Below are 72,089 nucleotides of genomic sequence, written 5' to 3' on the forward strand. Positions count from 1 at the left end.
GTCCTGGGATCCTGGGTCCTGAAGTCTCCTAAAATCAAGGCACCTTGATTTTAGCCCAGTAAAACCATCTCAGACTTCTTGCCTCTAGAAATGTAGGAGAAAAAATTTCTGCTATTTTATTTGTTATAGCAACAGTAAGTAGCAAATATAGGAGGGAAGGCTTTAGTGCTATGATGGGGACGAGCAAGAGAAGGGCTGCTGTTCCTTGCCCCCCAACACACACACACACTCAGCTCTTCACTCCCTGGTCAATGGGCCAAACAATTCTCCTCTGGCCCCAGCCTGTAACCCTTCCCCCAGCAAAGCATGGTCAAAGCCTCGCTGCTTATTAGCCCGCGGCAGGAAGGCGGCTGAAGCTAACATCTGTTGCAAACAGCATATTGAAATATTTCCTCCAAGCACCCACACATCTCACTGAGAAGATATGGACCAATACCATTTTCTTCACCTCCCTTCGTTTCCAGTAGTCCCTACATATTTGCTCTTGGGGACCTCAGGGGCCCATAAACTTGGGGTTTTTACAGCACTAGCTTTGCGACTCCCTGCCGCAAAGCAACGGGCGGGGAGGGACCTGACTGGATCTACTTTCGGGACCGCGTGGCTATTTGGGCTGCGGACGTTGCAAGGTGTCTTTGAGTTGGGGTTCTCCTGGTCCTTGGGGTGAGGTAAGCAATCCGTGTTCCTGGGGATTTCTGGGACCTGGCTGGGAACGGATCGGAAGTTTGTGACATGCATTCGAAGGCTCAAATCTGGCTGTGAGAGCTCCCTGACGAAAGGGCGGGAAGTAAATTGTAGGGCAAATAAATCCTGTCTCAGGCACAGCATTTTGGCATCTGTGGTACAAGCAACTAAATGCTTGATATAAAGTCCACTTTGTCCCCCCCCGCCTTTTTATTTTTTTTTATTTTATTTTTTTTATTTTAAGTAGGCTCCATGTCCAGCATGGAGCCCAGTGCGGGGCTGGAAGTCACGGCCCTGTGATCAAGACCTGAGCTGAGATCAGGAGTCTGCCACTTAACTGACTGAGCCACCCAGACTCCCCACACTGTGTCCATTTTCAGTTGTCAGGAATATCCCTCCCGCTTCCGCCTCCACCGACTCATTCCCTGGTTCTGGCTTAGCAGCTCCTGCTCTGGGCCAGGCAGGTGAGGCTTATAGGGGACTCTGTTCTCTCAGCCACCTGTTAGAATAATTCTGGGCTCCTCCACCTCTCCCTCCCAGGCAGGTGGATCAGGCCATGCAACAGGATGACAGCCTAATTATCCCAACCATCAGAAACTTCTTCTGTGTCTTTAATCTACCTTGACAATCCAGTGGCTTGTCACTTCCAGGCCTCTTAATTGGCTGCGTGATTGACAAGGAGTGTGGGGGCTTTTTATTTTAAGAATTGAGGAGAGCCTGTGCCTTCAAAATTAGCTTGGTTATATGATGCCAGAGACCTAATTTGCACCCAGCATGGGCTAGAATCTGATTTTTTTTTTTTTCAGTCGTTCTGATCCTAGGTAACCAGTCAGAGTGTTGAGAGAAGACCAAACAACTTTCTGTGTTTATTATTTACCTTCACCAGAAGTCTCCTCAGCCCTATGTTAACCTGACATTCTCTTTCAACAGCATTATGAAAAAGGGATTTAAAAAAAATTTTTTTAAAGATTTTATTTATTTATTTGACAGAGAGGGGCACAGCGAGAGAGGGAACACAAGCAGGGGGAGTGGAAGAAGGAGAAGCAGGCCTCCTGCTGAGCAGGGAGTCCGATGCAGGGCTCAATCCCAGGATCACGACCTGAGCTGAAGGCAGACACTTAACGGCTGAGCCACCCAGGCACCCCATGAAAAAGGCTTCTATGGTCTGAATGTTTGCGACCTCTCCAAATTCATATGTTTTGTTTGCAGGTGATAGGAATGTAATTCATTTTTCTTGTTCATATAACTTATAAGTCCAAGCCTTGAGCTGCTTGGAGTCCTAGCCGGATTTGAGTGCTTCAGCACTATGGAGAGAGCTCTGTCACTTTTTCCAGCTCTCTGTACTGCCTTCCTTCTGCAAAGTTCTTCCACCCATGTGGTCAGAAAGATGGTGCTTTACCAGAGCCAGCCTTCCCATAGGGGCCCACTCTTCCAGAGAATGAGCAGATCTCTTTCTTGGGAATCCTATTACCCTAGCCTTCCTGGAAGGCTCTGACTGGTCCTGCCCAGGCCATGTGCCCTCCTTTTGGATCAAGCACTGGTGGCAGGAGAACAGAATCCGGTGATGGGCCGGCCTCTCCCCCACCTAGTCATATGACCAGGAAGATGAACAAGGATCTGTGGTTGGCAAGTCTCATCAGAACCACATGAAAGGGGCGCCTGGGTGGCTCAGTGGTTGAATCCTCTGCCTTTGGCTCAGGTCATGATCCCTGGGTCCTGGGATCGAGCCCCACATCGGGCTTTCTGCTCAGTGGGGAGCCTGCTTCCTTCTCTCTCTCTCTGCCTGCCTCTCTGCCTAGTTGTGGTCTCTGTCAAATAAATAGATAAAATCTTAAAAAAAAAAAAAAGACTGTCTCTCCCTTTTCCTCTGTTAAAAAAACAAAACAAAACAAAACAAAAACCACATGAAATAGTGAAGTGTCTTTCCCTATGGAAGGAGGGGGCCAGCCAGAAGAAGACAAGTATCCCCTACAGACGTTAGAATTGAAAGTATTTCAACTGTGGTCACCTGGGTAGGTCCTGTGTCTCCACTTTTTCTTCTGAATAGCCTCTCTTCGTTGACAGCATAGCCCATTATGACAACAAGCCTCCCAGAGTTGTCAGAGGGGAAGTTTCTGAATGTGTGGGAAGCTGCTTCCCTTCCCCATTCTCGGGGCTTGGTGCTCGTGAAGGGGGCTAGAGACCTCACTGATCAGGAGTGATTGTCACCTTTCCAGAAGATGACAATGGCTGGGGGTTCCTTGGGCAGGAGCCGATAAACATGGGGAGGTAAGAGTGTTCCCTCTGGCTGTCACCTTGTCCACCCACCACCCCTCCCAGGCCTGCCTTCCCTATTCCTGGTCTTCCTAGCAGTTTGGCTGGCCCGGGCGCAGACGTGGAGAGAATGTCTTGAAAACTTGCCGTTTTCTCATTTGAAATGACTTGAAAACTTGCTGTTTTCTCATTTCTGGTCTTTTGTACGCTTCAAAGAGAACCTTTCCTTCCTGGATTTTCTTTCCTTTCTCTGCCCATATATTTCGTAGACCATCTAAACTGGGAGGAGGAAGGAAAAGCCTTTGGAAGCTTTTAGGCAGAAGAATCCTTGGAATTTACCTGGTTCATTTGCCCATTTGAGACTGAAGTCCCTGCTACAGTATCATGAGGTCCTCAGGATCTCCACATAAATACTTCAAGGGATGGGGAGCTCACTCTCTGTCTGGCTGATTCCATTGCTAAACATCTCTAGTAGTTATAATGTGCTTTATTGGGAGGATATATCTGCTTGTTAGTTTTAGTTCTGGCACATGAAAATTGTTTCGCCTTCTGTAGCCATTTAAATATTGGAAGACTATTTTTATGTTCTCTCTTAGCTACTATTTATTGAACACATACTTGCTAATGCCTTGACATGTCTATGCTCACTTCATCCGAACTATATTGTAGGTGACACTTTTATGCCCATTTTATAAATGAGGAAGCGGGGGCACAAGGAGTCCCCAAGCTGACCTGTCAGATTGGTCTGACGTCAGAGTTCACACTTACAACCCCAGGAACACCCCAATTTTTTTAAACAAACCATATAAACTCAATGTACTGAGTAATCTTAATACCCTTCATGATGGACTTTTAAATCTCCAGAAGATCTCAAGGAAGAGGACAAACTTAATAAGCAGTGCAGACGAAGTGCGGAGACTTGACCGGGGAGGACAAGGAGGCAGATACCAAATTGGAGCCCCCGGCACGTGCGTGTCCACCATCGAGGGCAAATCTGAGTTGTTACAGGCTAGAAGAAGGCACTGTGGTGCAGTTGTCCTAGTCAGAGGTTCAGGAGAGCTGGGTTTTATTCTGGGCTGTGCCAAAGAATCAGGTTCAGTATCGTGCTTCAGTTTCACCAACTGAGAAACGGGGATACCCTGTAGCTCCACCCACTTTCCAGAGAAGTTCTAAGAAATCAATGCCCTAATAGAAGTTTTGAAGTCCTTGGGGAAAAGGTGGTAATAGATCCAGCTTTACATACATACATATAATTATTTATTACATTTTATTTATTTGACACACAGAGAGCACGCATGCTCAATAGCACAAGCAGGGGGAGTGGCAGACAGAGGGAGAGGGAGAAGCAGCCTCCCCACTGAGCAGGGAGCTGGAAGTAGGGCTCGATCCCAGGACTCTGGGATCACGAGGATCATGACCTAAGCAGAAATGCTTGACCGACTGAGCCACCCAGGTGCCCTTCTCCAGCTTTTCTTCTAGATAATCAGTGCACCTGGACCAGTTCCTAACTGTAACATGAATTCCTTCTGAGCCCAGCAAAGAGTCAGCCTGAAACCCATGATGTGATGAGTATGTTGTAGGATAGATGATAAGTCATTCATCTCCCATGAGGCAGTGATGGAGATGGGCTGAGAGGAGGGATCATTTTGTCTAATGAAAACACCTGCTTCTCTCCACATTTGTGTCAATAAATGCATCTTGCTCTTATTGGCCTCTTTGAGGATTCTCAGAGTCAACTTGAGGACAGTTTGTGACTTAATCTATGTAGTTGGAACAGTTAATGTCTGAGCTCATTATGATATTTGTTCTGTCTTCTCCCACTGGGCAAATTTAGCTTGCCTTAGCCACTCAGCATAGTGTACATACAGATTCATCTTTCCCAAGTATTCCTTTCATCCTGGTATTTCATGGCTTTTTACCTGCAAATTAAAATATTACCTCCTCAATCTGTTCCCAGCTTGTCCCTCCCATATCCTCTCCCCCTTCGTTCCCGGAGGAGCTTTTTATTTTGGACCATCTTGCCTTCCAAACTATCCGCAAACTGTGTATCCATCCCCACCACCAATTTTAGAATATCTCCATGACTCCCAACAAGGAGACTCCAGTGACTGTTACCCATGGCTCACTCCCTCCTTTCCGGCCTCCCCAGCACCCCTGCTATCGCTGATCTACTTTCCTTCTCTAGAAGTTGGCCTGTTGTGGACATTTCATGAAAGTAGAATCCCACAATATGAGGTCTCTGTGACTGGCTTCTTCCACTTCGTGTGATCTTTTCAGAGTTCATCCATGTCATAGAGTGCATCAGTACTTTGTTCCTTTTCATTGTCTGGGTGTACTACGTTAGTTAATTTACTTATGGAGGTTTGGGCTGTTTCTTCCTTGGAGATACTATGAATAATACTGTGGTAATTTGTGTACAGATTTTTGTGTGGATGTATTTTCACTTCTCTTGGGTGTATACCTAAGAGTGGAATTGCTGGGTCATTGGTAACACTCTGCTGAATCTTTTGGGAAATTGTCAAACTGTTTTCTAAAGGAGCTGCCTCATCTTCCATTCCTACCCGCAGTGTATGAGGGTTCTGGTTTCCTCCGTGTCCTTCCCAATGCTTGTGATTTTCTGTCCTTTCTATGCCAGCCGTCCTAGCGGATGTGAAGGCATATTGGAGTTTTGATTTGCATCCCCTTGATGACTAATGATGTTGAACATCTTGGCAGATTAGTCATTTGTTTATCTTCTCTGGAAAAACGTCTGTTTGGATCGTTTGCTCATTTTTTAATTGGGTCATTTGTCTTCTCATTGTTGAGTTGCAAGTGTTCTTTGTATATTCTAGATATAAGTCTGTTATCAGATATATGATTTGGCAAATATTTCCCCCCATTTTGTGGGTTTTCACTTTCTTGATGGTTGTCCTTTGAAATCTAAGTTTTGTGTTTTTTTTTTTTTGATGCTCAAAATTTAGTGAGTTTAATACTTTTTTTTCCCATCTTATTTATTTTTTCAGCGTAACAGTATTCATTCTTTTTGCACAACACCCAGTGCTCCATGCAAAACGTGCCCTCCCCATTACCCACCACCTGTTCCCCCAACCTCCCACCCCTGACCCTTCAAAACTAAGTTTTTAATTTTGTTGAAGTCCAGGTGATATATTTTTCCTTTTGTTTCTGGTGCTTTTGATGTTATATAGAAGAAACCATTGTCTAATCCAAGGTCACAAGTATTTATGCCTTTGCTTTCATTTAAGAGACTTTAGTTTCTCCTCTTATATTTAGGTCTGTTATCCATTTTGAGTTAATTTTTGTATAAGGTGTGAGGTATAGGTCCAACTTAATTCTTTTGCATGTGGATATCTAGTTGTTTCAGCACTGTTTTTTGAAAATTCATTGGGTAAAGAATAATCTTACCTAGAAACTCGCTATTTCTGCCATAGTACACCCTAGCTATTCTGTATACCATATAATAGCACCACCATGGCCTGGACTGATTGGATCACAACTGAGCCCTGATTCATGTACTTATTGGACATTTGCATATCTTTTTTGGAAAAATGTCTTTTCGAGTCCTTTGCCCATTTTAAAAATTGGGTTGTTTAGTTTTTGTTGTTGACTTATAAGAGTTTTTTATATAATCTGGATAGTATCCCCTTATCAGATATGACTTGCAAATATTTTCCCATTCCATGGGTTGCCTTTTCCTTCTGCTGATTGTGTCTTTTGATGCAGAAGTTTGAAATTTTGATGTAGTCCAGTTTGTCCATTTCTTCTCTTATTGCCTCTCCTCTTGGTGTCATATGCAAGAAATTATTGACAAAGAGCTGTATTGTCTTTTGAATGACCTTTCAATTCCTACAATTTTGTCCCAGTCTCTCTGGGGTCTGGCCCTCTGCTTGAGATTTTCTACTTCCTTATTTCCATGTTTACCCTACTAATAAATCATCCTCTCCTATGGTGACCTGGATATACGTCTCTACTCTTGGAAAATAAAAGATGCCACAAAAACATCTTTCATCTACCAAATAGACATGGTATTCTGGGTTATGGGGAAGCATTTTCCAATTCCTTCACTGAAGAATCTCCATGCATTCAGTAAAAACAACGTGTGATGAGATGAACACAGGAACTGCTATGAAGTCTACCTCTTGTAGGTCCAAATTGCATATTAACATACTACAGTTTCTGAGAAGTCCTATAATAAAGAAGCCAGTTTAATGTTGTTTAAGTGGTCAAGCTCATTTCCTCAGGGGAAGACTGGTTTCTCCTAAACACCCCTGGGAAGTTCAGTCTCAAAGAAAAGTGAGGACCAAATGAGCTAACACACATGCACCTGCAATGCTGAGTAAGCACGACCACCGAGCTAACAAAACATCTTTATTTTTTGTCTCCTACATCCCTTGTACCTTATTCAGTAGGCGTAACTTCCCCTACCTATTCTAGCAAGTCACATGACTTTTCTGCTCACCTTTGAATAATCAAGTGCGGTGATGATGTTAAGTCTGAGTCCAGGTTCAGGAACGAGAATGCTCCATCTAAGCTATTCAGCTTAGCTCAGGCGAGCTTCAAGCTGTTCCCAGCACTGGGGAAGGGGTCACTGCTGATTCCTCTACCCCCTGGCTCGCTGCTCCTCTCCTCATCCACTCTTGACTGCAGTTTGGACTTCTCCTGGGGGAGAGAGGAGAGGTATGGGAGAGGACAGCTCGTACTCTTCTACGAGCAGGTGACCCTGCTCCTCCTGGGCTTGGTGGTGGTCAAGACTGGTTCTTACTGGCAAATTCCTTTCTGGTCTTTTCTGAGAAGTCCTGCTGAGCCCCGACTCCTGCAGTCCCCTTGGCTCAGGCTGTACATCTGTGTTCTGAGGGATCCCTCCAAGCCCACAGACAAGCAGCAGGCAGCTCTGTACCCTGTGCCTTCCCTTCAGAAGACAGTGCAGCTTTAGAGATAAAGTTATCCACTGATGGCCTTGACTTTGTGCTCTGCTGTTACGGTGAGTCTCTACCATGGCTACTTCTGGTGTGGGGAAGCACTCTCTCACCCCTGCTCTGACCATTCCTGTGGAGATGGCAAGTCCAACATGGCAGCCTTGTCCTGCAGCCCCAGCAGAGCATTTACTCAGCATTCAGCCTGAGTGGGGTGAACACCACCCTCCGCCTATGTCCATGTAAGGGTTTTTGGGTGTGAGCCAGGCCCCAGGACTTGGGGTTCCAACAGTTCAAAGCCCTGGTCTTGGGATCAGAAGGCGATACTTGTATCCCTCCCTTTGGAGACTCAGTGAGGCAACTAAGAACTCCTCTCACCTTTTCCTTCACTTTAATTTAAATCTCTGGCCCTGCATTGGGCTCTCTGCTCAGCGGGGAGCCTGCTTCCTCCTCTCTCTCTCTCTCTCTACCTGCCTCTCTGCCTACTTGTGATCTCTGTCTGTCAAATAAATAAATAAAATCTAAAAAAAAATAATTTCAATCCCTGGTCTGTTGAGGGATCCAGAAACAGAGTATCCTGATAGGTTAGGAAGTTGGCACATGGGAGGTGTCGTTCTCACATCACTTTGAATTCTTGACATCTATCACATGGGCTCATCGCTTAAAATTCATGCTGAAATAGTATTGTTTAAACATCTGGTCCCATATATCAAACCTCCAGCATTGCCTAACATATGACAGATGTGCAGAACAAGATCTTTGTCTTGTCTTTCTCTTGAAGTGAGAACTTCTCCATTTTTTTCTGAACCAGCTCCAGTAATTTCTCCTCTGACGAGTCCTTCCAGATCAATCACCCAAGAGTGGCAGCCCCTCCAGGGACACTTGCAGAGATTCCTTTGTTGCTGGGACCTGCCTGGGACTTGGGACCCCAGAATGGGAACAGCTACTATGTAAGCCCACTTGGGTCCAGAAAGGAGACCTGAATTCAGTGAGATCACACAGTCGGTTAGTGTCCAAGCCTAGAATAGACTGGGTGTCCTCACTCTCAAATGAGCCTTCAAATTAAGAGCAAACTGAGAAAACAAATACTAAGAGAGAGCATATCAATTCCCCTCCTGATAGTTGCTGACCATTCTTCCCCATCCCTATTTCCAAGTAAAGCTGCCTAGTAGAGCGTGTGATTTACGCTCACTACAGTTCACTCACTTACTTTGCTGTAACAACTCATTTATCTCCGGATCCTTAGAGATACAGAGCAGGTCCTTTGGCAAATATTAACTAATACATGCTCAAGTCCCTGCCACCAACAGGCAGGTGTTGGTAGCCTCTTGAGTGCCACAATTTGTAAATTGACCCATTTAGGGATGGCCTTTTTTTTTTTTTTAATCCCCAGCTATTGAGATATAATTGAGATATAACATCGTATAAACTTAAGATGTGCTACGTAGTGAGTTGATACATATATATTGCAACATTATCACCACCATAGTCTCAGCCCCCCACCTCCATCCCATCACATAATTACATTTTTTCTTGTAGTGAGAACATTTAAGATTTATTCTCTTAGGAGATTTGAAGCACATAATATAGAATTATCAGCTATAATCACCATGCTATGCCTTAGATCCCCAGAACTTATTAATCTTACAACTGGAAGTTTGTCTCCTCTGACCGACATTTCCTCATTTCTTCCACCCCCGAGCCCCTGGCAGCCACTACCAGACTCTGTTTCTGCATTCAGCTTTTCTAGATTCTACATATGTGTGAGAGCATAAGTATTTGTCTTCCTCTGATTTATTTCATTTAGCATAATGTGGGTCTGGTCTTGATAGTTAATTCTGGAAAGCTATTTTTTGTGTGCCTCTGAGGTCCCCGCAGCAGCTGATGAAGAGTTGCTCCCCACGGCCTTGCTGACCATCCCTGCCTTATTTAGTTATATGTGCCTGGAAGGGATCTCTGAGCTTTGAGCTCCAAGTGGGAGTGAGGTTTGATGACCTGGAAAGGAACATACCCTCCCCACCCAAGGAGAATAATGTCACCACACCCCCTCTTAACAATGACTAGCCACTTAAGGGAAGGCTTTTTTTTGCTTTTTTTTTCCCCCTTCCCCTCTCCTTCCAGAGAGTGGAGAAAGTCTCCATAGAGAATCATATGATTTGGGAGTTCTCTGGCTAAAGATTAAACTTCCAAGTCTGAGCAGAGCCAAACTGTATATATGATCTGATAGACTGGATTTCTTTCTTTTTTTTAAAATATTTTATTTATTTAACAGAGAGAAATCACAACTAGGCAGAGAGGCAGGCAGAGAGAGAGAGGAAGAAGCAGGCTCCCCGCGGAGCAGAGAGCCCAATGGGGGCTCGATCCCAGGACCCTGAGATCATGACCTGAGCCAAAGGCAGAGGCTTTAACCCACTGAGCCATCCAGGCGCCCCTAGACTGGGTTTCTGGTGAGAAAACATCATGCTTGACCCCCTCCTACTGTGGTAGAGGGATGGATCACTGCCCCATTGACATTGGACTTGGCCATATGACTTGTCTGATGGAGTGTTATGTTGTTATTGAGCTTATGTTATTGTGTGTCTGTCACCTGTCATGAGGAAACTTGTCCTGGTTAGCCACTCCTCATCCTAAGATAGTGGGAATTAATGAGATGCCTTTTCGCAGTGTTTATCAGTTTGTTCTTAGTTTGAAGGCCTATCTGGAAGGGATGAGAACTGGTTCTTTCGCAGGTTCTCACACCAGCCAGCTGCATGATCTCACCAACAGCACATTTCGCTGGGTCTTTGTGGATTTGACTATAAAGTAGCAGATTTGAAACCAGCCTGAGTCAAAGCCTCAAAAATCCGTGGCAAGTCTAGCACAGCCACAGCTGACCTGCAGAGCTGTAAAGCAAGAAAACAAACACCTGTAGTGAGCCCCTGAGTTTTGGGGTGGTTTGTTACACAGCATGTTTGTAGAAATAACTGATAGTTAGGCTGAGATAAAAAATACAAAGACCTCTGACTAGGATAGAACAGGTCCCCATGACTTGTTATGTGTTGGAAATTTTCCAACTGAAAATAGAAAATTTTATCTTGGGCCATTGCAGCTATTGTAAGAAAGACAGCACAGGCCATTCCCCTGAAAATTCTGGGCAAGTCCAGACCCCACTGTGCTCTAGAGCGCTACACAGTGGAAAGAGGTCTAGGTATCAAGCATGAGAGATTCGTCTTGTCCAGTGCATTCACTCCACCATCAGGAATACTGAGCACGTGCTACATGCAGGACACTGTGAGGGTATCTAAAGGTTCTTGTCTTTTCACAGCTCTGCCAGAAAACCACTTTTATTCCTGCCTCAGGACCTTGGCTCTTACTGTTGCCTCTGCCTAGAATGGTTTTTGTGGAGATCCTCACCTGACACATTGTGTATTTGTTTGTTTGCAGTCTTTCTTCTTCCATTACAGTGTAAGCTCCCCAAGAATGGGATAGAATTTCTTATTCACCATGGTATCCCCAACTCCTAAAACAGTGCCTTGTACATTCTAGGTGCTCAGTAAATGTTCTTTTAACAAATGAGCAAGGTGCTTACAATGAGGCAAAGATGGGGGTGTGAAGAGAAAGAAAGGTGTGCATCTGGGACAAAAATGACCTGTGATAAATGTGTTCAGTGTTACCTGCCGGAGAGAACAGATGTTCTAGAGTCCTACTCATTCTACCATCAGCTACCCAATAAGTTTGGGCAAGTTACTTGTATTTGCTAACATCACTTTAGCTGCCCCTAACAAGGGGCCACAATAATCACAGCTTAAACAATACAGTCATTTATTTTTCTCACTTTAAAGTCCTAGGAGGTGGATGCCTGAGTGGTTCAGTCAGCTAAGCATCCGACCCTTGGTTTTGGCTCAAGTCCTGATCTCAGGGTCATGGGATCGAGCCCCATGTCAGGCTCCACGCTCAGCAGGGAGTCTGCTTCTCTCCCTCTCCCCTGCCCTTCCCCACCTTCTATGTGTGTGCACACACACAAGTGCACTCTCTCTCTCAAGTAAATCTTTTTTAAAATGTCCTAACTGGTTGTCTTGGGCTGGTGTGATGTCTCTACAATCATCAGGGACCCAGGCTCCTTCTGTCCTAGTGCTCTGCCATCCTTACATGGCACTTCCAGCTTTGCCCAGATCAGGGGCTCCAGCTCCTCTTATGTCCACATTCCAGCCCGGAAAGAGGAGGAATGATGGAAGGGAACCCCCCCACCCTCCACCACCCCGGCCTGCACCCTTCAAGGGCTGGACTCATCACTCCCATTCTCATCCCATTGTGTAGAACTTAGTCTTATGGGCATGCCTGACTGCAAAGAAGTCTGAGAAATTAATTTTTAGCTTAGTGGTCATGTTCCCACCTGACACATTCTATCATCACAGGAAGGAAAAAAATGCGTCAGTAGCAGTCCCTGGCGCATTCTTCCTACCATCCCACTCCCAGCCCTCAGCCCCTGCTCAGTTTATTTGTAGGATCTGTCTCACTGTGTCACAAAGAAATAAGATGAGTTATTTGGAAGTGTGCTGTCAGCTCCGAAGTTGTATCCGTACTTAAGTTATCCATTGTAAGTAAGTGAAGAATGCCAACAAAGGGCTTTCGGAATCCTAGAACAACGGGAGATTCATTCTACCTGCAATGAGAGGAGATTATGTAGCCGGTAGTTTTGAAGCTGGACATTGCAGTGTTGATAGGCATTTGTGAAGGAGGGAAATAAAGGCTATAGCAGGGAGTGGGGGGCATGGAAAGCATCCCGGGATGATGGGAAAAATAAGATCAAAGGTAATAAGGTGGGGATTCAAATGCATGTTTGAGATGCTACATGGGATACAGTTAGAGGGAGGACAGGGTCAAGAGAAGGACAGTGGATCAGGACAAGCAGAACCTTCATACTGTGAGCAGGAGCTGGGGGGACTGAGATGGGAGGGTGGGTAAGACATGATCTTCTCCACAGTGACATCTGTGCCTGGAAGAAGTGGCCATGGGAATTGGTGGGGAAGTCATTTAAGAGACTTAGGAGAGCCCCAGTGAGAAGGGCATAAGCCTGAGCCAGGGCTGTGAGGATGGAAAGGGAGGGCTGTATGTGAGGGCTCTAGCACAGGTAGGAGCAGCAGACTCGGCAGTGGGTGGGCTGGAGCAGAGAATAAACAGGCACTGGGGGGGTTGCCAGGTACCACTGACCAGGAGGGAGGCCCCAGGAGGAAGGGCAAATTCTGGAGGAAGAATGTAAATTCAGAGTGTCCAGTGTGAGTCTGAGCAGGCCCAAGTGGTGAGAAACTTGAGGTCTGCATATAAGACTTAGGACAAAGAACTAAAGAAATTACCAAAGTGGTATGGATGCTTATTCAAAACCTTGTTGCCTCTTGGAGTGTGATCTAATGTCTAACAGCTCAGACAGCACAATTAAAATTCAGTCTTGGGGAATAACTTCTTTCCTTCCTGGAGCTCTGGCTTCTGTAACTCACTCTTTATGCCCAAGTGAGACTGGGCTGTGTCCTTACTTGACACATGGAGGACAGTGACAGAAGCCCTCAGGGTTAGGGAAAACATTCAGCTCTTTCTTTCCTTTTCCCCAAACATACTCCTTTGGTCTGAAAACATCCAACCTTAGTCCTTGGTCCAGCTGTGAGAAAACCTTTCCAATTTTTGCTCATAGTGGCAAGAAGAGGTTAAAAATATCCTCTTAAGCTGAATCACAGATGAAAAATGAAAACTGGTCAGGAGGATTGTGAGGTTTTTTTCCCCTTCAGAATTTTCCATCATTGCCATAAAATTGATTATGCAAACAAGTGCAAACTGATTTTGTTTAAACATGACCTTGAGAGTCCTCGTGGACAGTGGAAGGTCCTGGATGGAGGCAGAGATTGGAGATTTCTCCTCAACCATGCAGAGTCAGTGATTCCACCATTCCACTCTGCAGAACTCCCAGTGACTGTCATTTGGTTCTGAGTAATCCATCTCCTTTTGTTATGATTTGACCTTGAACATCCTGAGCTGGGAGACAGAATTTATCCACCACTCCTGGCTATTATGATCATTTCCCCTATGTGTTTGGAGACTCATGTAGTCCAGGCTAGGAACAGTGGTACGTTCATAATCCAACAAACAGGAGTAATTAAACAGGAGTAATTAAAATGTTACTAAAATGCTCTATTTGTGTCTGTTAGAGAACACCAAAGGCTTAGTTCCATCATAATGTATCACAATACCTTGTAAACTTCTCTCTCCATAACCCCAGTACTCCCATGGGGTGTCTCTCCTGTGTGTCCCTCAGCATCTTTTTCCATCTCCTTCATGTGAAATTAGCATGGCTTCTCTCCTACCACGAAATAATTCTTCCTTTTTAGGAAGGTAGTAAGCAAATTCAGAGTTTAATAGGCAAATAGAGGAGAATATATCTGGGAATAATCACATTAGTCATGTAATTATTCCTACCCCTTAATTAGATACTGTAATTCATTATTTTATATTATTAATGAAAAATGAAATAATAGCCAACTTTTATGTAGTGCTTTATCACTTCCAAGGTGCCTTTATATCCATAGTGCTCATGACAAGAAAAACATTCCAGTCACCATCCCTGTTCAACAGATGAGTAAAGTGAGGAGAAGTGGAATGAATGTCCCCAAGTCACAGAGCTGGGAAAGAGAACCTGGATTCCAGCCCTGGTTCTGTGGCTCCAACGACCCCAGTAACTTCACAGTCCCCACTCTGGACCTGGCTTCAGGGGCTCAGCTTCCTGGGGACCTGGGTGTTCTGTCAGTGGCGCTGTGGCAGACTTCTGGCTGGGCTGCGGGATGGGGACCCCGAGGTGCCAGGGGCCCAGAGTGGAGGCACTCGCCTCACCCTGGTAGCACGCATGCTGGGCTTCTCCAGGGAAGAGGGAAGAATCCCAGCCCCTCCATTCTCCTTTCCACACCCAGCACAACCTGTCTCTGAAAACAGAGAGGAGGGCAGCACCTCACTGACCTTCACAAGCAGGCAGGAGACTTTCATGTGGCTGACATGGGCTTTTGGCTGCTGCAGGAAGCTAGGGAAGAAAAAGTGAGTCTGGTGACTTGAGTGAACAAACAGGGGATGTTTATGGTGCCATTTAAAATATTGAACATGGGATGGGTAATTTAATATTTCGTTGGTGATTTCATTGTCTCTGCGCTTTGCCAAAGATAAATGATTCATGTTCCTACTCTCCCCAGAGCAAGAGACAGATTTCAAGCTCATTGTTCAAAAAGTGAGATAGACCATGGCCACTGCTAATGTTTTTTAAAGAAATTAAGTCTCCCTATTTTTCCTTTGCCTTTTTTGGGCACATGAGTAGCGATGACCTGGCTACCGTGACTTCTGCCGGTGATCCCATCCCCACCAGGTGGTCAGGACAGTGGAGAGTTACCACCGTGAGCAAGAACAAGACCCCAGCATAGGAATGTCCTTGACTCAGGATGGGGGTTGGGTCTCAGACTTTTCATCCCAAGTAGTGAGAGCTGGACTTGAAGCCAGGTGACAGACCTCTGTAGACATACCTTGCATCTGAAGTGGAAAAAGCCTGGGTCCGAGGCTGACTCTGTCACTTTTGGGTGAGCTTAAGTGAGTCTCTGGGCCACTATACCTCAGGTGTAAAAATGAGAGCCACGGACTGGACTAGAGTGGTTTGGACTAGAGATGGCAAGTAGACATTGTTAATAGCCTTGGAATCTTCCCAATGCACTGCTCCAGGCAGCCATTATTCATCACGTGGACTGACAGCAGTGTTGGGCTAAGTGTTTAACAACTGGCTCTCTGTGAGGGGGAGAAATCGTAGTTTGGTGTGTTTAACCATTTCTGTGGTGTCGTACTCCCACCATGGCACATGTCACAGAGTCCCGGGACACACTGCTGGAAGACATGTGCATTCTTGGCTCTCTCTGACTCCAGCACATCGTTGCTTGATGGCCCTATCCCATCCCTGCTTTAGACGGCCTCCAAAGTGCTGTTTGTTTCCAATAGTCTAGGATCTGCTGTCCAACTTTAGTCAGTAGCACCTCTTGCGAATTTGCATTTCCTAAGGTCACTGGTTTTTTTTGAGTTCCCCAAAAGGCAGGTCTGCATGAGGACTTGGTGTAGCTAGTGAGAGTCCAGGGTGCAGAAGTGAAGAATGGGATACCGAGGAGCAGGGAGGAGGAGGAGGCAAAGCAAGAATGCAGGAAAGGTGACTGGCTGCCCCTACCATTGCCTGAGAGGTCACGTGACCTCCATTTCCGGGACTCGCTAGAGAGAGCAGAAATGGCTGTATCCATTTCACCTCCCCACCATGAGTCCAAAGGTTGGGCCGTGGACATGAACTCCCCTGTACTTCCAAGGTTGTGCTTGCAAGGACGCTAAGCACTAAGGGCAAAGGCATAGCTCCGGAGGCGGGAGGCATGGGCTTGGGATGTGAGATGTGGTCAGGTGGCCCCTGTGTGAAGCTGACTGGAGTCTAGGCAGACATACTCCTCTCAGTGGTTGTTGGAGTGAAATCACTAAGCAGGAGGCATCTGAGGTAGAGTACCTAAAAAATATCTGGAAGAACCTGTATGGAAAGACATGCAGTCACTCCTTAGTGGCTTCATCTTGTCCCTGAAGCTCTGACCTTTATGAAGGTGCTTTTTCTTTACAGCCTGGATTCAAATGCTGGCTCTGCCACTAACTGGCTCCATGACCTTGAGCAAATCACTTAATCTCTCTGAACTTCAATTTTTCTCACCTGTGAATTTGACCTAAAAATGGCACCCAGCCCAGTGCGTTGTGGGGAAGATTAAATGAGTCATGACCAGTCGAGTGCTTAACACAGTTCTTGACATATATTAAGTGTTCAACTAAAGTTAGCTTTTATTAGAGTGTTTCACCGTTTTTGAGGAAATCTGTGCAAGACCCGCATGTTAATACCTGTGACATACTGTATTTTCCTAGACTGGAATAGTATTTCCTAGAATACAACAGTATTTTTGGACCTTCCATACTTTTCAGACCATGCCACTCTGCCCACTGAGAGTCTGTGTCTTTCCTCTGAATCTGGGTGGACACTTGGAACTGTTCTGACCAACGGAGCGTGGCAGAAATGATGCCATGTGACAAATGCATAGGTTCGAAAAAGGATACAGCTTTTGTCTTGCAGTACTCCCTCTCTCATTCTTTCTCTCTCTCCCTCTCTCTCTCCATCAGGATACTTGCCCTGGAAACCTAACCACCATGTTGTGCAGAAGCTCAAACCACTTGGAGAAGTCCTATCAGGTTCTGCAGCCAATTGTCCCAGCGAAGGACGTTGCCAACAGCCAGCATCAACCACCAACCACGTGAGTAGACAAGACTTTAGATGGTTCTCGTCGTCATCTTTGGAGTTTTCCAGCTGAGGCCCCAGACATGATGCATAAGAGACAGACCATCCCCTTGTGCCCTGTCCCAATTCATGAACCCAACCCCAAATAAGAAATAAAAATTGTTGTTTTAAACTATAAATTTCTGGGGTAGTTTCATAGCAGTGGAGAATGATTGACCAACCAAACTTCCATGCAAGTCCCCTTTTAGCCTTTGTTTCCCAGATTAAAGAGTGCTTGCTTATGAAACCTGTCTTTACACAGGAGAGTACCCTCCCTAGAATTCCTGTGTCCTGCCTCTTGACTTGTGGGACACTAGTTCTCGAAGAACCCTGAGGACAAGATCTGTGGGAACACCTCTGAGTTTGCAGCAGAAGCATGGAGCAGGGTCAGCGGGTCCTGGAAAGGAGAAAGAATCAGAATTGAGGAGGGGAAAAGGAGTCAGAAAGAAAAAGAGGGGGCAGATAATGGAGGAGAGGGGTATATGGCTGAGGGGAGCCTGGGATTGCCAGCCATATTGCTGACTCACTCCCAGGTAGGCCCTGGATGACCCTCTCTGCAGGAACTTGATGAGTCCTACACACCACCAGACAGGGTGTAGGAGGGCATCTGCCCCTCTTACTCAAGGCTGGGGATGCCAGCTGGGGATGGTCAGATCTAACTGGTTGAACCACCACTTCCTGTCAGGCTCTGTGCCGGGCTCTGGGAATATGAGATGCTCCAAGCCCCGCCCTTAAGGAGTCAGAGTCCATTTGGGAAACAGAGTTAATAAACAGTTCAGTCTCTCAGCATTTTTTCCAAGGGGGACCTTAGCTACTAAATATGGAGGCGGAAGTCCTGGAGTATAAAGTGTGGGGTGAGAGGTGGGTGGATAGAAGGCAGAACCTGACCGCTGCATGGATTTAATTAAAACAAAAATTCTGCTTTTTATTTTGAAAGCACTTAGTTGATGTTTATTTAGCATCTAGGACTGATTGGATGGTTCAGTCTAGAGACTCTGGTAAATAACATGAAAATATTTCCAAATTGAGTATATTTTGAGTCTAATCATTGGACTTTAGTTGGTACATTTTTAAAGGGACTGAAACCAGCTCAAACTAGCTTGAGGAGAAACGGAGTGTATTGGTAGATGTTCAGATACATTCATCGAGACTAGGTTTTTCTCTATCTCTAGAGTCTGCCTTCCACCCTGTTGGTTTCAGACTCACATTCCCTAAGGTGGTTCTAACTCCTTCAAGCTCTCCCCTCATCATGGCAAGATGGCTGCACAGTGCCCGTCCCTCATCCTCTCAGAGTCCTCCTCCTCTAACCCAGCACACCTAGCAGAAGTTTCTGGTTGGGTTTGTGTCCAACCCTGAAACCTTCATGGTGGCCAGAGTAGGACTGACTGACTGGCTCAGGCCCACAGCATTTGCCTAACTATGGAGCTGGAATGGTAGAGATGAGGAGACCCCACCAAACCCACATGGATTAAGAGTTAGGGAGATTTGGATCTCCACACAAAAATTGGGACTTTCAGCAGAAAAAAGGGAATGAGTGCTGGGGAATAAAATTAGACAGCCCTATAATGGTCCAGAGACAGTGAGACCATGGGCATCTCAGGGGCAGAAGGAGGAATTTGAGCCCATGAGGAGAGTTAGGCCAACATGGTTCTGGAGTCCAGTTCAAATTGGCCTGCCCTGCTGTGACAGGCTTACTGGTCACCTAATATGTACACATGTATGTATTTCCCTTCCCTTTGTAGAGTGTGCCAGTCATGGGGGTATGTCACTCCTGTCTTAAATAAAGAACTTCTATTTAGCTGCAAGGAGTTCAGTTAGCTTTGGAGCTAAAGCCGTGTGCTTCCAGGGCACCCCCCGCCCCCAGCCAATAAGCAGGACCATTTCTGCCCAGCACAGAAGGCTTCCGAGGGGAGCTCGTTGCTCTGGATCTCCCTGTTGAGTTGAGTTGGCTGAGACTTTGTCAGATATGCTGTGCCATCTGAGGCCTAATCCCTGAATCACTGGGTAGAAGGTCTTCCGCTGACTAGTGTCTTTGGTGGTATCTTTCTGCATTGCCGGCATACTTCCTTATAATTCCTACTCTGATAAATACAGATCTTAAAAATGAAAATATTAGAAAGTTTTAAAAAGAGCTTGGCTGTTGTCTTCGTTCATGCTGCTACAACAAAATATTGTAGACTCAGTGTCTGTAGAAACAACAGAAATTTCTCTTTTATGGCTCTAGAGCCTGGAAATCCAAGATAAGGTGCTGGAAGGTATGTCTGGTGAGGGCCGGTGACCCAGTTCATAGATCGCTGTTTTCAAGTTGTGTCCTCATATGGGAGAGGGGATGAGAGATCTCTCTGGGGTCTCTTTTATTAGGCCGTGAATCCCGTTGATGAGGGCTCCACCTTCATGACCTAACCACCTCCCAAAGGCCTTACTTCCAAATACCGTCACAGTGGGGATTAGGTTCCCACATAGGAATTTTGCAAAGAAACAAACTTTCACTGGATGGCAACTGTCTTTAAGTGGCACCTCTTTACAAGAGCTCAAACAACCCTGAAAACCCAGCTTTGTTCAGTGTTTTAAATAACATTTCATAAAAAAGCGACGCATACATGGAAAGGTGCCCAGAATATAAATGCATAAGATCAATGAATTACCACAAAACAAAACACTACTCTACTCAACCATCCAGGTCAAGGAAAAAAAAATGTTCTCACCCTAAATGTCCCTTGCCTCCCCCCTGCCCATCATCCATCCCTTCTCAAAATGCTTGACAAGTTTCACATTCTAAATTTAGTACAGGAAATAGATTTGTCCAACACTTTAGTCAATGGACGGATGGAGTAGAAAAGGTAGAGAGAAACTTTCTTTTAATTTTTGTTTGTTGGCTTTAAACCGAAAGACTAAGTTTTATCTTTAAGATGTTGATCCAAGAACATTTCTCAGGCACTGGACAAGGAAGGGGGGAGGGGGAGAGGCAGAAGCTAAATTCTGTTCTATCCTTGTTCAGGAGTCTAATCTTGATAAGCAAAGAATGTAATTAAAATGGATTACAGACTATTAAACACAAACAAGAACAAAATGATTGCAGTGTGTGCAAGCCAGTAATTAAAGCCTTAAAAGAGGAAAAAGTCACCATCACTTAAAATGTTTATTTGTCAAGGTTAGTAACAAATATTGACATGAGAGCTTTTTTCTTTTATTTTCTTCCTAGCAGCAGGCTCTCAGCAATTAGTGGTGCATATTCCAGAATCAATATGGTCTTGTGTCCGAAGCAGTAAGCCCCATACATTTTTAAATTAGTCGGTGTAATAGCAGACTGGCTCCATAGAGCAGATCTGCTTGGCAGCATCATTCAATTATCACTCATTACAAGACAAAGAGAAGCATGTCAGGAATCACATCTCCTTAAATTGGTTTCATCTCAAAGATATACTCTTTATGAGGACCATCAGGGAGAGACTTCTTAATGGCAACGGATTTTCTGTTTTACCTCTGCTGTTGCAAAACTTGACTCTGTAAGATGGAATGTTTCTTAAAAGTATAGTTTCAGTGATGAAAGCCTGGGCTCTGGGGTCAGGCTACCTGGATTCAAATCACAGCTCTGTCACTTTCTAACTGTATGACTTTGGGCAAGTTATTCCACCTCTCTCTCTTAGTTTTCTCATCTGTAAAATGACAATCATAATCATATCTACTTTATAAGGTATGTTGAAGAGTAAATGAGATAATATATGCACAGGCCTTGGTATGCAGTAGGAGCTCATGCTGTGTTAGCTGCCAAAGCCCGGGGGCTTTGCTCAATGAACTTCATTTCTCATTCATGTGTCTATGGAGGAGGAAGGAAGAGGGGGCTGTGTTGCATATAGCAATAGGGACCCACTACTTGGTAACTATACCAGAAGGAACAGGGCGCCTGGGTGGCTTAGTAGTTAAGCCTCTGCCTTCAGCTCAGGTCATGATCACAGGGTGCTGGGATCGAGTCCCACATCGGGCTCTCTACTCAGCAGGGAGCCTGCTTACCCCTCTCTCTCTGCCTGCGTCTCTGTCTACTTGTGATGGCTCTCTCTCTCTGTCAAATAAATAAATAAAATCTTTAAAAAAAAGAAGGAACATGCAGCAGTAGTCTTGAGAAGAGATAGTAAAAACGCACTCAGAAGTGATACCTGTGATTTCTAATACGTCTCCTTATTCAGAATATGTCTACTGAGTGCCAAGGAGGCTGGGGAATGTTAGGGGTAAAATATTTAATGAGTTTCTGCCATACGTATTATCATTGTCATCATTATTAATGTTTTAAGTTCCGTATGAGATTTACAACATGAAATTTAGAGAATACATTTGACCTGCGATATGACCAAGTCCCCTGATAATTCGCTCATTCAATAGCTGTTCATTAAATACTTATAATGAGCTGATACTGTTCTAGGTGTGGGAGGCTGGGATAAATTTGATCAGAGGAAGACCTTCGCCCCATAGAGCTTCTAGTACAAAAACGATATAACCAAGTCTGAAACTAGGTAAGATCCAATGGCATTAGGTTCTAGCAATGTGTGTCAGGGGTGCAGGGGTGGAGTGGAAGTAGCGTTTGTGCTGACAACTGAATGACAAGATGGAGGCAGCCAGAGGGAGACCTGGAGGAAGAGTTCCTCAGGCAGAGGAAAACCAGTAGGTTTCAAGAGTTGTAAACAAGGGGCACCTGGGTGGCTCAATGGGTTAAAGCCTCTGCCTTCAGCTCAGGTCGTGATCCCAGGGTCCTAGGATCGAGCCCCGCATTGGGCTCTCTGCTCAGCAGGGAGCCTGCTTCCTCCTCTCTCTCTCTGCCTACTTGTGATCTCTGTCTATCAAATAAATCAATAACATCTTTAAAAAAAAGAGTTGTAAACAGGGACAGTGTAGCTGGAAGATGGAGAGCGAGGGAGAGGTGACAGGAGAGGAGGTGACAGGAGGTAGCAGAGCTGGCTCATGTTCGTCCTCACAGGCCAAGGGAAGTGGGTTTGAATTCAGATGAAACGAGGTGGGAAGCTGTGGGAGGCAAGAATGGAAGGAGGTTGAGAATGGGAGAAGGTAGACCACTGAGAAGTCTCCTGAGTCGCCCAGGAGAGAGGTTGTGGTGGCTTGGATTAGTTTGAGGACAATAGAGAGAAGCGGTGAGGTTTGTGGCACGTTTTGGAGGCAAAGCTGGATGATAATGGACTTGGCTTCTTGAAGGGCCCTCCCTTAGCACTTTCTGCCTAGATCAGCCCTGCTGAGAATCCACTGAAACATTCCATCCTTGGATGGCCATGGAAAGATGATACCTCTGAACCCTTTCACCTCTCAGACACCTCCCGTAGGTTCTGGGACAAAAATTTTAACAGGGTCTTTGAAAGTCCCACCTCACAGTGAAAAACAGTTAAGGTCAGTGCTTTTTGAATGAATGAAGACATCTAGTGCCAGTCTCTCATTTTGCTAGGCTTACAGCCCAAGGCCATCCTACCAGGAAATCTAGCAGTTAGGGCTGCATGTGGATTAGAGTCATCTCTGCAGTCGAATGCCTCTTGAAGGTTTCTATCCTGTCCAACAGAGCACTGGTTTTATTGGGGAGGGAGATCAGCATCCTAGGCAGGGCCCTGACCTGGAGGCCAGGAGTCCTGGCAATGGTTGCCACCCACTCCCACCTGCCGTGGGCTTGGACAGCGTACCTAGCTTCCCTGGCACAGCTCATGCTCCTGGTTCTTTTCAGTGCTAAGCACAGGGCCTATGGAGACACATAAAACAGAAGTTCTTGCCTTAACTCATCTACAGGGAGTTAGCGTAAATGACCCTTAGCATTTCATCTAGTACTGACCCCTGTGATTTTCCCAATATTGTGAGATCTCCCCTATCCAGCTTCCTAAGAGGTAATTAGTGGAGCCTGGAATGCCTGTTTGGTTTTGTAGACCTGGAGGCTGGTTCTTACAATAGCAATGCACCCATCCAAGCAGTAAAATACCTCTGGGACCCATGTGTTTGAGTTTGTACCTCTGTAAGTTTATAAATAACCTCCCCTCTCTAGGGGAGTTAATATCTGTATATTAATGAGTTCAATATCTGTAAAGCCTTGCCAAGCAGGGTTCAGGAAGTTGGGTGTTTCTATGAATCACGAGACACCTCATGTTTATCAGGAGCGATCTTTTTGGATCACCAAGGTAAGGGACAGCAGCTTGGTTCTGCCGTGAGCCAACAACGCTGAGATGGGGTTGGCTAAAGCCTAGCATCACTGGATGTGCAGGGACATGTGCTGACAAGAGGTTACCCTTGGGTGCTGGTCAGGCCAAGGCCAGGTCCAGAAGGTAGGCTCAGGCCAAGGGAGACGTGAGCTGCATTCCAGATTTCTTGGAGGGAGTTCTTGTGCAGGAATGCACACCCGGTGGGAAGAGAAGGAGGACAGGGGAGCAGATTGGGCACAAGACGGAGCCTGAGAATGAGAGATTTATATCACCTGTAACATGGGCACCAAAACACAATCATCATAGGGTTCTTATGAAGATCAGAGGAATGCAGGATGCTACAAGTCACAGAATATCCAAGTAAAAAGGATTTATTTAACATGGCTAGAATTTCACGGGTAGGGCCATTCCAGCATTGTTCATTAGCTCAATAATAGTGTTAATGGCTCAGGCTCTTCCCACATTTCTGTTCTGACATCTTATTTTTATTTATTTATTTTTTATATTTCTTTTCAGTGTTCCAGAATTCATTATTTATGCACCACACCCAGTGCGCCATGCAATATGTGGCCCCTATAATACCCACCACCAGGCTCACCCAACTCCCACATCCCCTCCCCTCCCAAACCCTCAGATTATTTTTCATAGTCCACAGTCTCTCATGGTTCATCTCCCCCTCTAATTTCCCCCAACGCACTTCTCTCCATCTCCCCATGTCCCCCGTGTTAGTCCTTAGGCTCCACAGATAAGCATCTTTGGGATCTTTTGACTATGGACTTAGTTTGCTCCCTCATGCTCACAAGATGGTTGCCACAGTTCCAGTCATTGCATGCAGACATGGCAATACTTGATGAAAGAAACACTCTCTCCTATATGTCACATTTTACTGGGGAGGAAATCTTCCTAGAATCTTTCAGTAGTTTTCTCCTTGGGTTTCACTGGTCAAATTGAGGGTCACAGCTGCAAGAGAGTCTAAGAAATCAGGTTTCTGGCCTTTTCAGCCTTTCAGTGGGAGGTGGTTATGCAACCAGGAAGCAGGGGTTGGTAAGGGATGTCTGGAAGGCTAGAGGTCTATCAGGGGACACTGCACTGTGTTTACCACACACAGAACTTAATACATGCTAGTTGTTCTTGCTCCTTATCCTCATATCCTACCATAACCAACCCACCACACTATCTGTTTACTTTCAGTAATTCTAACTTCCATCTCCAGCTGACCCCTCTCCCAAGAGCACAGATAGAGTGTAGCTGATCAGCTACTGAACACCAGTGGGTACATGATTCTTTAGACCCAGAGAGACCATTATGCTGGGCTATAAATATCCCCAGGTATTTGACTTTCTCTCTCCCTTTGGGTGAATCTAAGAACTAGGCGATAATGCCAGGTAGCTTAACCTCAATAAAAAATATCCAGACCTCCCTGGTCTTCCAGCATTAGAGCTATAGGACAGCTAAGTAATGAATATCCCCAGGACAAGCTCACCATCTGGAGAATTCCCACCTGCCAAGGTGACTATTGTGCTCATTATTGAAACCCCACAGAGCAGTAATGAACCATTATCTGGGGAGGTCACACCCCCCCCAGTTAACAACATATATGTCAAATCCTGTTAGGGGCAACTCCAGGGCATCTTTCAGGATCTTTTGTTACAAGGAAATCAGTTCTTTTGGAATGTATCCTGAAACAAGCTAGCTTCAGGCTGAGATTTTAAATGTCATGCTGTGTGTACTTTTAAACTATGCCTTTTAAAGTTATAAAGTAATATAACCATGTTACAGAAAACTTGGGAAACAGGGAAAGGACAAATAAGCTTACCAATAATTCCACCACATCAACACAACCACTATTGTCATTTTGGTGCAACTCCTTCATGTTTTCCTTTTGCTCAAGTGTTTTTACATAGTTATAGTATGTGTATTAAGTTTTCATTTTTAAGATTTCTAAATTTATCTGAGAGAGAGCAGTGCATGAGTGCATGGGTAGAAGGGGAGAGGGAGAGGATCTCCAGCAGACTCCCCACTGGGTGTGGAGCTCCATGTGGGCTCGATCTCATGACCCTGGGATCATGACCTGAGCCGAAACCAAGAGTCAGACACTTAATCGACTGAGCCATCTAGGTGCCCCATGTGCATGCTATTTTTATTCTGCTTTTTCCACTTAAATTTAAGAAGTATTTATTGTGTATGTATTATGGCAGCAGACTAAGTGGTAGATGGTAGGGGTTCAGTGGAGTACAAGACAGGCAGTTACAGACAGTGAAGACTGTGCAATATAAGTGAATAGGAGTATATGGCAAGGATTTGGGGAGAATGGGGAGGCATGGTCTCTGTACAAGGAAGGGTTTTTCCTGGCATGGGCAAGACCCAAGCTGAGCAAGTGTGGTGTTTGAAGAACATGTTACGAGAATAATTCAGGATGTGTGGGAGCTTAGTCTCTCTCAGGGACTGAATTGTGTCCCCTGACCCAAATTCACAGTTGGAAATCCTAAACTCCCATGGTACTATAACCAAAGTTGGGCCTTTAAGGAGCTAACTAAGGTTAACTGTGTTCGTAAGAGCAGGGTTCTTCTCTAGTAAGTCTGAAAGCAAGGGAAAAAAGGAAGAAATTTATTGTAAGGAATTGGCTTCTGTGATTATGGAGACGATTAAGTCTAAAATCTACAACACTGATGTCCTAGTTTGAGTTCAAAGGGTGGAGGCTGCTATGGAACCAGGAAGAGCCAGTGTCCCAGTTCAGATGTCATCAGGCAGGAAAATTGTCTCTTACTCTGGGGAGAGTCAGCCTTTTGTTTTAGACAAGTCTTCAACTGTTTGGATGAGGCCAACCCCATGGTATAAGGGGCAATCTGCTTTTCAGCCCACTGATCTAAATGTTAATCTGATCCAAAAAACACCCTCTGGAATGACCCAGAATATTGTTTGACTAACTACATGAGCACTCCCGAGCCCATAAGATTAACCATTACAGACTCCATAATGAGAAAGGGTAAGAGGAGAGGCTAGGGAGTTTGGCAGTGACCAAAGATCATTATGAGCTTCCCTGCTAGCCAAAATAAGGAGTTTGTACTTGATTCTGAGGTCAAAGGGGTTTTAATAGTTTTAATCAAGGAATATCATGTACAATGTATTCATTTTAAGAACCATCATTGAGGCTGCAGGATAGGAAACACATTCAGGACTACCCTGTATAGTTGGGCAGGTTAGGTAGTATACAACTCTAGTGGAGGTATCATTTCCATCCTGTTCTGCAGGAATAGTCCCTTTAGGAGTTGTGCAGTGTACAACTGAACACATGTGAAGGGGCAGTACTGGAGACAAGGAAATCAGTTAGGAGGCCATGGCCGTACTGTGGGTCTAAGTTTTGCACACAGTCATGATTTGATGGCTTTCTCCTCAGTGATAAACCGTGATTTACCTAACCATTTTCCTGTTGTTTTTAAGTTTAGGTTTTTTAAAAAAGATATTATTTATTTATTTATTTGACAGAGAGATCACAAGTAGGCAGAGAGGCAGTTGGGGGGGGGGGGAGCAGGCTCCCCACTGAGCAGAGAGTCCGATGCAGGGCTCGATCCCAGGACCCCAAGACCATGACCTGAGCCAAAGGCAGAGGCTTAACCCACTGAGCCACCCAGGCACCCCTTTAAGTGTAGTTTTACCGTGGTGGTATTAGATGTAAACAGATTTATCTTGTATTCAAATGCCCCCATGTGACCATATTATTTGTCATTCAGCTGGGACACTTTTGAGAGCAAAGGGATTCTAAGAGACTACAGTGAGAGAACAGGTGTAATCTACAGCTGTCCTGGGCATACGAATGAATGGTCACCTTCCTTCTCCCCTTTCTCTCTGGACTTTAAACCTTGTCTCCAGGGAGTTTGATTCTTGGGAAAATCAGTAGTCAGATGCACACAATGTACTTACCTAGTGTCAAAAAACTTCATTCTCTTTCTGCAGATTGAAACCCTGTGATTTTTGTGCTTTAGCAAAGTAAATTGTACTGTCTACATTTATTTATATTCCTCTCACATCTTTAGGAGCAAGAGAGAGCTGAGAACATTTCATTTTCCTCCCACTAAGTTGCTATGATTTCACTAGGGTTTTTTTTTATTTTTGTTTTTGTTTTTATCTTTGGGTGAACATAGTCCCTCCTGAAGTTTTTAAGGCAAGACTTCCAGGCATAAGAGAGCAAAGAGGAAAGAAAAATGACTGTTTCTCTCCTGTGTTTGGAGAAAAATAGGAAGGAGTAAGTTGCCAAATTATCAAAATTCTCAGTGGTCTTCCTTCTAACTTTAGGAGATTTGCCCTCTGCCCACACCTTTGCTTCTGACCCCAGTGGAGTTATCCAGGAAAAAAAAAAAAATCAGTGGCTTTCAGTTGTATGGCCATTCTTGAATCAGTTAGAGGAGCCAGGGTTTCTTCTGAAACTTGAATGGGCCACTTAAAGGAGCTCCCACTTGGAGAAGAGGAATGCTACTCCAGAAGGATAGTGGCAGCGACTGCTTGAGCCCATCAACATCCATGTCTAAACTTCTTTCTGGACAGCTATACTGCATTTCCCGTCCACCCTTGGAGTTAGGGCAACCATGTAACCAAATTCTGGGAAAAGGTATGAAAGTTGAAATGATGACCACCACTGTCAGGCATTACCCATATGCACCTCCCCTAGTAATCCTTGCTCCCCTTCCCCATCTACCTGCTGAAGGGAGAGTACTCTGAGACCTCAGAGCTGGATGAAGCCACAAGATGGAAGGAACCCGGTTCCCTGGATGACCGTGTGGAGTAGAATGCCGCATACCTGCTCCACACGGGAACTATATGTTAGTGAGAAGTAACTTAACTACATTGAGTAACTGACGTAGGGGGAGCTCTTTGTTCAGGAGAGGTCTGCCTAAGATGGATAGACACACAAGTACCTTGGCTGTTACTCAGCCAGAGAGATAGGAGAACGATGATAACAAGGAGGATTGCATGAATGAATATTTACTAGGGCTATCCCCATGTACCCATTTCACTACCTATCAGGAAAGAGTGACTTAGTATAGAAGTCTCCAACCACAGTTGCCCATGGCATCTGCTTCTTAAGGGAGATTTTTCTCCAGACTAGAAGGACTTTTTTTCAGCAAATTTCTTGGTGAGGCTTTGGTGGTGAAAAGATAGTCCTTAGCATGCAACCTCAAAAGGCATGACATTAGGAGAACTAAAATTCCTCTCTTAAAAAAAAAAAATAAATATATGTTTATCTCTCTCTCTCTCTACACACACACACACACACACACACACACACACACACACTTATCTGTCTATCTATCTATCTATTATCTATCTATATGGTTTGGGGAGAGCACTGGAGAAGAATGTGTTGGGAGGGTCACAGCACTGATTGAGACAGCAGGGCCGGGCCAAGCAGAGAAAGGCTAGGGGTTCCTGGGGAAACCCCTAGGGTGGGTGGGTGGGCAGGGGCTTTTTAGGAAAGATTTCTGATGGACCATGTTTCAGGTATTTGCTGTGTCTGCTACAGCAGAAGACCCTGGGATGCCCCCACCCCCCGCCCAAATGGCCAGACTCCTTCCCCTCAGTATACCAGAAAGAGTAACTCTTGGGACTGGTGGGGACCTTGAGGTTCTTTTTTTTTTTTTTTTTTTGACAGAGAGAGATCACAAGCAGATAGAGAGGCAGGCAGATTGAGAGAGAGAGGGAAGCAGGCTCCCCGCCAAGCAGAGAGCCTGATGCGGGACTCGATCCCAGGACCCTGAAATCACGACCCGAGCCGAAGGCAGCGGCTTAACCCACTGAGCCACCCAGGCGCCCCGGACCTTGAGGTTCTATCAAGAAGATAAAATAGGTTATATAAAGAAATATCAAGCTACTTTCCAACTAGGTAGGAAGTCCCTTCTTTCTACAAAACCATTCCAAATAGAAGTGTTTGCCAGCATACCAGCTGGGCTTATGTATGGGGAGGGCCACTGAAAGGCACAGTGGTTAATGGGATGGACTCCATCTGGTAAAGGTCACTGTTGGCCAGGGGTCAGGAAGCTCCATTAGGCTGGGAATTCAGTGCATGTTCACTGCATGCTGTCCTTGAGAGCAATTAATGGCTTTCTAAATAGGTGGGAGGAAGGATTAGGGTTCGGGTTGTCTGCTGGTCTTGTCACAAGGATGTGGAAGACATCATCTTGATTGAAATTCAGTCAGGCCTTTTCATTCTTGGCCCTCTACCCAAGCAGGGCATGAACTGGGCCAAGGTGTTAATGCAGTCTGGGCACAAGCTGGTGCCCAGCCACCCACCTCCTCTCTGACTCACTGGCTGCAGTGCCCTCCAGATGACCCCTTCGCACTCTCCCCAAATGTCCGCAGCTCACCCTTGGCACTTTGCCTGCTTGAGAGGAAAATTCCTGTAATAATCAGTTGAAGATCACAACTCATAAAGAATAAGAACCACTGACTACAGTACTTTTCCTGCCCCATTTGGGACATCCCAGGTGCCCATAACTTCCTGAATGAGCTGTCTGCTCAGTGACCATCCACAGAGCCCCAGCACAGATGCTGGCACTTAATGCGTGTTCCACCAATTACATCTGCTCCTCCTCCTCCTCCCACCATTCCTGTTGCCATCCCTACCACCGTTGTCACTGCTACACCCAGCTCTTCCTAGGACCGGGCCTACCGCAGATGTAGTGGTTAATTCTATTCCCTCCTGCCAGTGTGTCAGTATATCTTAGCCCTGAGGAAAGCCAGATGCCCTAAGAATGGTCATGATGCCCAAGTGAAGCCTACTACAGTAACAGGGCTCAGACTGTTGGGGAAGCATCCAGCCTCCACTGTCCATAGTTAAAGATGGCTAGAGGGTTCTGCCTATACACAGAGCAGCCATGGCGATCAAGAATCCATTTTGTTTGCTGGAATCTCCACACTTTTCCTCCTTAGCCACTTCTTCATTTGTCTCGAATGAGCATTCTTCCTGAGGGGGGCACCACAGCCATCTGCCCAGGGCCCAGAGCAGTAGCACCCGCTGCTTAAGTGCTGTGAAGGGGCTGGAGCTTTAGCTTTGCGGGCTGCTCTGACAGGGCCTTGGGCTGACCTTGGTAGTCTCATGGCCCAGGGTCTTATCCTTAGGATTGCGTTTCCAGGGAATCCAAGTTACTTAAGGTCTCTGACCTCGCTTTCCTAATCTGTAAATGGGGTTGGCGATTCATACCTGGTAAGACTGTCCTAAGGAAAAATTGAGATCATGTATGCCAAGTACTTGCCCAGTGCCTGGGACTACCTATGCTAGACTAACGCTGAGCCAAGGTAGAAGTCATAATGATGACGGGGATAGTTACTCCAAACTGTATTAAACTCAGGCAGGACTGATTCTGCCCAGCTCATAAGATGCTGACCACCTGACAAACTGGAGTGATGAAGGTAGGAAATACGTCTGCCAGATAATGTAGAATATCCAAGTCCTGCAGCATCTTTACCACTACAGGGAACACTGAAAATCTGTATGGGGAGCTCAGTGGGTGTGCTATCCATGCACAGAGGATCAGCACATCTTTATGGGGAATGATGAAAAACCACTTTCTAGCCCAAAGCTACCAACTCCATTGCACGGATATCAGGATATCAGTGCTGACCAGCCAGTGGCATATAGTCTGGCTAAGGCCCTTTCCTTACTGGTTAGTTCTAGACCTTATGGAAATGTTGTCCTTCCATGAGAGCATCCTTCCTTCAGCCTTCCCAGGTGCTGTCTGTGTTGAGTGTCCTCCTGCTCGGTGATATGTAGGTGCTGAGAAATCTCCAAGGCTGCCCCACTTGTACTGATTGTTTCTAGGCCCTTGGGGCAGTACATTTATAGACTGTGCCTTGAAGTGAGGCGTCTCCTGCAGGTGGCAGTTAACCCTGTTTGATATGGGCTTTTAGAATATTCATTCTTAGAGATTAAATTATTTTTTCCCCTATGAGCCCAAATTCTGTGGGCTCTTGACTCGAGAGCTCTGCATACTGAATATAGGATCCCAGGGCAGCTATTCTCATTCTTTTGGATGTGGAGGTGGTTCTTTGCCCCAGGAAGGCAAAGGGAAGTGCTGGCTATTATGGGATTGGGACTTTGACCTTCCTCACCTTTTATGACATGCATTCTCCATCTTAAATACTTCAGGGTTTTCTTGGCTATCTTTGTCTCTAAAATCTCTATCTCTAATCTCAACTTCCAGTGGGGTGCTGGAGCTGGTTTGGATGTACTCAGGAGGATTGATTATTAAGCAGTTAGGAAATTTGCAAACTGGCTTTTAAGCCATTGGTAACCTGAAATCAGCTGTGGTAGCTGAATTTACACCACAGAAATTGGCAAATGCCGCATATTGTGTTTTTTTTTTTTTTTCCTTCAGAGAGCAGGTTTACCAGAAGACCACTACATGACCTCCCTCCTAAACTCCAGGATAGCCAGCAACCTAGTGGACATCTCTACATAGTTAACCCATAAACACATCAAACTCAAGGACTCCAAATTGAACTCAGTTCCCCCCCCCTCACCCCGACCCCACTCTCAGCCTCTTCTGTTTTCTTTCTTCCTCAGTGGCACCAACAGAGACCAAGGGCCAGGGAATTTAGAATACAAAGGGGATGAGTCAAGAGTGTAGGCAGAGGGGTGAATTCAAGGACAAAAGAACTCCCCCTTCTCTGTAACCGAGGCAAGAAGGACAGCAAGGCTGGATCCACATGTTAATCTGTGTGAGTACATATGTAAGTGCTCTGATGCTTGAAGGCAAAACTTCCCTTTCTATTGATAAAGTAAAGGTAGGGATAATTTCATCTCTGAGGGGAAGGTGTAAAGTAATGCTTCAGCAATCACTTAATAGGGGCAGGGAATATCTGAAAAGGATTAATTCATTCTTGCAATAGATATCTGACTAAATCTGTAATATGAGTATTTTCTCTTTTTTCCTTTAAGATTCTAGTTGCTATTTTAGTTCAACCTAGTTCTGCTAAGAGAAGACAGGGAAAGGTTTGAGAATCTGTTTAGTGTGGCTTACAGATGTCCCTGAGATAGGACACAGTGCACTCCTGGAATGGGGGACAGGGATAGAAGTTATAGAAACAGAAGTTGCAGAGGATGGGGAGATCTCAGGGGGTGCCTCTAGACCAAGTGTTACAGCCATTCTTTCAACACTGTCCTTGCTTTGAAGAGCTTGCTCATCTTTGTGTCTTCCTTTGTTTCACTCTCCCCGTTTATGTGTAAAACCCACATTGTTCATCAACTGCAGTACTTGCCTCACTGAACCGGCAAGTACCCTGGAGTCTTTTCAGCAGCCACTACTGCCAGGCAGCTTTGAGAGTCCCATGAGGAACCTTGAAGCAGCTAACCCAACCATACTCTACATCCCTGTTTGCCCTTTCTCCTCTTGGCCATCTTAGCTCCTTAGTGCTGTTTCCCTCATGTCCCACCATGATCATCACTGATCTTGATACTTTGCCATTTATCATGGTAAACATCACACTTCCCTGGCATCCTCAACTTCCATGTCTTGTGCCTTAGTTCAACAGGCTTTTACAAGGACATTCCTTGCCCTATAGCCATCTACTATACAAGAGTCCTTTCTTTTTTTTTTTTTAATTTAAAGTTATTTATTTATTTTCAGCGTAAAAGTACTCATTGTTTTTGCACCACACCCAGTGCTCCATGCAATACGTGCCCTCTCTATTACCCTCCACCTGGTTCCCCAACCTCCCACCCCCACCCCTTCAAGAGTCCTTTCTTGTACAAGTCCCATCTGGAGGTGGGCTTGGTCTTCCATTAGGTGTGGGTTCCATGCTGCATTTTTGTTTCTGCTCTTGTGGAAGCTTCTGCCTCCCTCCCCTGAAACTCACACCCCCACCAACTTCTACAGGCTTCCTGGCCACTCCCCCAATTCTTCAGTCTCTTGGCAGCTGGATCTTGTTTTTCCTTTCTACCAGATGCCATCATTCTGAATGCCATTAACCACCCAGTACCCTGGCCCCAATCTTAATAACCTCCACCTCCCTCTACTTAAGCCACTCTCCCCTTTCTCTCCCCCAGATCTTATTATTTCTTGAACTGCTTTCAAAGTCTAAAACTCTAGAATCCCTCACTCTGAACACAGTCTCTTGTCCTTCCCCTTCTTGGAATCTAAATATGTGTACTCTTTGACCTCCAAGAGATCCCTAAGTAGCTTGTTTACTGTATTTTCTCACACCCATCTCTGGCCCTGCATGCTTCTCCCTCTAGCCTAGAACATAGCGTATATACCATTTATCCCTACTGGATATACACTAAAACAATAGGCATGTTACATGCCCATTGTGCAGTCTGTTAGAAAGTCCCAATGCTGTGTTGACCTTCAATTCTACTACCTGCTGGTATTCTATAGAATTCAAATCTATTCCTTGTTGTCAAATGCCACATCTAAATCAATGCTTCCATCTGGCCTCTACCAAAGCTGTACTGACACAGATGGGCACCCCCACCTAGCACCACACCAGCCAAGTGGAATGTTAGGACCACTCAACAGTCTGTTGTCCTTCTATCTCCCTCACTGGCTATGCCATACCTTCCCCCATTCCCTTCAAATCACCTTTCCATCCCTGTTCTCTCTGCCTCTGCTATCATCCCCCTAGATCTACTTTCCGTGTTTTACTGGTCGTTTGGCTGTACAGCTAGTGACCACATTTCCCAGCCTTCTTGCATGTAAGGGTGACCATGTGACTAAGTTCTCTGTAATAGGTGTTGAACAAAAACAAGATGTGTAAGTTCTTTTCTTAAAGATCTCACCCTAGACTTGCTCATCCATTTTCTTCCCATGGGCTGGTTATAGCCTTGGGAGCCACATGCTGAGGATGGCAGTGTTACCTTGCTGGCCTGGGTCTCAGGGTGATTTTGTGATGCAGAGCCTGCCTACTCTTCCTGGACCATCTCATGAGAGGAAAATAAAGTGCTGTCTTATCAGAGCCACTAAATACTGTGGTCTCTTTGTTATAGCGGCTTAGCCTTATTGCCTACTCACCTACTTATTTATCTGTACCCTTTTTTTGCCTCCTCATCAGTGTCAGAGGTTGAGATGTACCTCTATTTGCTAAGGATAATTCCCAACCCCTCCACAATGTGCTTCTCCATTTACCCAAAGGCTTTGCTTCAGCAAGTCTCTCCTCTCTCTTCTAAATCTCTACATGTTCTCTTTCTTTTAGCTATGTTCTCTCAACCTGCACATTCTGTCCATCACATTGCTCACACCTCAAAGAAAACCTTTTGTGACCTTCCTATGCCTTCTACCCACAGCCTTCTCTCTCCCCATTGCTTCTTGACAAAGATTCTTAGAAAGACAAAGAAGTAGTGGATGCTTACTGTTTTTACTTCCTTATTTCTCATTTCTGACACAGCTCCCTGAAATCTGGCTTTCATTTTCACCATTCTGTTGGAACTGCTTTTGCTAAATCTACCCATTGTCTCCATAGTTTTAAACCCAAAGAAGGGTTTTCCAGTCCAGTTCCTGCTTGTTCTCTCAGCTATCACTAACACTTAGGACCACACATCATTGGAATGGCCCACCTCTCTAGCTTATGTTCGGGCTCCTTCCTTGATCCAGTGCCCACTCTAAGCATGGGTGTTGCACTCAAGGGTTCCGTTCTTGTCTTCTCCCTCTACATGCTTGACTTGGATAAGCCAGTGGTTCCCTTTTAATCTTGACTACCAGGATGACATACCAAATCATACTTTCACTTTAATCTTTCTCCTGAACTTTGACTTATGTATCCAACTGCTGACTTCACATCTTGGACATCCCATGACACCTTCCACTCAATCTGTCCAAAACTGAGACTCTTCCTCCTTTATGAAACTGTCTCTTCTTCTACTTCTTCTCTCTGTTGGCTAGTGGCACAACCATTCTCCCAGTCACCCACCCTGGACTTGAAAGTTTTCATGGATCTTCCCTTGCCCTTCACAACTACTCAAAAATTAATTCTTGCTCCTTTAGTTTCATAGATACTCCCCAAATCTACCTAGTCCTTTCCACTCTAGCTGAGGCCACACTTAGCAATTGCAGCAATATCTTACTGGCCTTCCTGCCTTTAGGTTTGCTTGTCTTGCTCCCCTTTCCACATTGCTGCCAAAATTGTCCTTCTTGAGTACAGGCTTTTACCATGTCTTTAAGCTCCATGCATTCAAGGTCCTCCCTGTGCACCTTTAAAAGGCTCTAGCTCCTCTGTCTCCACTGTACCCTCTCTACTATGGAAACTGAACTGCCTGTGCTTTTCTCTGTTTAACTGTAAACCTGCCTGTTTTCCTGTATTCATTGGGCTGCTGTTACTCTTCATCCAGACTCTGCATCATTCCCTCTAGCACTGGTTGGCCAAGTTCCCCTCCTCCCTACTTAGTGCTCCTAAAACTCCCTGTGTGTGCCTCTATTGAGCACTTCCCATAATATTGTGAAATACATATTCTATTGATCTGTAGTAAATATTTGTATTTCCTTTTGGAAATAAAAAAAAAAACCCTCTTCTGATACTTGGTACATCCCCGTTTCTTATAAGCCCTAATTCCCAGTACAGAATCAGAAAATGCCAGATACACATTAACCCAATCTTCCTTTTGTTAAAGTGAGGGCTCCTGACTTGTCTCCTCCAGTATATACCCTTCTCTCAGCTTGACCCGCAAATTCATAGCACAGAGAGGTGGGGACCCCATGCTTATGAGGATGGCTACAGCAGTGGCACCTGTTCCGGGGCCACAACTGGGATCTTGCATTGGTGACACCAGTAGTTCAAGCTGGAGCATACTTTCAAGCTTTGGTCCTATGCTCTGCTCCAGTCTGTAAGGCTTTCAATATTCTTTTAATAAGTTCCTTTTCTACTTAACTTAGTCAGAACTGAGTTCTGTTGCGACTAAGAGCCCTGACTGTATTTTTCCTGTTGAGACTGTGAGCTCCTCAACAGCAGGAGTACCTTCATTGTCTTTGTATCCACAGTCCCAGCATGCAGTGAACATTCAGTAATTGTTTCATTTGCACATAGACTGCCAACAATGTCTAGGCCCAACTCCAGGAGACATTATACACTTGAACACTTTCATCCTTTTGCTTCCAATGAGGCAACAATCACATCAGATAATAATTCTCTCTCTCTCACATACACGGATTCTCCCCTGCCCAAGAAAATATCTATCACCATTACCTCCATTCTCCCACCCCTGCTTCTTCTGTGGGGATGAAGGCTTTTTCTCTGCATGACCCAGACTCATTGGAAGGTAACAGGTGATCTCTTGATTTGCCTGTATCATCTCCCCCTTCCTTATTTTACCTGGGATAGGAAGGTTGAGATGTTCTTCCTTGTGGGCCCTGGCTAATGTATCCCATGCAATATTTATGCTCTGCACGTACCTGAACTTCCCAAGCTGTGCCCTGTTTATGCATTCATGAGCAAGTGCTCAAGATAATGTCATTTCATCAAATGGAGCTGAACCATGGCTCCACTTTATGAGGGATTACAGGCTGTTTTTTCCTTATTTGTAAATGTGCCAGCCTTAAAAATGCCATGTTTTGTCAGAGACAGCTGATTAAACACCTCTGAGTATCTGTCAGTGCAAACCGTGAGATCATTAATTTATGCTGTAAAAGAATAGCTGGGTGAAGTGTGACTTGGACTGGTGTTGTTCCCTTCCTCATTTGAAACAAATAACATTCACATCTTTGGAGAGAATGTTGTGAAAAATCACCCTAATGGATCAGTGTTTTCCAGAATGACATCAGTGGTGTCACTTTGGTGCTCATCTATTTAAAGCCTCAAGTGGATATTTTAGTCTTAAACAGCAGGTGTCCCGATATGGAAAAGCTTCTAAATTTGCTCGGACTCAGGAATCTTTTGGTCTTTTTTCTGTCTCTCTCCCTTTTCTCCTCTTGTCACCCTCACTTTCTTACTACCTGTCATGGTCTTACCATTACTACCTAGTTTTGAGATAATTTTTGCAACTTGTTAGTATTTTGGTCTGGATTCAGAGATCAGGGGTTATAGCTCCTGGTGGAATTTGCCTGATTGGTTTGTTTTGAATTCTGTACCTTAACGAAGTGTCAGATGATGGCTTTTCAAACCAATAAAGAATAAGGAGGAGAAAACTTCCCTTCAGAAGGTATAGAGGTTGCATTCATTATGTTGAACAAAGGTTTTTTGAAATGGAATGTGTTTATAACATTTTTTTAAATAAAACTTTTTAAAAAAGATTTTATTTACTTGACAGACAGAGATCACAAGTAGGCAGAGAGGCAGGCAGAGAGAGAGGGAAGCAGACTCCCTGCAGAGCAGAGAGCCTGATGCGGGGCTCCATCCCAGGACCCTGGGACCATGACCTGAGCTGAAAGCAGAGGCTTTAACCCACTGAGCCACCCAGGCGCCCGTGTTTATAACATTTTAATAATGAAAATACCTCATGAATCCTTTGCTTTCAGTATAGAATCTGGTTTTCATATAGCATTTGTAGTGGCAGCCTTTTAAATCTGCTACCATTTCCCAAAACACTTTCCAATGGATTCCACATTATATTCTACTCTGCATAAATAAAAACGGGGACCCATCAATTGCATCATTAAAATTATACAATTAGGGTGCCTGGGTGGCTCAGCGGGTTAAGCCTCTGCCCAAATTTGGCTCAGGTCATGATCTCAGGGTCCTGGGATCAAGTCCCGCATTGAGCTGTCTGCTCAGCAGGGAGCCTGCTTCCTTCTCTCTCTTTCTCTCTCTGCCTACTTGTGATCTCTGTCAAGTAAATAAATAAAATATTTTTTAAAAACCTATACAATTATTTCATTTCCTCTTCACAATAACTCTATGAATAAACAGGACCCAATTTTGTAGGTGAGGAGACAGTCTCAGACATTTCTAGAAGGACTGGCCAAAGATTTCATAGAATCTGTAGATAGTTTGGTTTAATACACAATTATCATTCACGTTGTGCTCAGAGCTAAAGACTCAAAAATGAATTAAATACAACTTCTGCTTTCAAGTTCAAGGCCTAATGGTTAGAATTCAACCCGTTTTTGTTTGTTGGTCTGTTTGTTTTTGTTTTTTAGTAGATACCCTTTATCAGATTAAGGCAGTTAATCTTCTCTTCCTAGATTGCTGAGATATTTCTTAAAGATTAATAAACATTTATTAAGAAAAAGTGTCTGCAATTCACCAGATCTTTTGATTCCAAGCCCTGTCTCCCTTTGCTGTCTCAGAGGTAAGGTTGGGACCAGCCTTGGGCAAAATCATCACATCTGAGGAGTTTGCTTTCACTAAGCAACCTCCTCTCTCCTTTATTCTCCTTTCTCCTCAAATATCTAACATCCTCAAGCTTTCCAAGACTCTGTCTTAATCAGAGCCCATCTTCATTCCTTTGGCCAGGCACTCCTGTGCAGGCTATAACCTACAGAGTGATACAGAGCAGACTGCACAGCAAGAAATTTGTTTGCATTGCCAAATAGGTGGATTGGCATGAAACGCCATGGCCACTGTCCGTGGTCCTGAACAATCACCGGTTGTGAAGACATTATATCTTCTGTCTCTGAGTCCTCAGTGATTCTTGTCAAATGTCTCCACCGCTTGTAGGTTTTCTTTGTTGTTGTTGTTTATAATTTATTTTTTATAAACATATAAGTTTTTTTTAAAATCTTGATGAGGAGTTTGCCCTTTTTACAGGGTCACAACACAAATAGAACCTGAGTCACATGTCATAATTTTTGAAGGAGAGTATCTTCAGTTTTAATCCCCCACTCACTATTTGCTAGTGGGATCTTGGTGGGACCTACCTAGCTTCTCTAGACTTTAGTTTCTCCATCTTTAGTGGGAGGATAAGAGTAATAAATATTTTTTTTATTTGCTTTGAGGATTAAATGAGAAAATATAGGGGCGCCTGAGTGGCTCAGTGGGTTAAAGCCTCTGCCTTCGGCTCAAGTCATGATCCCAGGGTCCTGGGATTGAGCCCCCATTGGGCTCTCTGCTCAGCAGGAAGCCTGCTTCCTCCTCTCTCTCTGCCTGCCTCTCTGCCTACTTGTGATCTCTCTGTCAAATAAATAAATAAAATATTTTAAAAAATAAATAAATGAGAAAATATATGCAAAGTGCTTTGAGAGAGTTTATAGGAAAAACTCAACAAAGGCTTTCCAGAAGTAGAAAAATCTATAGTTCTGAATATTAATAATTAAGGTAATTTTAGGAGTCATCAGGTTTTTAATAGGACATTTCCTTGTCACCAGGAAATGGAGGAAATAAATGTTTCTGCTCTCCCTATAACAGGGCTGGGTCAGGAAAACAGAACCCATATTTGTTATTTTAACAGAGAATCCTGTGAATTTATTAAGCAGAAGCCAAAGGAGGGATAAAACTAAAAGGGAACATTGATGTAACTTAGAGAGGAGAGTAATGGCAGGAAGAAACTACTACCCCCTAGTGCTGGAGCAACAAAGGGAAGAGGGTGGGGTCTTCAGAGCCTCAAATGTTGGAGGAGAGACACCTCTCTGCCCCATGATGCTAGTAATACATAATAAGAAATGAATGACTAGAAGTGGCTTGATAAGCTATCAGTGCAGTTGACCAAGAAAGAAGGGCCTCATATGTAGCTCAATATACTATGAAATGTATCTCAGAGTATCCTATTTTATGTCAGGAAACAAAAATTATTCAAAACATGGAAAAAGGCAAATAATATACATGTCCCTTATTTTAAGATTTGATTATTGAGAGAGAGTGTGTGTGAGCAGGGGGAGTGGCAGAGAGAGAAGCAGACTCCCTGCTGAACAGGGAGCCCCATACGGGGCTTGATCCCAGGACCCCAGGATCTCAACCTGAGCCGAAAGCATATACGTAACTGACTGAGCCACCAAGTGCCCCTGTTGCACGTCCTTTAATGTCATATTGTGGCATTGTCTAGCAGCTACTCCCAAGGGTTATCTAACTCTAGGAAAATGTATCTTTTTTTATTCATTTACCATTTACTATTAATTACAGCCTATGCTGTCCAAAGTTCTGTTTTAGCTTGAGAAAGATTGATAAGCTGCAAATATTTTGTTCAGTAGAGATGCAAATTATTTCTGTATTTCTTACCCCAGTAGAAAAGATGGCCCCAAAGATTAGATATGTTTCTCTGTAGAATATTCAACACTTTTATATCTAAGGTAGCGGTTCTATGTCAGCACTCCTTTCTTGAAAGACTACATATGTGTTTCCAAATATCTTGAATAAATATGTTTTGAATGCTCCTTGAGCCAGCTTCACCCTCCTGCAGAGTCCCTCCTTAATGACTGTATTAGTCAGAGTTCTCCAGAGAGACAGAACCAATAAGATATATATATATAGAGAGAGAATAAAATTTGTTATGAGTAACTGGCCCGTGTGACTATGGAGACTGAGAAGTCCTACGGTCTGTCATTTGGAAGCTGGAGACTCAAGAAAAGCTCATGGTGCAGTTGGAAGTCCTGAGAAGCAGGGACACTGAGGGCAGGAGAATATCCATGTGTCAGCTCAAACAGTCAGGCAGAGAAAGAGCAAATCTCTTCCTCTACCTTTTTGCTCTCTTCAAGCCCTCAACAGATTGAAGGAGGCCCACCCATATTGGGGAGGCCAGTCTGCTTTACTTCGTCTACTGATCCAAATGGTAATCTCTCCCAGAAACTCACAGATGCACCCAAAGATAATGTTTAACCAGGTATCTGGGTATCCCATGACCCAGTTGAGTTGATGCATAGAATTAACTATCACAGTGGGTTAAATAAATCTTGTATATATGTTCACCGTATGCTGGTGCAAGAATCATGCTTTTAAAAATTCCATTTGACAAGAATCGAAATGAGAGAGGACAGTGTATTTGGCCAAACTCACGCAGTTAGAAAACAGTGGAGTCAGGATTCCCATTCAAGTCTAGCTGACCCCAAAGTCTACACCTTGATTTCTTGGTGCCTTTACTCCAAACCAAATCTGTTTGATAGAGAAATTGTATATGGAATTGCTGCCGAGCTCTTCCTTGAAATTTGACAAAATTGGGAGTCAGCTGGAGTGATAAGCCAGTCTACAGCACTCAGGGTGATCTGCAGACTGAGATAGGTCAGAAAAGGTCAAATGTTGATGCAGAGCAGGAAAGATCATGAAAATGGTAATGAGAGTTTGAGAAGGGTGGCAGCAGTGTTGGCACAGGCATGAATTTTAAGACAAACTCCCAGTTGCAGCTGTTTGAGGCCGGGACTGACAGCCAGCAACCAGCACTAAGTCAAGGCAGACAGCCCACCTTCCTCAGCCCCCACCCAGGCCAGTGACAGAGGCAGGAATGAGGAGCAGCTCAACCAGGCTCTCTTTGATAAGTTCTTAAGCTCTCCATGCAAAGTCAAGAGGATACTATCTGGGAATAAAAATAAATAAATGAAACCCAGCAAAAGACATGCAGAAATCTTTTTTTTTTTTTAAGTTTTGATGTCTTTTTTTTTTTAAATTTATTTATTTGTCAGAGAGAGAGAGAGGGAGAGAGAGAGCACAGGCAGGCAGAGTGGTAGCAGAGGCAGAGAGAGAAGCAGGCTCCCTGCCGAGTAAGGAGCCCGATATGGGACTTGATCCCAGGATGCTGGGATCATGACCTGAGCTGAAGGCAGCTGCCCAACCAACTGAGCCACCCAGGTGTCCCACCATGCAGAAATCTAAAACAAACTTATACATTGTATCAAAAAATTAGTACCAAGAATTTAGCCTTCAGTCAACTTAAATATATGAAGACCTCCCAGATGCAAGGCACTGAGGGAAGCATTTAAAAAACAGAAAGACTCTTGAAAGGAGTCATAGAAACCACCAGCTCCAAGAACTCAATCTTTGCTCTCACTTGTCAACAATTTTATTGAACTCCTGTGCACCAGGTTCTGTTCCAGCCCTGGAAATACAGTAGGGCATAAGAGTTGTGATGTCATTGTTCTCATGGGGCTCATAAACTAGTGAGAGTAACGTAATATATTAAAATATTATCAATATATAATATACTTTATTAACATAAATATGTATTATATAACATAGGTTACCTACATAATATATAACGTAAGCATGTTAATTATGGTTAATATATTACATAATTATATATTAATATAATATGATATATAATATAATAATAAATAATATAAGACCCTCCACAGTGATTAATGCTATGGATAAAATAGAGTGTATTAAGGGGATAGAATTGTGGTGGGTTTGAAGAGCTATTTTAGAGCTAAGAAAGGCTTCTCTGAAGAACTTAATGAAGTGAAGGGGCAAAATATTTGAAAATATTAAGGGAAGGATATATCTAACAGAGGGAACAGTAATTTCAAATGCTTTGATGAGGGAGTGAATTTGGTGGTTGATGAAGAGGAAGAGACTGGCAGGAATGTGTTCAAGGCGGGTGGCAGTAGGAGATGACGTCAGTGAGGTAGGTCAGGGCCAGATCATGCCCAGCCTTGAGGGCAGAAATAACAGTTTATTCCAGCAATGGCACCTGGTCCATTTGTCCTTCTTGTTAGCAAAGGAGGATATCATGGCCCATCATTTATTAAGCAAATCTTATAGAGCAACTCTGTACGTGTGTCCTGCCATGGCTAATATAGAAGATCTACAAAGATGAGAAAGAAATGGCACTTGCCTTCATGGGACTCACCATCCAGGAGGCTCCCCCAGTATCCCAGAGAAGATAAGGTCAGTAGAGAACCAGATTTCCTGAGCCTCTGCTAATGGATCTGCCATTCACTTCTTACTGTCTGAAACCCTGTTTCAAGTCAGTTGCCAAGTTCTACTGATTGAACACTTTAACATGCTCCCCACATGACCCAGCCTGTTGCCCTCCATTAGCAATGCCTTGGTTGAATAGTATTACCTAGACCATTATGCTGGCCTTCCAACTGCTGTCCTGTCCCTGGGCTCACCCCACCTCCAATCCAGCTTCCATACTGGGGCCTGGTTAGTCTTTCTAAAATACAAATCCAGTCATGTCTTCTATACTTGGGGCGGGGGCGGGGGGCGGGAACAGTGACTTCATATCACCCAAGGTTTCCTAATCCCAAAGTCCTGCAGGTTTCTCAACCCTTGACCCTAGACTTTCTTTCTGAGTTCATACCCTGCCTCGTCTCCCCAGACTCTTATTCTGAAACCACACTGGACTCAATCCTCTTGCACTCTCACCCTCTTCCTAGAATGCCCACCCTAGTGGCCTGCTGGTTGAACTCCTATTCATCCTTTAGGACCCAATGACAAATGGCTTCTCCTCCTTGAAGCCTTTTACTTTCCCTCCAGGCAGAGTTAGGCAATCTCTAGAATCTTGTCCATAGTGTATATTTACATTCTGACATATTACATTGTATGGTCTCCTTGTATTTACTTCTGACTCCCCAAGTACATAGCAAATCTGTGCATAGGAACAAATATTTATTTCCTACCATCTAGCACAGAGTAGATGTTTTTTGCTTAATAAATAGTTCAGTGCTTTCTAAACTGCTTTTTAGGATGTTAATAGAGATGTTAATAAAAATTTTCCATGCAGATAAATTTAGCAAACAATGGCTTAAACATGGTTCAGTTGGGGCTAATATATATAGATGGTCTCATTTGTGTTTTTTTTTAATAGACATACATTGATTTATAGAAAATTTTTTGGCAAAGTAAGTGGGAAAGTGTTAACGATGTCATCTCTAGGGAGTGAAGATGGGGAATTAAGTGGCAAGGGGAAGAGAATTTTCATTTTTCTCTTACATCATATATTATTTGATTCTCTAAAAAATCAGTACATGCTATACTTGAAAGTAATTGATTTTTCCAAGGTTTTTATTATTAGAGAGAAAGAGAGAGAGAGAACAAGGAGAGGCAGCAGAGGGAGAGGGAGAAGCAGGCTCCTCGCTGAACTGGGAGCCCAACACGAGGCTTGATCCTAGGACCCCGAGATCCTGACCTGAGTGGAGGGCAGCTGCTTAATCGATGGAGCCACCCAGGCACCCCCTTTTATGTAACTGATTTTAAAAACAGTGAGGTACACGGCCATGTTTTTAAAAATAACACTAGCAACCTTATGCTAAAAATGTGGAGAATATAATTTGATATAAATTCTCTCCTGCCTGTACCATCACCCTCCTCCATCCCAGGATCTTCTTGGGAAACACAGCCTCTCAGGCCTCATGGGACAGTGGACTCCCCAGGTGGAGAGGCCTCCAGGAAGAGCCGTCTCTGGGCCATGCCCCAAAGACCGCTGGGAAAATGTTCCATTCAAGGAGGAGAGGATGAGGCCTATGTACAAAGAGAAAGAGAGAGAGCAGAATCACTATACCAAGTGATGGAGATTTAGAACATGAATTAAACTCCTGGATCCCATTGTTCCTGAAGCCAGTTTCACCTAGGAATTCACTTTCATAAGCCACCCACTCCCTTCATTTGTAAAGTAGCCTGAAGAGCTGCAGTGGAGTGTAGCCCTGCTCCGGGAAATCAGTGACACAGCGTCTCCTAGTAACCAGCTGCATCCTCAGTTCTCTACAGGCCTCACGTCCCACAGCTGGAAAATGTGTCGACAGACTCTCTTCCACCTCAGCTTCGTGATCAGCTTCGTGATCCTGTCCTTGAATCCTAGGCCACACTCTTTGCCTAACCAGATGCTGCCTTTCCTTCAGTAGGTGGGGGTGTCCTGTACATCTCCATTGTTTCTGACCTGCGAAGTCAAAGGCAGTCGATGTGGCTGAGTGTGTTGAAGGACAGATGGGAACTGACATGGATGTTAGCGTTGACTCTGGGATCCGAGGGCCCAACATCAAAGTACCAGTCACTTTAGGAATGCTCCTCCTCCTCCTCCCTACTGTTTCAAGGGATGCTTTGAACAAAAGCAAACCAGCGAGTGCACGTGCCTGGGAAGTGAGCCTGAGGGGCTATAAGACCCTTTGGTCTGGGGCTCACTTAGGTTGGAGCCTTAGAATTTAATATTCTTCCCTACGTCATGGAAACTGTTTTTGGTTCCAGACCTCCTGCAGGGCCTGGGCGCTGGAGGACTAAGAGACGGCTGTGGTTGGATTGGATAGGTGACTGGGGCAGGTGGGGAGGATGGGAGTCATCAGAAATGACCACAACGGGCAACAGAAGATAGTCCTTGTGGATGAACAGAGCCCAGCATCAGGAAAATGGGAAGGAACTAACACTCTGGTTTAGCTATTCTGCTCAGGTTCTGTGCTAGATACTTTACTTCTGTTTTCTTATTTAATCACATAAGAGGTATTATGTCCCCATTATATAGAGGACACAGTACCTCAGAAGGATAAAAAAAAAAACTTTGTCCAAGGTCACACAGCTTGTAAGTGACAAAGCCATGACCCAAATCAGGCTTGTATGACCCCTAAGCCTCTTAGGATTGTGGCCCCAGCCATAGGAATAAGATGTGGAAAGCCTAGGGGTTGTGGAGGAGAAGAAACTAGAAACTGAAACTTCAGCCTGGAAGTCATTGGGTGCATATGGGACCAAAGCTTGAAGAAACACAAGGAAAGTGTAATGGTCAGAGCTGGGGCCTTGGGCTTGCCTGGCCCATCAGTGAGGCTGGTCACAGTCAGCCCCAGCTTCCCTGGTGGAGCAAGGGCTTTGCTCTGTACACGCAATGGTGAACACACCACCAGGGTCCTTGCCTCCTAAAACTCCCTGTCTAGTAGGGTTAAAAGATACCACACAATAATGGCTCAAAGAAATACCTACAAACTGCAGGAGGCATGACTGTGTAAGAAGGGTGCCCGATCTGGCATTAGGGAGCAGGAGTCAGGGTCAGGGAAGATTTTCTCAATTGTGTTAATTTCCTATTGCTGCTGTAACAAATCATCACCAACTTAGTGACTTAAAACAACATACATGTATTCTCTTATTTTCCAGAAGACTGAGGTCCCAAATGGCCTCCCTGGGCTAAAATCAAGATGTCTGCACAGCTGTGTTCCTTCTGAAGGCCCTAGGAGAGAATGTGTGCTGTGCCTTTGCAGTGTCTAGAGGCCACCTGTGTTCCTTGGCTCATGGCCCCCTTCCGTCTTCAAAGCTAGCAGTTACATTGCTCTGACCTGTGCTGCTTACATGGTCTCATCTCACCTGACTCTGACTCTCCTCACTGCATTTAAAAGGACCCTTGTGATTACTTTAGGCCTACCAGATAATCCAGGATAATCTCCCCATCAAAAGATCTATGCCTCGGGGCACCTGGGTGGCTCAGTGGGTTAAACCTCTGCCTTCAGCTCAGGTTGTGATCCCAGGGTCCTTGGATCAAGCCCTGCATTGCGCTCTCTGCTCAGCAGGGAGTCTGCTTCCCTCTCTCTCTGCCTGCCTCTCTGCCTACTTGTGCTCTCTATCTGTCAAATAAATAAAAAATCTTAAAAAAAAAAAAAAGATCTATGCCTTAGTCAGATCTGCACAGTCCTTTTTGTGATGGAAGATGACATAGTCATAGGGTCAGGAAATTAGGACGTGGATATCTGTGGGGGAAAGGAAGCATGATTTGGCTTACCACACCGAGGAATTGACCTCTGACCCATAAATGGAAGAAGAGGGAGTTAATTGAGTGAAGGAGTGAAGGGGGGTGAGAGAGCATTCTCCAAGAGGAAGCGGTATGAGCAAGGGTCCTGAGGCAGGAGGGAGGGTGGCAAGCTGAAGATTTTTTAAAAAGTTCGTACTAGCTTTGGCTGGAGTACAGAGGATGGGAGGAGAAGGTGAGAAAGCAGGCTGGAGAATAGGGAGGGATGGGGCTTCCACAGCCTTGAAAAGGACTTTGGGGGGCGCCTGGGTGGCTCAGTGGGTTAAAGCCTCTGCCTTTGGCTCAGGTCATGATCCCAGGGTCCTGGGATCAAGCCCCACATCGGGCTCTCTGCTCAGCAGGGAGCCTGCTTCCTCCTCTCTCTCTGCCTGCCTCTCTGCCTGCTTGTGATCTCTGTCTGTCAAATAAATAAATAAAATCTTAAAAAAAAAAAAAAAGAGGGATGCCTGGGTGGTTCAGTTGGTTGAGTGGCTGCCTTTGGCTCAGGTCATGATCCCAGCATCCTGGGATCAAGTCCCACATCGGGCTCCTTGCTCGGCAAGGAGCCTGCCACTCTGTCTGCCTGTGCTTGCGTGCTCTCTCTCTCTCTCTCTCTCTCTCTGACAAATAAATAAATAAAATCTTAAAAAAAAAAAGAGAGAAAAGGACTTTGGCCTTGGTCTTTCCTAGGTGAAGAGTGGGGGCATGACTGGATATGTCGTTTGAAGATCCCACTCCAGCTTCCATGGAGAATGGGTTTGAGGTGCCCAGGGTGGACATAGGGAGCCCTTTAGATAAGTGGGGAGGAGCTGGAACCCACTTTTGCTATCACTCAAAGTCTCCTGGCCCTTCCAGGTGCCACATAGGGACCATGCACTAACCATTCTAACCATGCTTAGAAGCATTCTAACCATGCTTAGAAGCTTTGATGTTAATTTTAATATGGAAAATTGCAAACATATACACAAGTAGACTTTACTAAAGGTCCACATATCTATCTCCTGGTTAGACTAAGTAGTCAATTCATGGCAAATCTTAGAGTATCTATATTCCCCTAGCCCGGGATTATTCTGAAGCAGATCACAAGTAAGCTGTCATTTCATCCAAACTGACTTCAGCTTGTACCTGTATCCATATCAGAAATCCTAATTATGATAGTGATGATGATGATGATGGCGGCGGCGACGGCTTGGGAGCTACTAAGTCCCTGCCCTGGCTCTGCACATATCTATGGAAGGAAGGAAGGAATAATTAGTATTTTGACAATCTTGTAGGAAGAATTTTCCTTTGTCATGTTTGCCCAGGATTCCAGAGCAACTTGTACATCAAAATCCACATCCTTTCGGGGCAGAGGAGTTTTCTTCTTGTGTATGCCAAGCTTTGCCTAGTTCTCCCAGAACCTTCTCTCGCCAACCCCTAAGCATCCTTGCTGCAGGTGCCAGCAGCTCCAGGGCATATGCACTCTATTTTTCAGATGGGCAGTTAGAGGCCCTGCAGTTAGAGGTATCAGCCCACAGGATGGCAGAAACCTCAGCGTGGTGTCCCCATCCAGCTACTCTCTTGGCACTAGGCGAGAAGGCCTTTTCAAAATGACAACAGAAGTTCACACAACCCACGTGCTGACATGCTCATTTCCAGGACACCTGCAGTTAGCTTCCTGCTCTCCAAATTACTCTGTATTGCTGGGTGGGAGGTGATGAGGCCTCTAATTACACCGTTCTTGTAGTCTTTTGGTTCTGTGACTATTTCAAGGAGGATTAGAACCATCTTGATATCCTCTTCTCAAAGGAGGACCTTCCTCGAAGCCCCCCTCTCCACAAAAGTCTTCACGGTCTGGTGATGTTCTCTTTGGGTTATCAGCTGCCGTTGATACCCCCAAATGGCTTAAATAACAATTACTGGATGGTTTTGTTACATTGGCAATTTATGGGGAAAATTTGGGTGAGCCTCAGCTGGGCGGTGCTTCTCCACGTGGCACTGGGCTGGAACATGGTGTGGCCTGGAGGGTCCAAGAAGTCTTGGCTCACATGTCTGGGGCCCTTGGGATTCCTGCCTTCCCTTGTCATCCTAGGACCTCTCCCGTGGCCTCTCCAGCAGAAGTCCTAGCAGTCCTACCACAGGGCTCCAGAAGTACTTTTTTCCAGAGACAGAAAGTAGGAGATGCCACCCCTTAGGTCTGGAAACTGCTACAACAGCACTTACCTCACTTATTCTGTTGGTAAAGGGAACAGAAGATGGACCCACCTCTCAGTGGGAGGGATGTCAAAGAATGTACAGCAACCTGTAATTCTTGTCTTTGTCTGTTGGAGCTTTTATAATGGAATAGCGTAGATTGGATGGCTTATACAGAACAGAAAATCATTTTGTACAGATCTGGAGCCTGGGAAGTCCAAGATCAAAATGCCAGCAGATTTTGGAGTCTGATGAGAGCTGCCTCATCATTCACAGATGGCCTTCTTTTTGCCAAGTCCTCCTAGGGGGGAAGAGGCAAGGGCACTCTCTTTAGAAGGGCATTAATATTAATTCATGAGGGCTTCACTCTCCTCACCTAAGCCCCTCTCCGCAGAGGCCCCTCCTCCAAATACCATCACCTTGGAGATTAGGTTTCCATAAGTGAATTTTGGGGAGACACAAGCATTCAGTTGGTTAACAGTCCTCCCTAGGCAAGGAGAGGAGAGCATAGATCCTTTGTGACCCCAAGAAAATATAGTGGCCCAACTTGTGGGAGCTCTCCCAAAACAGCTTTGCATGGAAACAGTTTTCAGCATTCTGAGACCAAACTGCAGTCCTATGACAGGGAAGTCTCTTATCAGCTGACGTGGCCTCTACTTGGAAGGTATGAGCATCGGTTTCCCTAGGCAGAGGGAGAGAGGCTCCTGTAGTTAAGTAGTAAATTAGGGGTGCCCCTGAGACTAAAAGCAGTGACTTTGCTGGCTTCTAAAAAGGGCAAATCTGGTGACTCAAGTTGATTTGAATTACCAACCTGGGCTAACTCTGTTCACTGTGCTTCTGTCCTTGTAGAATTGACTGGCACGTCTCTTTCCTTGCCCTGAGCTCTGTGGCTAAAGACCCCAGTGATGCAGGTGGGGGGTTTTGTGATCAGGGATCTGGTTGGGAATTCTGGCCTTCTAACATGGCCGTCTGTGTAACAGCTCCCCAGCGGTAAAATGGGGAATAGAAGCATTCCTTTAAGGGTTGTGAGAATTGAAATCCAAACCTAAAGGACTTGATGTAGTTTCTGGAACGTGTAATGGGTGCATAAATATAATTTTGTTCTCTTGTTTCTCTTGCTTTCCTTTGTTTCTTCCCCCCCCCCTTGCCTTCTCCTTTCTCCCTTCTCTTGCCTTTCTTCTTCCCCTTTTGTTCTCGCTCACTCTCTCCCATTTGAGACAACAAATGGTTCCCTGCTACAAACTCTGATCCAGGAAAACTGGCATTTACTCCTCCCTAAATCTTCCTTTGGCTTTCTCATCTCCACACATGTCCTCACATCATCCCTTTCTCCTAGTGTGCCTTCTCTGACTTCACCTTCTTACCGCTGATCTAAAACTTCAGGGGCCTTCCTAGTTTCTACACTCTTTCCACTGTGAAATATTTCCCGCTCATCTCAATTGGAAATTGACTCTCCCTCCTGTGGATTCCCATAGTTCTGGTCCACTTGCTAACTGGTGGCCAGAAAAGAGCTTGTGGTCCAAGAGTCAGGAGGCTCTGCTACTGTAACTCAGGCAAGTCATTTACCCTGCGAGAGTTTTATCCTCCCCGTCTATAAAATAAGGCAGTGAAACTAGATAATTCTTTAATTAGGGTACTTTCTGCTACAAAGGAGAAAAATGCTACTCCGATTATCTTAGATGAAAAAAGGGGGGACGGTTATTGCATTATATAACTGAAAAGTCCAAGGTTAGAGTCCAGGTCAGCTAGATCCAGAGCTCAGAGGATCATCAATTTTGGCAATCAATAACTACCTTCCTAATAATGTCAGCAAAACTCTCCAGGCTGACTTTCATTAGGTGGCACTGAGGCACGAGCTCATCGTCGAAGCAGTCATAGTGGCCAGAAGAATAAATATTCTGATTTGTCTAGATTTTATCACATGCCTACCCTTGGATCTGGGGATATAACCAACCCCATCAAAATGCATTGGCTGCAAGTGGAGGGATAGTTCTCTAAAGAAAAGTCTGGGTACTGCTCTCAGAGGAACGGCCAGTGCATTCTGAGAATGCAGAAATACTGGATCCTTCTACAGTCCACCTCTGAGCTGAAAATCTTCCCATCCAACAATCTTCCTATAGACCCAGCTGTAGAGTGCCCCGCCAAACAGAATGTAACTGCTCTGTGTGCAATGCACATTCGCTAAAAAGACATAGCCTGAAGTTTTGTCTGGCTACCATATCCATGTACTTCCAGACTTTCTTTTTTCTTTTTCTTTTCTTCTTCTTCTTCTTTTGGTAAGATTTTATTTATTTATTTGTCAGAGAGAGAGTGAGCACAAGCAGGGGGAGTAGCAGGCAGAGGGGGAAGCAGGCTTTCCACGGAGCAAGGAGCCCAGTGCAGGACTCAATCCCAGGACCTGGGATCATGACCTGAGCTGAAGGTAGACGTTTAACCATGTTTAACCAACATGGGCGTCCCTCTTTTTTTTTTTTAAGATTTTTTTTTTAAGTAATCTTTACATTCAAGTGGGGCTCAAACTCAAAACCCCAACATCAAGAGTCACATGCTTTTCTGACTGAGCCCGCCAGATGCCCCGCTGAGTTTCATGATGATGCTTGGCTTTCTCCATCATGTTGAGTGTGCCTATACCCTTTGAATAAATGACATTTTTTCCCGCCCACCCAGTAACACCAGTGAAGAAAAAAAAAAGGGTGACTGCTATTAAAACACTCATTTGAAAAAGGGAAACAGAAAACAGTGGTGATTAGTCTGTGATCTATACCATATCCTGTTGGAAGGCAATGGGGGAGCTCCCTGCACTGGCAGTGGAATGAGTTCCTTGACTAGCCAGTCCGGCTGCCCTGGGTTTTGTTCTCCTTGATGCTTTCCATCAATGTAGGAGAGATGGACCTTGGGGTGAACTGCCCTTCTGGGAACGCAATGCTTTAGCAGCTGGTTTCCTGTGAGCATAGGTTCAAGTGTCTCAGCAAAGCAGTCATCGTCAAGGAACAGAATGCCTGGCTACCAGTGGCTGAAACAAGCAGGAATTTATTTTTCTCATATAATAATATATCCAGAGGCAAGCAGTCACCAGCATGAAATTAGATCAACAGGCAATGAACTGTGATTTTATTGGCCTTTTCCAATAGACGGAATGCTGCTCTTCACATCTGCATTCAAGGGAAGAAGGCAGGGACTGCCCCGGTGGATCTGTCCCCGTTTTATCAAGAAAGGCAGAAGCCTTCCCAGAAGCCGCCCTCAAGCTTCTGTGTAGATCTCACTGGCCAGAATTGTGTCTCATGGTCACTGCTAGCTGGAAGGGAAGTTGTGGAATCTAGTATATTTGTCCACTGTTCCCCAAACAGAATTGAGATTTATTAGCAAGGAAGGCCGTAAAATTGCCTTAGGGTTTGAGAATAAGGGTATTGGTGGGGGGGTTTGGTTTTCCAAAAGAAAGTTAGGGATCAATTACTGCAAGAGACAGGGAGGAGTGCCAAGTAGGAAAAAAAAAGACTCTCATTGCAATGTCAAATAAACTATTTCTGACTCTAAAAAGTCCTTGGTCCGAAAGGCATGAATTTAAAAAAAAAAGTTTCTGGGCTTCAATCAAAACATAACAATATTGCAGAGGAGTTTTGGAAAGTTAAGTCATTGGCAACTTATTTTTAAAAAACACCTGCCTGAGATAACAGACAATGACAACTTCTGATTTTTATCACAAATTTCAGGAAGGATGAAGGAGGCTTTAAGTGTACTGACATGTGCCTTGTCACTGTAGCATAGGGTGATATTTCTCAGGGGGATGTCAAGGAACCAAGGCTACCAGCCACCCACCTTCCCCCCCCACTTCTCCCTTCCCCCAGCAAGGTAATGTGCTAGGATTCACTTTCTGATTTACATAACCACTGAGGCTAAATTGCCCAGAGCCTGATGCCCCCTCTCCCTGGGGCCCCACCCTGCAGTTAATATCCATGGTTTCAGGGCAAAGAGGGATTAAGAGAGATTTTTAGAGAGTTTCATTACTTCTAGGCTGGATTAGCTGGCTCACCCAACGTGAGCCTAAAGGCCCACTTACAGCCCCACCCCCCAGCCAGGGGCTCCCGAGTGGTCATTCTGGGAGTGGACAGCAGCACAAAGTGGGTTGCAGTTCTGGGACAGAGGAGCATTTGAGGGAGTGGGAAGGAGATGCTGCTGTTCTGGGCATGCCCCAAGGGAATGACGCTAATAGATTAGATGTCTTCATTGGAAACCAAGTTAATTTTTGAAGCAAAGGCTAAAATAGGCTTCCCTCTTCTCCTTTCTCACTACCCTCCTCCCCCAACCTAACCTGAGATAAGAATAGAAGTGATTAGGAGCAGGTCTGCTATGCGAAAGGGAATAAACCTGCTTCCCAGACGGTGACCGATTCTGTACCAGAGCACATGGCCAGGTCTTTGGCTAAAAAAAGAATGCAGCCAGCAAAAGAGCGTCTCTCCGGCAGTTTCTAGATCCCATGGTCCTTTAAATTTATCACCCCACAGGAAGGAAGTAGAAATCCTTTTTGGGATTCATACTCAGGATTTTAATCTGTTTTCTATTTTTAACCTTTCAAAGAGAAGACGAAACCCTGCAAACTAAAAGAAGCCATTATCTTTGCTAAAGTAATTTCAGCTCTGAGAGAGCAAGAGTCCAATTTAGCTTTCTGGGTTAGGGTTTTTTGGTGTGTGTGTGTTTTAAATTCCTTGTGACTTAGAACAGGTGCTAGAAGAACTGCAAATCTGGGGAAGTAGGTCCTGTGGGCACCAGGAAAGAGGGCTGCATATGTCAGCGGGCCTCCCCCAAATTGCACGTCACTGCAGTCCCCAACTACACCAGTCTGGACTAGCATATGTCCGTCTGGTCACTCCTCTTCCATTCATTCTCTGCAGTTCTGCTCCTGCTCTACTACATTGGGTTCTCATGCCACCATTCCTCTGCTTAAAAACCATCCTGTCTTCAGGAATACAAACTCCAAAGTGAGAGGCACAAAGCCTCCCAGCCATCCCTGGCTGCAGCTTGCCTTCCTGCCTCATCTCTGTTCTTGGCAGCCACTGGCCTTTGCCGAGCACAGCACCTGCTATGCATTCAATTACAGTTGTCCAGTGGAGTCTAACCAGCCATACCGGTCCTCATCTCCTGTATTTGGTGTGCATTTACCCTTCTCCAGGCTTTGTGCCTTCAAGCCCTTCCCTTTGCCGGGAATAGCCTTTCCCATCCCATCTGCCAGGGAAGCAGGTACTAATTCCTAAGCCTCCAACTCAAATGTCAGCTCTTTTCCATAGCCTCCTCTGCCACTCCCTTCACCCACCCACACATCCCGAGGCAGAATTATTTTGGGCTACCCTCCTCTTTTATGCATTCCACTGCCGTAGCAATTCCTACATTGCATATTTATACAGTCTGATACACTATAAAAAGGTAATTGGGTTCCTCAGAAAATTGACTTTATCAAAACTGAATTAAAACCAATTGATTTGGTGAGAGACAAAAGGGGTTGCAGTTAGTGTATTCAAGGCTTACAATAACAAAGTTAGCTCTCCTGCAGGATTTTCAGTAATAAAGGTGCTTTACAGCAATCACAGCATTTAACTGCAAGCTAAAATATCAAACTGCTTGATCAAGAAAGACAAAAATAAACCCAAACATCTCATTTGACTCAGAAGCCACACACCCAAGAGCCTTCCAAACCTCAGTCATCTTGGCCTTGACCTTGCAACTTTGCTGGCATCATAATTCATACCACCGGCATGAGCTGGTATACAAAGGAGGAAGCAGGCACACTGCTGTGTGTCCTAATGCTTTGTTACCCATCAACCTCCTCATCAAGGACGGATCCCCAGAGACAAGCCTGTTGTTACCAATGGCAATCAGGATAATGTAAATTGTGTTTCTTAATTCACTGACCTTATGGTCAATATCTAATTCAATTATGAAAATTCTCTCTGTAGGGAAAGCCTTCCATTACTAATCAGTTACCTTCCTTCTACGTGGGAGGACACCCGAAGCAGGGACGTTGTCCTATTCAACTTTGTCATCTCAGTTTTGCTGAGCTGATGACAGATGTCCTGCATTCTGCAGATAATTAGCTTTAGTCTCGACTTTGCCTAGAGCTTGCCCAGTGCCTAGGCTCTTTTAGCATGACCTGGACACATTCCCAGCCCCTCGCCTCAAGCTTCTGTATACTGATTATTCGATTTTGTTTTCATGGATGAAGATTGACTTTAATATAGCCCTTTTGTAATACAATGTTAACATTTATTGAAAGCTATGCTAAACCTTTTATGCGAATCATCTCATCTGTTCCTCATCTCATCTGTTCCAGCAACCCTGGAACATCAGTAATATTACTGGCCAACTGTACAGAGTAAACTGAGGTTTAGGTCAATTATGTGTCCCACAGACAAATAAGTGGAAGGGAATGACATAAAATAACCACTCCAAAATTTAAAAAATCTCATTTGGAGTAGATGTCCCCCAGCCTTTAGTTGTTTTATAGCTTTGTTGTTTTATAGCTTTCCACTTCAAATAGAAAGTCAATTCATTTATTTGCACATTTGCAAACTTTGCAATTAGTTTATCTTGCAGGGTTTAACTGCATAATATTGGATAGTCAGTGAATACTTTATTTTTATGGCCAAGTTGGTACTAATTTGAACATTTTTTTTTCTTTCTTAAAGATTTTATTTATTTTAGAGCAGGTGAGAGAGAGAGCAGCAGGGGAGGGCAGAAGGAGAGGAAGAAGGAGGCTCCCCACTGAGAGCAGGTAACCAGACCCTGGGCTGGATCCCAGGACCTTGAGATCATGACCTGAGCCAAAGACAGTGACTGAACCAACTGAGCCACCTAGGTGCCCCTAAAATTCTTTAGTTAAAATGACCGTAATTGTTTCCTCTAGTGGAAAACTGAAGGCCTCAATTATATATTTATCTAGCATAGTGTGGGGCCAGAGATGTTTTCTAATGGAAATCTCGGCCATATCTGGGGTAATGCACTTACAGGGAGGTGTGAGGAAGTGGGACGGCTGCATTTTTACAAAAGGGCATAGACCATCTGAAGAGCTGGCTTATGTCCCAACACTTACTCCATTCCAGAGTACATGTTGCCCAGTACTCATCAGACATATCCTTGCACCCTTGCTACCCAATTCTTATCAGAAACCCAGTTTGTACAAATAATATTTGTGATGATGTCTTGAAGAAGTACTATGCCTATAGTCTTTTAAACCACAGATAAGGTATCTTTAATCTGTTTTGGAATGAGACATTATATATATATATAATATATATATATATATATATATATATATATAGTTAAGTAATTATCATGATTTCAGATAAGACCTTTAACTTATTTGCACCTCAGTTTCCCCACTGGTACCAGATGTCGTTGGTCTGGGTGACTTCAAAGTGATTTCCAGGGATTCCTGGGTAGCTCCAGTCAGTTAAGCATCTACGTTCAGTTCAGGTCATGATCCCAGGGTCCTGGGATGGAGCCCCACATTGGGCTCTCTGCTCAGCAGGGAGCCTGCTTCCTCCTCTCTCTCTCTGCCTGCCTCTCTGTCTACTTGGGATCTCTATCTGCCAGATAAGTAAAATAAGATATATAAATAAAATAATATTTATTATAAATATATATAATATATATAAATATAAATTATAAATAAAATAAGATAAATAAAATCTTTTTTAAAAAAGTGATTTCCAGTACTAACATTTCATCAGGTATTCTCAACTCTGGCCATACCTGTGCTCATGAGAATCTCATCACAAATTAATAAATGCTTTGGAAGATCCGAGCATTGCTTCTGTTTGGTGTAGGAATGCATTATAATTTGTGACTTCCTGGGGGTCAGTAATGGAATTCTTCCTGGCTGCTATCATCCCCTCTCCTATCACAGCCAGTTTCCATCTGAAGATCCATGTGATTCCAAGGAAGCTGTCTATTCTCCGGAGGAGAGCAGAGGGTATTGGTTGCCCCAGTCCATGGAAGAGGTGGTATCAGGCCAGCGTGGTGTCCATGGGAATGGACTCAAGAAGTAATTTTGATGGACTGGAAATGGGAGATGAGAGAGAGAGAGATGAATCAAGGAATGAGCTTTTCTGGCTTGAGCAACCTGGTAGATGGAACTACTTGTTGAGAAAGAAAAGTAGGGAGGAACAAGTTGGCAGTGGGGACAATCATAGTTCGATATTGTCCGGGTGCATCTGTGCCCACTCTAGCCCACACCTTTTTTTAAGGTATTTTATTATTGATTTAATGTGCATTACTTCTTTTTTTAAGTTTAATTTAATTTAATTTTGTGTATGTGTTCCAAAATTCATTGTTTATGCACCACACCCAGTGCTCCATGCAATATGTGCCCTCCTTAATACCCACCACCAGCCCACACTTAAGGGAAAACTGCTTAACGGGAGCAAGCATGCCCTGCTCCTCTTTGAACCCCCTGCAATACCCAGCACCAGGCCGTCAGCACAGACTAGCTGACCAAACGACCATTCTCAAGTCAAGATCTTGGCATCAAAGAGTGGATAAGTGATATATAGTGGAGACTGAGCTGGCGTTAGCCCCAATGAGGAATTTGTTGGCTCACAATCTAAAAAACCCAGGAAGAGGGGTGCCTGGGTGGCTCAGTGGGTTAAAGCCTCTGCCTTCAGCTCAGGTCATGATCCCGGGGTCCTGGGATCGAGCCTCACATCGGGCTCTCTGCTCAGCAGGGAGTCTGCTTCCCCTCCTCTCTCTCTCTCTGCCTGCCTCTCTGCCTATTTGTGATCTCTGTCAAATAAATAAATAAAATCTTTAAAAAACAAAACCAAACCCAGGAAGAGCAGGGGTGGAACTGTCCTTAAGAGACAGCTAGAGCTTGGGATGCCTGGGTGGCTCATTAGGTTGGGCATCTGGCTTCAACTCAGGGCATGATCCCAGGGTGCTGGGATGGAATCCCGCACTGGCCTCCCTGCTCAGCGGAGAGCCTGCTTCTCTCTCTACCTGCCACTCCCCACCCCCGCTCATGCTTGCACATGTTCTCTCTCTAAAATAAAAAAATAAAAATATTTAAAATTTTAAAAAAAATAGCTAGAGCCAACATGTGAACATCCCTAGGGCCTCCTTCCCCTCCAGTTTCTACTTTTCTGTGGGTATTAGCCCTGTTGCTATCATTCGTGCTTTTTACATCCTCCTTAATGCAGTACTTTCATAAATCATCTTGTTCATATCCTTGTTTGTTGTCTGCCTCCCTGCTCCATGCCCTATGGTGTAAACTCCCTGGAATTACATCTGTCTTGTTTATTGCTACTTCTTTAGCACCCTAAATAAGGCTTCTCTGAGTAGAGGCTTTGTAAAAATTTTATGAATGGATGAATAGTTTTTTCACGTAAAAGGCAAGGACTTTGTCTCAATTTGTCCACCTCTGAGACTAAACACTGTATCCAGGGGTTTGAGGTACTATGATTATCTCATCTTGAGCCATGCCCCTATGTCTGGGAGGAGATATGGAACCAACAGCAGGACAGGAAATATCTATGGACAAAGAGAAGATCTTTGGCCAAAATTAAGGGCAAACGGCACAAAGAAGTAGTCTCTTAGACCCTGCTGAATGTAAACTATTCTCAGCCCTAAGCTCTCCTTGGATATGTGTGGGCATTGTCCCCTTCAATCTCCTGGCTTCTGAGTTACAGTGATTTGACCATATTTATAAGACACAGAGTCTGGGCAAGTGATACTATTCTCCAAACCAAAATTCAAATGCACAGTCTGACAAATGTGGGGACAACAGGATGCAACATTTAAATTAGGCTTGTTCCCAAAATGTCACGATGGTTGCTGGTTTCTCCTGTAGGTGTCCACTCCAGGTCAGCTGGGAAGTCGTTAGCCATCGGAGCCTTGATTCTATGAATGACATTTACGCGGGGGAAGCGCTGGCATTAGCTCATCCACATCACTCGCAGTATCCAGCAGTGAGTCCAATTTCCCTTAACCATTTAGAAAAGTGGCAAATTATAGGGAACAAATGTCCCTTCCAGCAGCAGGAGAGACACCTGCCTAATGAGTCAGCAGTTATGCAGATGGCGAGATGGAGAAACCAAGCAGGAAAGGTCTGGAGTCGGCTTCTCCTGATAAGCAATCAGTGCCAGAGCATCTTCTCCCGTCTCTAATCCTGCTGGGCTGGACCACATTGCTTTCTACACAAATGTAGGTCATTTAAAATGCCGTCAGCAAGCTGGTGTTTCTTAACTGCCAAGATGCTGGAAAACGTATAGTGACTAGGAGAAATTATCTCCAAGCTGGTGCTTCTCACTTAAAACAGAGAATCCAGAATTTTAAAGCTGTATTCTATAAATCTGAGTCATGATTATTCTTCAGTGCTGCCCAGATAGCCACCAACTTTGTATGTACATGTGTTGGAGGGTGGGAATGGAGGTAGGGGGAAAGGAAGGCAAGGAAAGAGTGCTAAGCCATACTTTTAAAGGCACAAATTACAGTTTTGCAATTTACTCTTGAAGGTATTTAAAAGCATTATACTCACTTATAGAAAGAATCAAAATGTCATTTATGCCAAGATCTGGAGACACATTTGGCCCTCAGTTTGGCTGAGAAAGAAACGTATCTGTTCTACTGATTGAATTTACCATTTTGCAAAATTACCTCTGTTTAATTCATGAAATTTAATCACGATCATGCTGGGACTTATTGCTTCTCATTAATGCTTCCTTTGAAGATGAGTGGGAAGACCTAGGGTTGAGAGGAAAGAAAGATTCTTTCCAAAGTACTCTAAGACTTAATTTGGATTTTATTAAATCTCATTAGTTCAGCAATACAAAATTTATAACACTTTGGACAGACAGTGGGCTGGTATTTATCTTGGTTTAATCTATGAAAAAGTGACTTTTCTCTGCAGGTGAATGATATCAATAAGTCTTAAGGGGATATTCTATATCCTTGATAGAATATTTATTAGACACTTTCTCTTACATACAAGTACTATGCTAATTTCAAAATTTTTCATATATTCATTCAAGAAGATGGACGGAGGCTATGTCTTGAAATGCTTTCCTACTTAACTATTACTGTTGTTTATTTATTTATACTCTGCCCCCTTCCAAAAAGAGGCTAAACCACCTCTAACAGACAGCAGCACATCTATATAGATACAATTAAATGCTTGTCTGATTACCACATCACAATGTGGTTGAACACAAATGTTGAACCAGATTTTCATTAAATTTGGAGAATATTTTTGGAGTGGCCTGTCTTAAAAAATGGAGTGAATTTGAAATTAATTTTTGATAGAGTTCTGGGAAGTGCTGTTAAAAAAAATAGTGTAACAGTTTTATAGGAAAACCCAAAATAAGAGTGACTTCAAAGAAGTCAAAGTTTATTTCTGATTCACCTAAGAGAAACCTCTAGCTAGGTGACCACAGCTGACAGGATGACCTTTCAGGTGTCAGTGACTCAGCACCCATCTTTCTGTCTCATCCTCCCAGTGCTGGCTTGTATCCTTTGGGACACCTCGCAGTCCAGGATAGCTGCTAGTGTGCTGGGGATATTACCGGGTCAACAGGTAGGAAAGATAAAAGATTCCCTCTCCAATGGGTCAGCACCCTTTAAGCAGCCTTCCTGGAAATCCCATCAAAACTTAGTTACATGGCTACACCTGACTGAAAGGGAGCTTTTGTTAATAAGGAAGAACAGGAGAACAGATGTGGGGTGGAACCAACGAGTCCCTGCCATGAATAGATAGCCCACCAGCCAGCGGAGCGGCTAAAAGGGTGGCATAGTCTGAGGGGAAGAACTAGAAAATTAAGAGCAAGGAAAGTAGAAGAATTCATGTAGTTACAATGACTAACAGCTTTAACGCTGAGCGTCTTGATAACCATGGAAAAGAAAGCATTATTATATCTCTTCTTCAGTAGAAGCAAATGTATATTGGAATTGAATTCTATAATGTTTCTCTCTCTAGCACCACATATAAGGATAATGGCTACCTTTTCTGCATTTTCAATTACCTTCATTATTAAATATTCCATCCCAGTGTTCTCCACGTGTATACTCACCTGTGCATGTCCAACCTCTGTCTTAGAAAACATGGTTACCGTGGGTATAGGAAACAGTGAGAGGCACAATTGAATGTTCTTAATGAGTATTGCAAGGGGGTGTGCAAAAGTGGTTCTGTGGGAATCAGAGGAAGGGATAGACCAGAAATGTTGGCAAGGCTATAATCCCTCCGAAGGCTCTAGGGAAGAGTCCATTCCTTGCCCCATTCAGCTTCTGGGTGGCTACATCTCTCCGTTCTCTGCCTCCATCTTTGTGCCACTTTTTCCGCTGTGTGTCTTCTTTCCTTCTCTTTCAAGGACACCTGTCATTGGATTTAGAGTCCATCCAGGTAATTCAGGATGATCTCAAGATCCATAACGTAGTTTCATCTGCAAAGATCCGTTTTTCAAATAAGGTGACACAGGTTCTTGGGATTGCGACATGGACATATCTTTTTGGGATACTGCCTAGCTTTCAGTCCAATATGGAGAGGTTGGGTTCTGATCCAGAGCACTGAAAGAGTAATTTGGGGGCTAGACAGAATGAATGTGGGTGGCAATGTGAAGGATAGCACCTGTCCCTTAAAGAATAAACCTAGAGCCTATGAACCTTAAATACAGGACATACTCAGCCTCACACAAACCAACATGTCAAGAGCCCCTGCCTCCAGACTTCGAGCTTTCTTCCATTGATAAGATATGGGAGAAGACAATAAAAAGTGAATTTCTGCTTTCTGTAGTCCTCTGGTGCCCAGGTTGACTCCTTCCCAGGACTGCCTTCTCCTTGGAGGAACTGTGTAGGGAGCAGAACTGAGAATCACATGACAGTGAGCTTAAGGAAGATGATGCACAGCAGCTCTCCAAATAATGGCGTCATGACTAGGATCTGGTTCTGGTTTGTTAGTTCTCATTACTTTGATCTCTGCAATACTGGTTGATACTATCAGAGGCCATGTCTCAATCTGAGTTAGGTGAGTCACTAACAGTGTTATCTAACAGGTGTGGCAGTTTTTTGCAGAACATCAGCTGTAGGGGTGCCTCTTAACACCTCTACCATGTACCAGGCTCTGTGCAGTGTCCTGGGGATACAGGTACAATGCAACCATGCTCTCTGAGGCCAAGGTGCTAGGAGAAGACCAGACAGTGATCAAATAAACAGGCATGGTAAGATGCGAATGTTACAGTAATAGAGTTTGTATTATGGGGTACCAGAGAGGAGGGGATGATTCATTTCCAGCAGAGACAGGACCCAGGGATGCTTTTATAAGGAGGTATGGGTTCTTTACCCAAGATTACATAGCCATTAGGCAAAGAAGCTCAAATGGGAATCTCAGTCTATCTACCTCCAAAAATGTTCCTGATGTTCTTTCAACTCCCATGAAGACATTTGTGCAAGGGCAAAATTAATGAGGTAGAAGTATGCACCCCAGGTAGTCTGACCTGATCCAAATTAGCACTTGGAATGTCTCAAGGGGTGAACATAGCACTTGTCTTCATCTCCTGTTCTGAAATATCACCTGTCTCAGCTGGCTGCTGAAGACGAGAGAAGAAATAGCAAAATATTCCAGGCTCCTCTCTCAGAAGGCATCCTAGAGCACCAGGATATTGCCTCCCTGATTGGGGGAGGCAGACAACCAGATGGTCATACTCTGCTTATTTTCTCCAAAAAGTATTTTAATTGCATATATTATCTGAAAACTTAATCTTTTAACTGCAATATTTAAACTAACTCCTCTCAATCTAATTAGTAAGATAAATTTGCATACTCCTTAGGATAAAGGCAGGATGCTCTGCCTCTCTTCGGCCCCCACCAGCTCTAGCCCTGCTCCCAGAGTTACAGTAGGTGAGCAGTAAGAATCTGTGGGACCAGATTGAGTTCTTCTTGTGCACTGCTGGGGGGAATGTAAAATGGTGTCGCTGCTGTGGAAAACAGTATGGAGGGTCCTCAAAGAATTATAAATAGAATTACCATCTGACCCAGCAATTCTACTTCTAGGTACATACCGAAAAGAATTGAGAGCAGGGTCTCCGAGAGACATCTGTACACCCGCGGTCACAGCAGCATCATTCACAGCCAGAACGTGGATAGATGCAGATAGACAGCAGTCACGGTCTCCATCTATGGATAACTGAATCAACAAAATATGGCATATACACACAATGGAATATTATTGAGCCTTAAAAAGGAGGGCATATGCTACAGTATGGATTAACCTTAAGGACAATGTGCTAAATGAAATGAGCTGGTCACAATAGGGCAGATAAGGAGTCCACTTGGGCATACCTAGAGTAGTCAAGGTCATAAGGACACAAAGCAGAAGGAGGGTTGCCAGGGGCTGGGGTGGGGAGGGGAGTCTGGGGTGTCTAGGAGGTACAGTTTCAGCTTCACAAGATGAGAGAGCTCTGGAGATAGATGTGACGATGGCGGCACAGCCGTGTGACCGTACCTAGTGCCACCAACCTGCACACTTTAAATATGGCTCCGTCAGTTTCATGTTATGTGTAGTTTAATCCAATAAAAAAAGGGAAGAAAAAAGGAAGCAGTAGAGAACTCAGACAAGCTTCTTCTCCTGTGAGGTGTGTTATGTTTTGGCACACATTTCGATTTTCATAATAAATATGTCGATGTTCAAAAAATGTTTGAGTTCTATTCTGCATCCCTACACAATGTTGAAAACGAGTAAGAATTTAAGCCATGTTAATTTTATTATAAACCCAAAGCAGTAAAGCCTGTCAATAAAATAATTTGGTAATTATTATCTGAATGAATGATTGCTGGAGGGGCGCCCGGGTGGCTCAGTCAGTTGAGCGTCTGACTCTTGATTTTAGCTCAGGTCATGAGCTCAAGTCCTACATTGGACTCCTGGCCCAGCAGAGAGTCTGCTGAAGATTCTCTCCCTCACCCGCCACCCCATGCACATGCATGCTCTTTCTAAAATAAAATCTTTTTAAAAAGAAAAAGAAAGATTGAATGATCTAATATTCTAAATTTATTTTAGGTCACTGAAAATATTAGGTTCCAAATGATAATAGAGTTGACTCTATGACCTCTCATGAAAAGATGAGTCGTCCCTGAGCAGCAGCTGGCTAAAAGCCGAGAGCTGTGGGGCAGGAGCATTTTGAACTTTGTTTTATCCTGCTGTTTTCTTTCACTGCCCTTCTCATTGGCACAGCCAGGCCTTCCCAGTGACAACCACCCAGGAGCCTCCCCCTCGCTTTGGTTTCTGAAAGCCTGAGGCCCTGGCTGGGTGGGCAGTTGAAGAGAACCACTGTGAATGTTGACGTCCCCTGACATGTCGTACGTTGAGACCCTGTGCAGAGCTGTATTCGGAGGAGGGGCCTTTGGGGAGTAAATGGGATTCGTTGGAGTCAGGAGCGTGGAGCCCTCAATGATAGGATCTGTGCCCTTGTAAGCCTGGGGAGAGGGCTTGCTCCCCTCTCTGCTCTCACCACATGAAGGTACAAGGAGAAGCCAGACCTCTGCAGCCTTCAGGGGGGTCCTCACCAGAACCTGGCCGTGTTGGCATCTGATCCCAGACTTTCGCCTCCAGAACCACAAGAAATACACTTCTTTTGATCATCACTCTCCCTCCCCCACCGTCTGTGGTGTTTTTGTTACAACCCCTGGGCTGATGAAGACAAGGACTCCCCCAAATCTTGGATCAAGGGGGGCTTTTTCTGAAGACCAAGCAGGTGTTCCTTAGGCTGTGGGAAGAAGAAAGGAAGAGTCAGTGATGAGGGTACAGGCATAGGTGCGTTCCTAAACATGGCTTCTTGCTACAATCAACAGGACCCAGAAAGGAGACGGCTGGTCTGCGTGGCTAGGCAGGTGGCTGGCTGCGCCCTGTCTGTCGTGGGGAGAGCCCTCCCAGACCCGAAGGACCTTCGTGGACACGAACAGGGCCCCCGCTGTGGTGGCTACATGGATTGATCACCGAGGCACCTCTCGGGAGATTTCCTTTCCAATAAGACTGCCCTTCCCACAAGGTTAGAGCAGAGTTGAACTACTCTGTTCAGTTTGTCCCGAAAAATGGTTTGTATGTTTGTGGAAGATTTGCTGCGCACATAGAATCGCATTCCTCCAAGTAAATACATACACGATGCAAGTTCCCTGCGCTCTGCAGAGTTGCGGGGAGAGTAGGACAGACTCCTCCTGAGAGCTGATAGCGCCATTTGCAGGACAGTTTGGCAAATCTTATCACAAGCCTTAAACACACTCAGACTGTTGGACCCTGTCCCCCCACTTCTACAAATTTATCTGAAATCGTTCATTCTGTATGAAATATTAAATCGAAGATGTACGGACAAGGATGTTCAGTGAGGCATTGTTTATAATAGAAAAATATAGGAGGAAAGCACCAAAATGTCCAGTCGCCTGGCTGGATCAGTCACAGGAAAATGAAAGTCCTTTTAACCAACCCAAGTGAACTAACCTCCTTTTCTTCCATAAAATCCATTCCCTGAAGCTGTGGTCCCTCCAGCGGGCTGTGCAGATGGGTGTGGTCCGTACCTGGCCCCGCCCACCCAGCCTGTGCTCCCAAAGTCGTTTGTGGCATTCGCGCTTATTGTGGTCATCCCGTAATATCAGGAAGTATCACGCAGGAATGCAGTATAGATGCAGAGAGAAAGGGCTGTGTCTGAGAAAACTGCCTTGAGTACATAAGAAAGGCTTCATAAATCAGAGGGGACTGAGAGCTAGGCAAAGTCACTATAATTAAGTGGGGCATATTGGGAGGATTTGTACCACAAATGTGTGGCTGTGTCTTTAAGTGTCCACCCAGAAAACGGAAATGAAGATGACACATTAGGGGTGCACCTTGTAGGCAAGAAACAGGGCTGGAATCCCAGCTGCAGGAGGGTTCCAAGCCACTGTCCTTGTAAGGACTAACCTGTGGTCTGGGTCTCCCAGTGGAAGGCATCTGGGAGGAAGGGGGCTGATTGCTCCTCACTGTATCTGCCACCAGGACTGGCTTCGTGATTTGCGGGACCCGGTGGAAAATGAAAATGCATGCCCCTTGTTTAAAAATGGTGAAGTATTTGAAGACGGCATCAGCAAGCAAGGCATTAAACCTAGCCTGGGGCCCTTCGGAGAGCCTGGGCCACTACACAGGTCACATGCTCATAAAGTTGCCCTTTATGAAATCAGCAGAAGAGAAAGGAAAAATACAGTCACTGAAGACAAGATAAATGCAATTTAATAAAAAACATGTATCTGAAAGCTATGAGGGTCCAGCACTTAAATTCCCAAATCACATGGGACAGAGGGGTTAAGCCACTGAGATTTGGGGGCTAACTGTGCCTCCAGTATCACCAAACTAATTAATCCTAAACAAAGTCGGACTTTGGTAGAATGGAGAAGGAGTGTTCTGCCAATTTCACCTACACATCACTGAACTCATACTGTTTTATTGTAACTTACCCTAGACATTCCCAGGGGCACTCATGGGTTGTCAGGTGAACCCTGAGTTTTCCATGGATCCGCTTACCTAGGGAAATTCATGGAACAGCTGTCTAAACAGGCTCTTAGAGTACTGTTATATCCCAATTTAAAAAATGCATTACTTTGACCCAAGATTTAAACTTACAGAGTGCTTTTTTTTTTTAAGATTTTATTTTTAAGTAATCTCTACACCCATTGTGAGGCTTGAACTCACAACCCCGAGATCAAGAGTTGCCTGCTCCACCGACTCAGCCAGCCAGCAGAGTACATGTACTATTTGGTTTTATTCTCAGGCCATCTCACTGGTTAAAGGTGGGGCTGGTCTTTTACCTTCACCTTACAGAGGAGGAAACTGAGGCATGCAGAATTGGAAGAATTTGCTCAAGGTCTCTCAGCTGTAGGGTTGGGAACTGGGACTTAAACACACACCTCCTGACTCCTGCACAGGGACAGGTGCGGCCGAGTCAATGCTTGCACTGTCCCTACCCCGGAACTGCTGCCCGCTGACTCAGCAGAGAAAGCCTGAGAGGACCTGGTTTTTGAGGAAGCAGCAGCAGGGCCCTTCTGGCCCGACCTAGGGGTTGGATGAGAGGGCAGATCTCTGTCCTGTCCCAGTTCACTCGCTGCAAGGCTGGAACCTCTAGAATTCCCAGGACAATCACAAGGACACTTAATTTGATGGCACTGAAGCAACACCGTACACCTGCTTGTTCCTGCAAGGACATCGTGTCTCACAGGCTGCCATCAGGGCAGGGAGCTTGTAGCCCTGTCACCCTCCCATGGCAAAGCTCTGCGTCTCTGTGGCAGGTTGGTGGGAGGCAAAGGGATGACCGTGTCTCTTTGTGACGGCTGCATCTCCCCAGAAGTGAAGGGAAGAGGAGCTCAAGGTGGCCACATTTGGGCAACTGCCCAGTTTTCATATTTCCAGCTCCATCAAAAGAACTTATATTTGGTGGAAGCTCCTATCTTAAGAGCAGATTCAGGGAGATAGCATTACCATTTGGGTGATTGTCCTCAGAATTCTTGTCCGGACGCTGGAGGCTCTCAGTCCCTTGAACAGCCCCCTTCTGTGACAGCAGAGACTTGGAAGAGATGGGTTGGCCCCGCTAAGGAGTTTGGTACTGAAGGCCAAGTACATCCCCCAGATGCCTCATTCTCTCTGCAGCTGTGCAGCACCTACAGTCTGCCACAGCCTTCCCCTTGAAGGTGCAGATTTGAACTTCCAGTGAACTGGAAAGTTCTAGGTCTCCAGAATTCTTTTCCCTTCCCAGCTTGCTCAAACTGGGTGGATTGAGTTTAGAGGACATCATGTTTTTAAAAAGGGAAAAAAAGGAGGGATTGAGATAGAGAAAGAGGGTGGGAAGAAAGGAGAGAGAAAGGAAGAAAGAGAAAAGGAAGGAAGGAAAGACAGAAGCCTTTCTGAATCTGAAAGAAGAAAAAGAGGTAATTAGGTAGGAGGGTAGCGTAGAATGTCCTGGCAGAGGTGGAGGAGAACACACACACACAGGCCAAAAAAATACACTGTACGTGCAGTAGTTCAGCTTGATGCTAACTTGCTAGGTGGAAGACCCCCAAAACACAACTCAAATGATAATTTCTTCATTTCTTTCCTAAGAACCATCTAGAATGAATACGCATTGCTGCTCCATCAGGTCATTGTAAGACCCATGCCTCTTCCATTTTACTGCTTAGCCATCCCCCTTAGGGCACAGGGTATTTTCCTTATCCACATAATCAAAGCCAGTTCACCTTGAAACCCTATCAGCATTTCAGCCCAGAGGGGGAAAACAGAAGGCCTTAGCAAGCACCAAGGGAGAGAACTTAATGATAGAGCCAGCAGCGGCAACAAGCTCTACTCTAAAAGGGAGAAGGGAAGAGTGGGCATTGGGATACATAGCCTCCGGCACAAAGCAAAAGCACTCCCAGCACGTAATTATGTTGTCACTGCTCTAACAAATAGAAATGAAGGTCATCTCTTGCCTTGGTTCCATTGAAATGACTGCACCATAAAGATCTTTCTGTAGTTTTGTAAGTTTCCTGGAAAAGTCCTTGTTGCAGCTTCTCATCTTTGCAGGTTGTGAACAAGGCACTGGGGAAGGAGCTCCCAGATATTTTCACCCTCTGTGGAGTGCTATGCCAGGCACTGTGTTCTGTGCTTTGCATACATTGTCTCATGCAAACATTGTAACGACCCATTTTACAGATGATGAAACTGAGGGAGAAAAAAATTAAGATCACATTATAGGTATCAATGATAGATTAGAACCCAGATCTGATTCCAAATTCCATCCTTTCGATTGCTCCTAGAAATTATGACTCTGATGAAAGGAATTGAGGAACTATAGCATGACATTTGACTAAAGGAAATGAAATCAATAAAGAGATATCTGCACCTCCATTCTCACTGCAGCCTTATTGACACTAGCCAAGCCATGAACACAACCTAAGTGTCTGTCAGTGGATGAATGGATAAAGGTGCTGTGGTGTATATATAAAAGGAATATTTTATTCAGTCTTTAAAAAAGGAAATCCTGGCACTTGCAACGGCATAACGAACTTTGAGGGCATTGTACTCAGTGAAATCAGACAGAGAAAGACAAATACTGTATGGCCTTACTTATATGTGGAATCTTAAAAAAAAATTAAGTTCACAGAGATAGAGTGGATTGGTGGTTGTCAGAGGTTGGGATCTGGGACTGGGAGAAATGGGTGAAGGTGGTCAAAAGATACAAACTTTCAGTTACAAAGTTAATATGTTCTGAGAATATAATTTACAGCATTGCGACTGCAGTTAACAATACTGTATTGTATACTGAAGGCTGCTAAGAGAGTAGCTCTTAAAAGTTCTCGTCACAAGAAAAACAATTGTAACTATGGTAGGTGTGGATATTAACTAGACTCAATGTGTTTATCATTTCACAGTATATACATATGCCAGATCATTATGCTGTACTCATTAAATTAATACAGTATTATATGTCAATTACAAGTTGGGAGATGGGATGGCAAATTGAGGTATGACTTGGCAGAGAACAAGGAAAAATACACTAATTCGTATACTAGTCAGATACTTTCTATTTTATGTCATTAGGAATATTCTGGTTTAAACACCTTGCTTTTGCTTCTTTCCTTCATTCCCCCATTCATGACTAAGCCTTCCCTTTTATCATCTAAGTGACTGGTTTACAAACTACCTGTCTACCACTAAACACTGGGTTATACCACATGCTGGTCATTGCATACTGATTTTTTTTTCAGAGTGAGATTCCCAGCACAGATTACTTTTATTTTATTTTATTTTTAAAGATTTTATTTATTTATTTGACACAGAGAGACAGCAAGAGAAGGAATACAAGCAGGGGCAGTGGGAGAGGGAGAAGCAGACTTCCTGCTGAGCAGGGAGCCTGATATGGGGTACCATCCCAGGACTCCGGGATCATGACCTGAGTCAAAGCAGACGCTTAACCAACTGAGCCACCCAGGCACACACACAGATTACTTTTAATTCACTGAAGGGAGTTTCACCTTTTTATTTTTAGCTGTTCAGAGGTTCTCTACTCACTGGACAAACATTGATGGGTCATCTACATTTGGTACAGTGTTAGGCCCAGGCTCCAGAGATCAGTGCCGCCTAGACTGTGCCCTGGAGGTGCTCTCAGTCTTGTGATGGAGGCACACATAAGCCAGTGTGCAGGGGGTAGCACAGGCATGACACAGTGTTCTAGAACGTCAGAGACGCTTGGGAAGCAGCAGGATGGGTGTCGAGGACAGGAGAGTCTTTGCAGGCATGATGATATTTAGGAGGAGTCTTGAAAGGTGAGAATGACTGAAATAAAGGACAATGGAAGGGAAGGCCAGTCAGGTGGAGGGAAGAACATGCGGACAAACCACAGAGGTGTGGCGTGTACGGACACCAGATTTACAAAAAAGCTTTATGGCAAGTCAATAAAGAAGTGTTGGTCTTTCCAGTAGTTGATGCTGGGCCATTGTGATTCCATATGGGGGAAAAAATGAATTCAATCTTTATTTCCCACCAGACAAAAAAATTAATTTATGGTAGATCATAGAACTAAATGTGAAAGTAAAACCCATCAGGTATGTAGAAAAAGAGATAGGAAAATATTTTCAGGATCTTGGGATAAGCGAAGAGTCCTTAAAAGAAACAGAAAAACCCACTAACTTTAAAAATGGTAAATTGGGAAAAAAATGATGAATTGAATTGAATTAAAATTTAAAACTTTGGCAAAAACAGAACATTGGAAGAGTAAAAATGCGAGCCACAGGCTGGAAGGTACATAACATATATCCAACAAGGAACTTGTATTCAGACTGTATTAAGAACTCCAGAAAATCAGTAAGAAATCGATGGAATGCCCCTTTACAATGATGTGGTTGGAACTAGAGAGTATTAAGCTAAGTGAAATAAGTTAGTTGGAGAAAGATCAGTACCATATGATTTCACTCATATGTGGAATTTAAGAGACAAAACAGATGAACATGGGGGAAGGGAAGCAACAATAAGATAAAAAGAAAGAAGGAGGCAAACCATAAGAGACTCTTAACTATAGGGAGAAAACTGAGTTGCTGGAGGGGAGGTGGTGGGGGGATGGGTAACTGGGTGGTGGGTATTAAGGAGGGCACCTGAGGGAATGAGCACTGGGTGTTATATGCAACTAATGAATCACGAAATTCTACCCCTGAAACTAATAATACACTATATATTAACTAAATTGAATTTAAATTAAAAAAATTTTTAAAAGAAATAGACAAAGTGGGCAGAAGAATTGAACAGGAACTTTGCCCGCCCGCCCGCCCGCCCCCCCCCCCCCCCGCCACAAAACCTCAAAATGGCCAATAAGAGGCTCTCCCAGAGCAATGTAAGGATCTGAGGTTTCACTTTGCATGCAGGGGGTTGCCTTATGGTGTGGTGGTGATGGTGGAGGGAGTCTGAGCAGCAGGGGTGACATGATCCGGTTTAGGCCGACCAAAGCATGGGGAAGCAGGAAGACATGTTAACACACGACTGAAAAAGTCAGCAGGGCTATGGTCATAAAAGACCTTCAAGGGGAACAATTGAAGCCAGACTGTGACTTGCTCCATTTCATACGCTAGAAAGATCATACTGGCCACTGTGGAGAGTGACCTTGAAGAGAGTGCAGTGGGAGGAATGCAGGTTAGTGACCATTAGAACACTTCAGACTCTTCCTCAGTGTCAACATTCTAAGCATCTCTACATAGTTTATTCTAGAGAAGCAGGAATGCGGATTCGTTGGGAGTTCTGGGTAAGAGGATGCCCAATGCCAGAGAGCTCTCTCCATAGAGACCTCATGGCAAGATGACAGCGTTCGCCTCAGTTCTGTCAGTGTTTTCCATAGAGGAAAAACCAACAGTTGCCCCCTATGTGGGCTCTTTATTCCCCTTCAAACAAACTGGCAACCAGAGAGGAGTGCAGCAGAACCGGGAGGGTTCAGCTGCTATTTTGGGTCTAGCTCGATTTCCCGGTTTGCAGTCACTCCAGTGCTGCAAAGAGGAGCTGGTTTGTAGGCGCATAAATGAAGCCCAGCTGTGAGAGAGGCTAAGGCAAGAAGGGTCATTATCATAGC

At 44.6% G+C, this 72,089-nt stretch overlaps 1 long non-coding RNA gene across 1 annotated transcript; it reads left to right on the top strand.

Moving 5' to 3' along the window:
- Positions 1-579: 579 nt before the first annotated feature.
- LOC123944894 lies at positions 580-46,548 on the top strand. The gene is made up of 3 exons (XR_006818860.1): positions 580-665; positions 17,031-17,161; positions 46,221-46,548. It is a non-coding gene; the product is annotated as an uncharacterized LOC123944894 (long non-coding RNA).
- Positions 46,549-72,089: the final 25,541 nt, after the last annotated feature.

Source organism: Meles meles, chromosome 6 (assembly GCF_922984935.1).
Source record: "Meles meles chromosome 6, mMelMel3.1 paternal haplotype, whole genome shotgun sequence".
Taxonomy (NCBI): domain Eukaryota; kingdom Metazoa; phylum Chordata; class Mammalia; order Carnivora; family Mustelidae; genus Meles; species Meles meles.